The 72,089-nt window shown below is 40.5% G+C and overlaps 2 protein-coding genes and 1 pseudogene across 3 annotated transcripts; 1 reads left to right on the top strand and 2 right to left on the bottom strand.

Moving 5' to 3' along the window:
* The first annotated feature begins 3,910 nt into the window (after positions 1-3,910).
* Positions 3,911-20,719, top strand: Plp1 (proteolipid protein 1). Of its 2 annotated transcripts, none has more exons than XM_036174608.1 (8): positions 3,911-3,929; positions 4,546-4,692; positions 13,306-13,492; positions 14,222-14,483; positions 15,532-15,700; positions 16,192-16,265; positions 17,282-17,347; positions 18,640-20,719. In XM_036174608.1, the coding sequence occupies exons 2-8, from the start codon at positions 4,689-4,691 to the stop codon at positions 18,709-18,711; spliced, it is 834 nt and encodes a 277-aa protein (XP_036030501.1). In that variant the 5' UTR covers positions 3,911-3,929; positions 4,546-4,688; the 3' UTR covers positions 18,712-20,719. The 2 variants fall into 2 exon arrangements, with proteins under 2 accessions (XP_036030501.1, XP_036030502.1); XM_036174609.1 differs by having other exon boundaries at positions 14,222-14,378.
* Positions 20,720-37,352: 16,633 nt separating this feature from the next.
* LOC118574352 lies at positions 37,353-37,939 on the bottom strand (annotated as a pseudogene).
* A 7,547-nt stretch (positions 37,940-45,486) lies between these two features.
* Positions 45,487-56,333, bottom strand: Rab9b (RAB9B, member RAS oncogene family). The gene is made up of 3 exons (XM_036175350.1): positions 56,154-56,333; positions 49,976-50,051; positions 45,487-48,907 (listed from the first exon to the last, which is right to left on the bottom strand). The coding sequence occupies exon 3, from the start codon at positions 48,863-48,865 to the stop codon at positions 48,260-48,262; it is 606 nt and encodes a 201-aa protein (XP_036031243.1). The 5' UTR covers positions 48,866-48,907; positions 49,976-50,051; positions 56,154-56,333; the 3' UTR covers positions 45,487-48,259.
* Positions 56,334-72,089: the final 15,756 nt, after the last annotated feature.

The following is a 72,089-nucleotide window of genomic DNA, read 5'->3' on the forward strand; positions in this document are numbered from 1 at the left end:
AGGCAGCTGCTAGAGCCAGTCCCTCGAGGGACAGAATGCAGCCTTCATTGTTGGTGGAACCCGTAGGGAGGCAGAAAGGTTCTATACCTCTGGCAGGCGACCTCCTGGGTGAAGGGCTCTTGGATAGCATGGACACATGTTTTCTCCCCCCAGAAAACTGTGGGCAGCCACGCCTCCAGCTGTGCTCTAAGAGGGTTTCCTGAGGGTTTCTACTGGCCATAGCATCCGCATAAGCTGTGTATCATCAGGCAGAAGGGTGTAGGCAGGGTGAATGTCAAGTGGGACAATGGAGGGCCAGCCTAACCACTGTGCTGAGGGCTACCTGAAATCAGTGGATAAGACCTGAAGGGTCTATAGACTGTTGTCTGAAGGATTTTACAGATGAAAATTTCAATAAAGTAGGCATGAAATGCACATAATTATCAACTACAGTCATGCTAAAGAGCATAGAATAAAAAGGCTTCTCTTAATCTCCAGATTTCCACCCCTTTTCTCCAAGCTAGGTGCACCCTTCCAGAAATAGACATCCCCATTGGGAATGTTTTCCTTTTTGTTTCTGGCTTAGTCTGAATTTTAACTATAATGAGTCTTCTTTTTTTGATTTCAAATTTTAGTCATGCACGAAGTAGAGAAAATAATAAGATAAACCTCCATGTGTTCATGCAGTTGTAACAATTATCAAAGTTTGGCCACTATTATTTCATCAAATCTTGCTAATACATTTTTCTGGAGTGGGCAAAGCTCAGGGATTGTGACATTTGGCCATGAAGATTTCTAAAATAAAGTCTCTTTAAAAAAAAATCCCTACATCTGGGGATGCAACTTAGTAGTGTTGGCCTGGAATACCAAGGCTCTGAGTTAGCTCTCTAGCAGCACACATGCTCACAGCCTGTCCTGGTGTTATGATAGCACCTCACCAGCACACCAACGGCCTTTCCTGTCATATGGTCTCTTCTGACTCCTTCTTCTTTCAATCCCACAAGATACATAAAAACCACTGCGTTTCCAGCATTCCCTTTGCACTTTGCTCAAGGAGTACGAAGAGCTAGAGACTTGGACCATAGCAGCCAGAAGCCTGCCCATCCTCCTCCTGGCTCCTCCTGTTCAGAGCAGAACAGTTGTCCCAGCAAGTTCCAAGCAGTGAGGCTGGATAGAGGTATCTTCTAAAGGTAGTTTTGTCTTTTGCCTAGTAGGTAGCCCTGGGAAAGCTGCTTCTGTGTCCCCTGTTACTCGAATGGAAAAAGCTAAAATGTGTTCCTTAGAGTTAGGTGAGTATAGACAAGCACCGAAGTAATTTGAATTCTGCTGCTGTTAGAACTGGTATGTATGCATCTTCTCTATAGAGGCTACCCTAGTAAAGATGGCCAGTTTTCAGAATTCTGGGGGGGTTATGTGGACCCCTCATTTTTTTCTCACTGCTACTGGCTATTTGGCATGCTTCAGGTGCTCTTTTCCTGAGTTTGTCTGAATGTTTTAGCTTCTAAGCTACTTTCTTTACTCTCTCCCAAACTATTAGTATCTCTCCTTTATTAATACACACACAATTTACCAGTCACTCATGTCCATCCTTGAATTGCTCTTTGAATGACCAGGAAAAGAACAAACACACACACACACACACACACACACACACACACACACACTCCCTGCATAATCAAAGAATGTGGCATCTCTGGCGCTCAGCCCTCAGTTCTCTTGGCCAGAAAGGCATGGCCAAACCAATCGGCAGAAAGTTGGGTGTGGAAAGTTCTGTCTGCAAATACACAGGACTTGATACATTGCCTGCCATTCTGCCAGTCTTCTGTGCCAGGACTGGAAAAAAACTGTAAAAAGCAGCCACTCGCCTTCCAAATTTGGCCTGTAATGACGTGGTCTTCTTGGGTAGGACAAGAAAAGCCTCAGCTCTAGATTCTCCAGCTCCACCAGATGAGCCCGAGAACTCACTGGTACTATGCCTTCTCTGGTTCCTTTTCCATCTTCTAAGTGGACATGGAGCAGTGTACCACAGGATTAGGCACTTGTGTGCTTATCTAGTTTTCAGGGAGAAAGTCACTGGATTTCTCTGAATGCCCTAGCTCAATGGAGCAAAGAAAATTTGCCTTCTTTCTGGCCTCCAAGAATCTGGTATTGTGAGATGACAGAGGGGAGAACGGAGGTAATATCCATATATTTTATCGTTATTTGAAGACAGTCGTACAACTAAACCGAGCTGTGATCAAGGAGGGCTAAATTCTTGGGTGGTGCTACAAGAACTCATGAAGCACAGTGTTCACTGGCTTAATACAGTCCTGCTTTGTTCTTCCTCACAGGTCCCCAAAGCAGGCAGCCGGCTGCAACCATGAAGGCTGCTGGTGCCCTCTGGAGGAATTTTTGGGCATTGCAGAAGCCTGTCTGGAATGGAGAACATTTTATTTTCTTCAGCTCACTTAGGAGACCCAGTGAAAACAGAATCACAGAAATAGGTAGGGTGGATGGACTTTATGGGGTCGGGAGCTTCTTTAAGACCTGGAAGAAATCCTATAAGGATTGTAGGGAGCACTTAGAACAAGGATGCAGATGGACAGAGCCACTAGAACACACTAGATCTGAGGGAACTGTGAACCTTAGGGCACTGGGGAGAGTGTGACATAATCACCTGGCTGAATTCCTTTCCAAGCCGTTGGCATAAGAGCAAGGCAGACACAGGAAGACCCACCCCATCAGTGAGGAGAAGAGAGGAGGGACAAGAGAAAGAACAGAGATGAAATAAACTGTAAGACAGGAGAGACGGTGGGAAGGAGAAAAGAAAAAAGGCCTCAGGAGAATATGGTAGATAGCTTGGTGTCTGTGAGTTTCCTGGGGAATATTTTCTTCTGAGTAGTCTAGTCAGTCCTAGAGACACTGCTGAGAATGTATAAGATGTGTAAGAGGACTCGGTCTGAGTGATTTCCCCTGTACAGAGATCTGCCTTGGCTATTTGAGTTCTTAAGGATCTTCTTTCTCATGCCCTGCATCAGAATGCCCAAAGTTTACAGTCAGTTCTTTTTGCTATCATCCCCCTCCTCCAGGGCCATTAATAGAAGGAAGATCCTGCAACTGTACTTCTATAACAGGCAGAGTCTGTGTCTGGAGGGCATGCCTGCGAAGGCACCAGCTTAACACTCTCAGCAATCAGTCATGGCCTTAGTCTGGTCTGCTCTGAGAAGCCACTATTTTACTGCTCTTCAAGAGGCATATACAAAGATCCCTTCACATGGAACTTATATAAGAGCAAAAGATTTGGTCTAGATCTGTGTTGAATAATGTACGGTCTGGACTCCAGTGTAATCATCCAGAAGCATGTGGAAAGTCACAACCACCGAAGAAGTCCATAACACACATTGTGTGTTCTCTTCCTCCATAGAAAATTTTAGACTCTGCTCAGTTCCCCCCTCTGTTGTCTCTCATCTCAAGACAAAACCATGGGACAAGTTCAGAAGAACATTCCTTATTTCTTAGGTGTGTAGAGATGACAGTCTCTGCTCTTGTTATGGACCATTCAGGAGTAGACTCTTGCTTTTTAGATCAAGAGGGTTATGACCATCTGAGGCTCCTGAACTGAGAGAGAAGATTGACAAAGAACCCACATCAGCACTTAAGGGTCACCTATTCTAGAAAGTTATAGAAAACTTTCCCTAATAAACATCATCTTTTATATTTGGCACTTGGGTCCCTTCACAGACTTCAGAAATCAGTCTTACCAGTAGAGACGTTTCATATATTATTCCTGTTTTCACTGTGCTTGATCATTTTTAATAGAATTTTCTCTGAGCCAAGACTGTATTTCCTTTCTCCCCCGATACCTGACTGCTACACTCCTAACCACTCCTTGCTTCTCTCTGCCTTGTCTTCACTTGCAGATGAGAACACTACATTTCCTGGGGAGATGTTGACTAGATTCCCAGATTGTGGTAATGTCTGCTCTCAAGTGAATTCTCCTTAGAAATCACCTCCAACTTCCACCCTGGCCTCTTTCTTTCTGTGAACTTGGCATAGATCTTGCCCTCTCCTTTGTGTCTCCATTGTCTAACTATATAATCATTACAATTCTAGAAGCGAAAGGGTGCCTTTTGTTAACAAACAGGGAGGGGCAAGGTTTCAGGGTCCAGGGCAGCTAGGAGTGAGGGTTGTGTGGGGCATATTTGGTACCATAGCTTGTAGGTTTTTGATCCAGTCCCCCCATCAGGGCTACCATTTCACATGACTTCAGCATGAGGGATGATGCATCAGATAGACCCAAGGATCAGTTGGAGGATTGCAGGACCCCTCCACTTAATTCCCACCCCCAATTCATATTTCCAGATGTCTTTGTAGCAAAATTAAATTCTAGAGAAGCTTTAGAAAAAAGAAAAAAAAAGAAACAATTGGGAGTGAAAGGCAGAAAGAGAAGATGGAGCCCTTAAAGAAGGGAGGATCCCAAAGGAGGTGGGGACAAGGGGAGGAGAAGGGGAGGAGGAGAGGAGGAGGAAAGCGAGCCTGTCTCTTTAAGGGGGTTGGCTGTCAATCAGAGAGTCCTTTTCATTGCAGGAGGAGAGGACAAAGATACTCAGAGAGAAAAAGTAAAGGACAGAAGAAGGAGACTGGAGAGACCAGGATCCTTCCAGCTGAACAAAGTCAGCCGCAAAGCGGACTAGCCAGCAGGCTGCAATTGGAGTCAGAGTGCCAAAGACATGGGTGAGTTTCAAAAACTTTAGCAGCGAACATACAGGAATTCAAAGGAGAATTTCCAACTTTGGGGCGTTGGGTTTCCAGCAGTTTAAATAAGTTGTGTTTTGGCACTTGTTTTCTGTTTTCATTCCTTAGCATTTCATCGTATTAACTCCTTCTCTGCTGTACTGAGCATAATGCTTTATTGCCAATGAGTTCCATCAGTACATGTGGAGTCCCACAGATCCTTGGAGAGAATACCCAGCAGGATGGATGCGACCATGTGGCTTCCTACCCCTTCACCTCCTTCTCCTTTCTCCTTTCCCCTGATCTTAAGGCCCTGGTTATGGTGGGGTCATCTGGAACCCCTGGTTCCACTGGGAGCAACTTGAATATTGACTAATCCTCAGGTTTATCAAATACATACAAACTTCAGGGCATGTTTGGCATCAATAGGATGGAGAAACAGGGAAAATTGGACTCAGACTTAGAAGTGTCTGTGCTGGACATTCCAGGTTCAGAAAATGAAAATACAGTTAAAATGCAGTAAAACCATTGTAAATAGATATGGATTATCTATTATCTGTATCTAATCCATATCTGTGGGGAATAGATATGGATTGTGTGTGCATATGTGTGTGTGCACGGATGTGTGTGTGTGTTTGTGTGTGTGCGCACGCACCACATACAGCTCAACATTTCTAGTAAGTATCATGGACTTAGCTTGAATTCCTACTGTGCCAAGAAGGCTTCTATCTAAGGGCTCTTGTTGACTGAGACCTGAGGGCTTTTCTGCATCCCGTAAGGGTGGAAGCTGTGAAGTTCTGGTGTCCAGCAGTGCCTATTCAGTGTAAGGTGGGTGGAACATAAGGGTCTTTGCTTAGGCAAGATGCTGCAGAGATATCTACATATTGCTCACATTTAGGAACGATAAAAGTAGCAGCTTGAACACATCCTGAATGAAAGGAGATTCAATTTCCCTGTGTATTCACCATGCAACATAGTAGCCAGTAAGTTGATAGGAGCCACAGAAGTAGTCTTTCACTTAGACTGAACTGTTGTTAACCTTGTGTTTTTTTCTATCCCAAGTCACGGAGGGAACTGTTAGCAACATGTAAGTTAATAGGATAGTTAAGAGGGTGGTATATCAAACTAGGAGGCCAAATAACCAGGTTTGGGTCTCAGCTTAGTCTCTAATGAACTCTGCAAAATTGGGCATGTCACCAAGACTCGCCATTTCATCATCTGGAACACAGGGGCAGCAATAACTGTTTTGTCTACTTTCAGGGTGGAAGATCAAGTACTAATGATGTGGCAGTCCTGTCAATGTAGACAAGTTCTATATCCATTGTAAATTCTGATGACATCAACTATTATGTATTATATAACAATGCATACCTAGGCTGGCACTGCTTCCTTCCAAGGTTGTTGGGTTTTCTTTGTACACACCCATTTGATCACCTGAGTGCAACAGGGTGAGAAGAATTGTGGGAAGAACTCAGTTCTTGCTCTGGACCCAGAAATCCTATCTGATGTGAGTGCAGCTGATTGAGGAGGTTGTTCCTTCAAACCAGAGGGAATGCAAGTTGAATATTACGTCCTGGGGGATAAATCCTTGAAGAAAAGACAGGAAGAAAGAAAGAAAATGATCACAGGAACATTTTCTTATAACGGAGGCCAGATGATTTCCTCCAGAGGAAGGCCAGCGTGTGTGTGTGTGCGCGCACACACACACACACACACACACACACACGGTATCACTAAGGATGTATATTTGGGTAAGCAATACATGTACTAGGGATGCATGACAGGGTAGCCATTGTTTTCTCTAGTCACTCAATAACACAGTATCTGAGACAGTGTGACTGTTCAGCCATCTCTGACAAGGCAGTGAAATGCTTTATTGCTTCTGCTGTGGAGTGCATTGCTATTTAACTATTGCAATAGACCAGTCCAGTCATAGAATCTGGAATTGAAAAGAGCACTGGAACTTCTCTGAGGCAAAGCTGTGTGTGGTGGCCCATGCCTATAACACCCTAGGAAGATGAAGCAGGAGGAGCAATAGAAGTGGCCAGCTAGACAGCATAGGAGACTGTCCTTCCAAATGTTACATGAGCCAACCCTCAGTGCAGAAGTCATTCCTCTGACAATAAAGTAAACCTACATAAGTCTCTGCTTAATCACCACCAGAAACAGGCAGCTTATTACCTTGACCACAAAACCTCTTAGGATTGGAAGTGAAGAAAAGTACCGAATTCAGTAGTGTCTGAGCAAAAGGCTTATGGGCAGTTTAACAGCTTACTAAAACCTTGTCCAGACTTGGCAGCGAGATGCTTCAGATGAGTGTTTGGAGTAACAATGGAACGGAGAAAGAGACAAAGTGCCATAGTGAATATTTTCTGCTCAATAACAATGCCATTGCTGAACAGCAAAACATCGACTTCCTCAAGCTTGTTGTCTGAGAACAGTGGCCGTTACCCTGGCAACCAGACTTCGATGATGCTTCCCTCCAAGAGTGGCTTGGAAGTACAAAATGTGGAGGCAGAGCAGAGGCTGAGTTCTCCCAGGTACCTGAAGACTATCTGAATCCCATCAAAGGCACCACAAGAATGCCAGGAGTTAAAAAGAAAGCAGATTTAGAGCAGCATGCTAACTGACTCCTCCTAGAGACACTGACTAAAATGATCGAGGGCAGCCTTTGCCTCACCACTTCTTATCTGGTTCTTCCTAGCCAGGAGCTCTTGAAAAGCTAGAGAGATTAAACAATTTGCCCTGCTTGAGGGGCTTTACCTTGGTCCTGAGCCAGGACACCAAGAAATCTAGTCCATATCCTAACAATAATGTTCTCTCAGAGCTCTGGATAGCAACATCTTTAAGCCAGGGAGGGGGTAGGAGCATCTACAGGTCCTACCCAAGCCAGTGACGCATTCATTTTTCCCTGTCCTTTGTTCGTTCATTTGTTTGAGGGGTATGTGTGTGTGTGTGTGTGTGTGTGTGTGTGTGTGTGTGTGTGTGAGAGAGAGAGAGAGAGAGAGAGAGAGAGAGAGAGAGAGAGAGAGATTGTATAGCCTTGAAAATCATCCCTTGGTTACAGTTCTTTAGCAGTAAGCTGATAAGAAAAGGTCATAAGCCACAGTCAGTGGACAGAGTTTTCCCATCTTGTCCCATTCACAGGCCCTACCCAGTGTCAAAGTTACATTGAAGGTTCAGAGAGTCCTTCCTTAGCCTTTGCCAAATGATTAAGAGTGATCTCTCACTGACCTTGGAGCTCTTTGGTGTTCAAGGTTTTGGAAAAGAGTCAATGGCATCCTAAGGAAGAGGGTGAGGTTCTGCAGGTCAGCTTCCCACTTTAACCAAGGAAAGAGGGGGATCTAGTAGCATAAGGCAGGGCTACACTTGTCCCTACTGACAGATTGTTCTGCATTTCCCCACAACAGGACAAGGTAGAGACAGTGTTCAAGGAACAGATTTTAACAACCAAGCTTGGATTTTGACCTCCAAATGTTTGCACATGAATTGTTCTCTCTCTCTCTCTCTCTCTCTCTCTCTCTCTCTCTCTCTCTCTCTCTCTCTCTTTCTCTCTCTCTCTCTCTCTCTCTCTCTAGCTTGCTCTCATGCTCTCTCTTGCACTCTCTCTCACTTTCTCTCACTCTCTCCTGTCCCCCCCTCTTCTGTCCTCCCCCCCCCCCTCGGGTTTGTCTGTGTGTTCCGGTCTGTATCTGAAGAAGAACATAGGAGGTAAGGTGGGCCAGTTGCTGTTCTGGTGGTGGTAGCAGCAGTAGTTACCACTGGTAGTAGAACAGTCATGATAATGATACCTGTCTAATAAGGAGGCTGGAGTTCTTTTTTATTTAACTTTGTCCATATGACTTGACTATCAAGCAGACTTGAATCCTCAGGCCCCAGCAGAGCCCTTTTGAGCTCTGGAATATACTATAAGTACTAATATAATACAGGAAAGACGAAGTCATAGGCAAGGCTTTGTCCTAACAAGATGAGACCAGGAGCAAAAGTCTTTGTCTCTGTCTCCTCCTGATTATTGTTGTTTTACTTCTAGAACCCTACCCACTTATCGCCATCTATCTATCCCTAGTACCAGTCACAGCCGCTCTAGTATCTTAGCCATGTTAATGGCTATAGGCCCTTATCAAGGAAGCCTCTGTTTGTGGGTTGAGGTTAAGGGGTGGGGATTCTGGGAGGAGGGGAAGACTGCAGCGCATATTAGAGACTTAGGGAGATGGGACCAGTTTCTCACTCAAAGAGCCTGCCTGTTGTTTTGCTCTATTGTATAGGGTTCTTCTATCTCTCCCTTTGTCAGCTGCATTCAAGGGACAAGCTGGGAATTGTGTGGGGTACAATTGGTCTCTTTCTACCATTCCTGTCTATGAAAGCCCTTCCTCTCCTCCCTTTGATGAGTTCCCAGATTCACACTGCATTTCCATCATGGAGCTGGTCCTTGAGGTGTGCCCAGGGCATGGGAAAGGAGGGAGGGCTCTGGAACACTTGGCTCCTGCTTAAAGAGACTGAATCAGGATCAGGACAGTCAGTGGGATGGGCCTTAATCTGAGAGTCACAATAGTACTGTTGATCTCCGACAGCAAACACTGCTGAGAAGGGAAGTTCTATTACAGATTGATCATGCTTGTTTGGGCGATTTGGAGATAAATATATCCAACTCTGAACTAATGTCTTCCTTATGTTTTCATCACAGGACTTGGTTACATCCACTTTAGCACTAGATAATAGGGATCTTTGGTTTTCAATTAGGAAATAAGTTTGTTCTCCCAAACAAGATTGGAAGTTTTCTGAGGAAAGGGAATTGGACTCTTAATTTCTGTTTCTTGCAGCATCTATGTTACTAGTACTGTGCTTGATGTTAGTGTCCTCAGGTCACTCAAACACAAAGAAAACGAAAGCGTCATTAATTTTCTGTGTGCTCTCTCATCAAAATGAGACATTGAAATCTCATTGAGTAGCAGCTGTATTATGTAATTCTTTTATACTGACTCCACCACATCACAATTTATACTTAGCTGGGAAATGACAGACTGCCTTTTAACATTCAAAACCCTGTTGACCCTGAGGTATTCTGAAACAGAGAGCTTATGGTTTTTAGGCTGGTGCTTACTTGTTCCCAAGTTCATTTCTTGGATTGTGAAAAATCAAAGTGAACCCAATGGACTTTTATTCAGAATCCTTTGACTGTCAACGACTGTGATGAAAAGATAATCTCTTATATGTTCTGAGTTTTTCCCTGTTGGAATTCAAATTTTGACTTTTGCTTGGGCAGATTAGCTGCAATTCCTTACTTCCACTGAACTTAAATGCCCTTAGAACAAACATTTCATCTGAATTTTGAGGAAATTAACATCAGATGCTTGTTTTGATATTGTTAAACTATTTTATAACCTAACAAAGGTCGATTTATCTCACGGAGTTTATGTTGGATTCCACATTAGAGAGAGACTCACTAAAGTCTGTGTCCTTGTTTCTTGCTTTGAACATCAATAGAACAGAAAGGGGGGGTGTTAAGTTATTATCTGAAAACTAAGAAAATAGAGAAAATAGGTGTAAAAAATAAAGTGGTGGTGATTTAGAGTTGCTCCTAAAGTTTTGTCTCCTAGTAAAAACACTAAATGTGACATTTTCCGGTTATTTTGATGACCACCAAATGATCATGTGTCCAGGATGGGAAATCATTCTTTGTTTCATCACTTGATGGTAAGAGGGAAAAATCATCCTTAGTGTAGATGATATAGAAGGGCATCAGCTAAAGCATTGAGTAGATTTCTCTGTTTGCCTGGCAAGAGCTCAAGTTCCTGATCCCACCTGCCTCACCATTAGACCATCTCATGGTGAAAATGCTGGCATGAGTGAATGGGCACAGGATGACCACTTGCCAGGGTAGATGGCTCTCCTTACGCTGGGCTAAATAAACAGTTCTGCCATTGTTTACTGGATCTGACCCCCTCCCCACCCCCAGGCCTGCAGGGCCTTGCAGAATACCAATGAGGCTCCTGAGATCTCAGGAGAAAACAAGGCTTCTTTGTCTGGGGAAGTTATGGAGGGCTGTGTCCAAGGCTTGACCCTTTGCTGGAGAGAGAGAGAACAGTGGGGTCAGTGACCTCCCCACCCCCACCTCAGGCTTCAGAGACCTTCTTTGCTAGAAGAGTCTAAGAGTCTGAGGGTGGAGAGGAGTTCAAAGGGCAGACAGTGAAAATGGTGGTGCTGTTTACTTCCAAGTGCCTTTTCTTGACTTACTGATACATGTAGCTTCACTCAATGATAAAATAAGATCAATTTCTGGAATGTCTCCCCAAGACAGTGACCACTTTCAGCTTTGGTGTACACACGCATGTATTGTATACATCTGTGCAAGCGTGCACATGCACACACATCATAGGCCAGTAGTGAACATTTCTCTTACAAAGTTCATGTTGAGTAAACTCAGCCTCTACTCACAGTAGCCCAGCTACAAACCAATTGACTGCCTTTCGTGGAGTGCTTCCGTTTGGGGAAAAGGAAAGGGACCCAGTTCAGCTATAAATGTTTGCTACATACTTTGGCTTGGGCTTCTGAGCTGTATCTCTAATGTCATGTACAAGGATCTTCAAAGAAGACCCTCTTTAAAGTCCAGGGAAGGCTGTCCTTTCAGTGAGTGGTGGGTAATAGGGCTCAATTATTCTATGGCTCTGATAAAAGAGACAAATGCCTCTATCCCAACTTTTCCATGGTATACATCATCTGATCTTTCAACATCTCTTGACATTATTCAACTTAGCTGTGAAAATCACATGTTTAAGTATCTGAGGTTTTAATAAAAACTGAGCTCATATTAAGGGATCAGATAATGAACTTCAATTTCTCCTGGTACTCTGTTGTAGATAATTGAACTTGGCTTAGAGAAATACATGAATATAAAAGTCCAAACTTTGGAAAATTATTTTCTTTCTTTCTTTTTGGAGCTGAGGATCAAACCCTAGGCCTTGCGCTTGCTAGGCAAGAGCTCTACCACTGAGCTAAATCCCCAGCCCTTGGAAAATTATTTTCATTCTATAAGATAAGGAGTTACAACATACTTATCAAAAACTAGTACTTTCTTAGGCACATTTCCTAATTATTTCTATGTACATTTACTATAGGAATAGATGTATAAAAATCAACTGACCTATATATGTATGTATGTTATGTATGTATGTATCTACACGTTACTAAATATGTGTGCACATATATTTTATATATTATATACACATGCATATATTAAATATATACTATCTACATACACTATCTGATATATCTGTTACATATACATCCTATTTAAAGATCTTAACATTTTCATTTCTCCACCTTTTGCAGATCTGGTCAAGAGGCCAGAGGGAACCACATGTGTATTTGTCTCGTCAGCCATCTAGTTGGCATTTGATCAGTTTCATTTCATAAACACCAGAACTTGGGCCATAGCTGCTTCCAGGGTCGGTAACTACTTGATGTACCTTTCTTATTTCTCAGCAACACTGGTACAGGGCTGAGAGGTGCCTGGTCTGGGGAATCTCAGATATTCTTAGCACTTTAAGACACCTGTGTTCCCAGGCCCTGTGTGTTCCCATGGCCCGTGTCTCATGCCAGAAAGCTGCTGTGGTCATTACAGAAAGTCTCTTTGTGGCTGTACCGACAGAATCTCAGTGTAATTTTGAGGGTACAGAAACTGGGCAAGCTGCAGTGGTGTGCAGCAAACATTCAAAACATTGACAAATCATAAAGCTTTTATTAAAATATATCTCTACTGAATAGGGAATCAAATACTCTGCTCTGTCTGACATGGATTCTGTAGAAGCAGCAAACACTCTTAACCACCAAGCCATCTCTCCAGCCCCAAGTCTGCGTTTCCATCATTACTATTCTTTTTATTTTTGTGTGCAAAAGCAACCTTCCTTGTCCTGTGCCAGTTCCTTTCTTCTCTGTCTTGATCCCTTCTATCTAGATTAAGAAGGATTTGGCTTTCCTTGCAACAAATATACATCATGTGTGGGAATGTCCAGAAACATGCAATTTCCATCATATCTTCCACCTGGAATGCTCTTTCAGTTCAAATTGTGTCTGAAAATACTAACATCTATGGTTCGTACGCTTTCTTCTGAAATTCTAAATGTATCTCTGTAGCCATTTACTTGGTTTCCTGGAATTGATGGTGGAAAATATTACACCTGCTTCATTCATTCTTCCTCAGTAAACTGAAGACTTCCAATCTGGCAGAAGTTCATCCCTTTTCTGTTTTCATATCCCATGTACAATGCTGGGCACATTTATTCTATGGTTGATGAAAATAAGTCAACAGACTACAAAAGTAGGAAAAGTTGGGTTAATCTTATCACTTTCCTGGATTGCTACTTGAATTAGTTGATTCCTTTTAAAAATCCATATATTCAGTGTATTGAACATGAGGCTTCATTTTTAAGAATGGGACAAAATAATGAATCTGGGTCAATCTCACATTCCCAAAGCTAAAACCTGTAGATTGTCCTTTAGAACTCCCAAGATAACCACTCTCTGTGCTTGGCAGCATGGGCTGCTTGGCCCAGCAATGTATGTGAGTGGATGAGTTACCTCTTACGCATACCTGACTCCCCGCTTCTTCACTAGGCTTGTTAGAGTGCTGTGCAAGATGTCTGGTTGGGGCCCCCTTTGCTTCCCTGGTGGCCACTGGATTGTGTTTCTTTGGAGTGGCACTGTTCTGTGGATGTGGACATGAAGCTCTCACTGGTACAGAGAAGCTAATTGAGACCTATTTCTCCAAAAACTTCCAGGACTATGAGTATCTCATTAATGTGTAAGTACCTCCCCCTCCCAGACCCACGTCTATTTGTCCCTCAACCTATCGTGGAGGTACACAACTCATCAGCATCTTCGTGACTAGTAGGGGACCAGTGTGGAGCCAGATAGGATTCCTGACCATATCTCTGTATACAGAGTCTCCTGTGCCATGTTGGAAGCTCTATGTGAGGGATAATGTCAGGTTCAGAAAAGAGGTATGCTTCCTCTCACTCCTCCCTGTTGGCTCACACAGGGTCCAGTTTCTGCCAAGTGTGTTTAATGTTGTGTGAGCTGTCTCCACAATGGCAGGTGGCGGTCCAGTGATGGGGCAGAGTGGAGTCCCTGGTCTTGGTCTGACACACTGTTCTTGTGTACTCAGGCTTAGTCTTGCCTACTCCTAGAGCAAGCCAGGCTACAGTTGTTCATGAATCATCTCCCAGTTTGTCTAGCATACCTCTCCTATGGAGTAGCACTTCTGAACGGTCAGGAAAGGAGCAGCAAGCTTGCTTCACTAGGATGCAGGATAACAAGGATTCCAGAGCGCGGGGAGAAGCACATGCTTTTGCCCACCTTCTACCTGGCTTCATTCACTTCGGTGAAGAAAAGGTGAAGGAACTCAGGAGAAACCTAGTAATTCCTCTCAAGAACCTCTAGCTCATTAGGCATGTACCTTTCTTTACTAACTGACAAAAAGAGCTGTGCTCTCTGAATAAGGGTGTCTGGACTTTTCCATCTGTCAATGCAGGATTCATGCTTTCCAGTATGTCATCTATGGAACTGCCTCTTTCTTCTTCCTTTATGGGGCCCTCCTGCTGGCTGAGGGCTTCTACACCACCGGCGCAGTCAGGCAGATCTTTGGCGACTACAAGACCACCATCTGCGGCAAGGGCCTGAGCGCAACGGTAACAGGGGGCCAGAAGGGGAGGGGTTCCAGAGGCCAACATCAAGCTCATTCTTTGGAGCGGGTGTGTCATTGTTTGGGAAAATGGCTAGGACATCCCGACAAGGTGATCATCCTCAGGATTTTGTGGCAATAACAAGGGGTGGGAGACAACTGGGCGTGAGTCTGTGGCCTCATCCCCACCCAAGGTTGGGTCCTCTCCAGAGGCCTGGCTTTTGAGTGAGGAAGCGATGGCTACAGCTGAACGATATGGTCAGGAAGAACGTGGTGCCTGGCCGGCTTAGCCTAACCTTCCAAAGGTTCCCTAGAAAATTTCATCTCAAACTGAAAAGCATGAATTTTGTAGGATGCTTTGTACAATAAGACCATTTCTAACCAATCTGTTGGTATTCCTTTATTTTGTTCCTAGCAAGGACTACAAGAGTGGACCAGACTATACAAGAATCTAAAATACTTGTCATGGGATTGAGACTTAGACACGTAACCTGAAATGGAGGGTGGACCATAGAAATTAAAGAATTGACCCAAGTCACAGTATTCTGGGATCATATTACTATTGGGGGTCCCAGAGAGAATTAGGCTAGATCTGCATATTTCACATTTATCTTTGGGCTAGCCATGTTTTAGAAAGACATGTATTGGTTTTTAGTTTCTCGAGTTAAAGATCTTTTGGGGTCTGAACATGTGTGTGTTGTGGTGATGACATTTTGTGACCAGCAGTTAGCTTAGAATGGTTTTAGATCTGAAATTTAAATCTCCTATTGGCACTGTTCAGTGACTAGGGAACAAAACTCCAAAGAACATCTTGTAAGCTCAGCCTAAGGCACAAAATGGCACAACTTTCTTTCAGGACTTTTTTATTTTTACTTCTTTATACCTTCTCTGCCCTCCAAATCCCCTGAAGCCTCTCTAACCCAGGGATCCGCCTCACTCCAACTCCCACCCGCTCCCTACCCTCCATCACACTTGGGGCCAGTTCTCTAAGAGATACTGCCAAGGACACTTCACAGAAGTGCCCTGCTCATTAATTTCATTTGAGGGAGATGCCTGGAATCTGACTTTATTGGCATATGCCACTCCAGGATCTTCCAGTGTGTGTTTCAAGGTCTGCACACTGACGCTGATTTTTAACCATCCCATGTCAATTGTTTTAGTTTGTGGGCATCACCTATGCCCTGACTGTTGTATGGCTCCTGGTGTTTGCCTGCTCTGCTGTGCCTGTGTACATTTACTTCAATACCTGGACCACCTGTCAGTCAATTGCCAACCCTAGCAAGACCTCTGCCAGTATAGGCAGTCTCTGCGCTGATGCCAGAATGTACGGTGAGTTGGATGTGGGAGTCCTGGCATCTATGGAAGCAACATGTACTGTTTTTGTCCTAGGGTGAGGAGGATGGTGATTATGGAAATATTGTAACATGATGAATAAATGCATCTTAGTTGATTAATCTCTTTCCTGAAACTGAGGATTTTTCACACACACACACACACACACACATACACACACACACACACACAAGAAAGGGAACATGGAAGTTTTGGGAGCATTTGTTTGTTTGTTTTTTGGCTGTTCTTACTCCTTTTCTCTGATGGAGTGCTAATACCAACCCCCAAAGCAGCACATTTCAATACTATAAGACTTCAGCATTATTCAATACCACCTTTGCTTTTATATAATTTTAGAAAGGAGGATCATGCTTATTGTCAGTATCAGGTTCACTGCCAGGATAGAGAAGGTGGAAAGGTTCTGGAATAAGCCTCCACATGGCCTTCTCACTCTCTGAAGTTTACTCTGCTTGATTTTTGTGCCTTAGGTGTTCTCCCATGGAATGCTTTCCCTGGCAAGGTTTGTGGCTCCAACCTTCTGTCCATCTGCAAAACAGCTGAGGTAAGTTAATGATTAGGCTTATTTTTGAAACAGATTGGCTAATAACATAGAAATGCCAGCCGATAACAGACCTCATGACCTTCAATTTCAAGGATTGTAGTCTCCATGTTAGACTTTGAATAAGCAGATTTCCCTTCTACAAAATAATGGCTAAGTGTGCCTGAACCATTGACCATACTGATTAAAAGTAAAAGTACCTATTTTCCCCGGAGCTGCATCAGAAATCTTACTTTCCCAAACTCCCCTCATTAAAAGAAAAATGTATAGCTTTAGGTAAAGGTAATACTTAGTAGTAAAATTTCCCAAATGAAAATCTTCATTAAGGTTAAAAACTTATCAAGAGAATAGGCCATGCACAAAGACACACATGGACTCTATAAAATAGTTTACACTTGAGGGCTGGAGAGATGGCTCAGCGGTTAAGAGCACTGGCTGTTCTTCCAGAGGTCCTGAGGTCAATTCCCAGCAACCACGTGGTGGCTCACAACCGTCTGTAATGAGATCTGGTGCCCTCTTCCAGCATGCAGGCATACATGCTATATATATAATAAATAAATGAATAAATAAATAAATATTTTAAAAAATACTTTACATTTGAAACTCCATCTTTTCCAATGAAGTAAGTACACTTGAAAAAAAGAAAATGCTTCATTGAGAAGATCTATATGCCATAGAGGCAAGGGAATAAAAGCAAATCCTGGGGAGAAAGTCATAAAAACAACATCTTTGAAACTGAAGTATTGACTTTAAAATTTGGGATTCTGGGCACAACTGTGGGAGATGAGTTAATTATTTGGGATCGTTCATCTGTTCTGAGTCCTTGGGATACTGTGAGTGTGAGGTGCTAAGACAGACAAATGGAGGGTGACACTTAGGGAAGTGAAAATTTAGAGACACAAAATTAACATACAGGAGAGACAGCAATGCAGCCAGCAAACTGCCTTCACTCTTTAGAGCGGCTCATGCTTTTCTTTTCTGTTACATGAAATAATTCTCTTGCACACATTTTCCTGCAGTTCCAAATGACCTTCCACCTGTTTATTGCTGCATTTGTGGGTGCTGCAGCCACACTAGTTTCCCTGGTAAGTTGTTTTAAAATAATATTAGAAAATAAATGCTCCAGGCATAGCTTGAGCAGTGTTAGGCTGAGACTAGAAGAGAGACTCCTTCCAACTTTGAAAGGCTGGAGAGAAGCTATGAGAAGGGACAGCAAGGTGTGGGGCTCCATATGCTGCCGTGGGTATCACTAAACAGGATTTGCTGTATCCCAGGATTCTGTATAGTAGAAACATCTTAGTCTCTGGTGGACTTAATTACTCTCAGGGAGACTGGAGGGACCTGCTCCTATTAGAATTGTTATGACATGCTGCAGTCTTATGCCCCAGGCCCTGCAGGTAGTGTTGCTACAGTACCAATGCAGTATGCTCATTCTAGAGGCACTGAAGGGCAAGGTGATTTACCTCAAGTCTCAAGCAGCAATTAACTACAAGGAAGATCTCACAGAATCCTCCTCAGTACCTGGAGGCTTTTGTTGTGGGATGTTCTGTATGTCAAATGTGTTGCTCTGATTGGTTAAAATAAATAAAGTGCTGATGGGTAGCCAGGCAGGAAGGATAGGGTAGGCGGGACAAGGAGGAGGAGAATTGTGGGAAGTGAAAGGCTGGGTAGAGAGATACTGCCAGCCGCCACCATGACAAGGAAGATGTAAGGTACTGGTAAGCCACTAGCCACGTGGCAACTTATAGACTAATAGAAATGGGTTAATTTAAGATAGAAGTAGATAACAAGAAGCCTGCCACAGCCATACAGTTTGTAAACAATATAAGTTTCTGTGTGTTTACTTGGTTGGGTCTGAGCATCTATGGGCCTGGCAGGTGAGAGAGATTTGTCCTGACTGTGGACCAGGCAGGAAAACTCTAGCAACAGACTTTCACAAAATCCAGCTCACTTCTACTTTGTAAAATCAATTGATGCATAAAAGATAGTAGGGCTGTGCTGCATGAAGTAGCTGTGTGTCCATAGCCAACACTTTACGATTCCAAGTCATTACACATGCTGACGTGACAGAGCACAGGCATAGCTAATTTCCTTAAGGAAAGGTCAGTGGTTAGCAGAACCTAGCTGTGGAATACACCTTTATTGATTAGGTTATCTGGGCTACTATTTAAGTGTCTAATAGAAGATTTCTATTCACATACATAGAAAAAAGAACAGCAATGAGCCTTTTTGTTTGTTTGTTTGCTTGCTTTCAGACAGACGATTTCCTATTATTTAGTTGTGAGTTTATTTCAAACTCTCCCTCATTCCTAAAAGGTTTGGGGTCGAGAGACCTTCCCTTTCTACTCACTCATCTTCTCTCTTCTGTTCTCTACAGCTCACCTTCATGATTGCTGCCACTTACAACTTCGCCGTCCTTAAACTCATGGGCCGAGGCACCAAGTTCTGATCTCCCATAGAAAGTCCCCTTTGGCTAATAGCGAGGCTCTAACCACACAGCCTACAGTGTTGTGTCTCCTGTCTTAACTCTGCCTTTGCCACTGATTGGCCCTCTTCTTACTTGATGAGTATAACAAGAAAGGAGAGTCTTGCAGTGATTAATCTCTCTCTGTGGACTCTCCCTTTTACGTACCTCTTTTAGTCATTGTGCTCCACAGCTGGTTCCTGCTAGAACTAGGGAGTGCCTGAGAAGGTGATTCTCCAGCTGCAAGTCCCAGAGGAATGAAAGCTCTAATTCAATTTGGGAGCACCTTCTGAAGACCAGGATGTACTTCCTTCTCAAAGGGCATTTCCATTGAGAAAAACAAAGTGAAAAGAGAGATTCTCAGGGAGAGAGCAGGAATGTCCTTGGTCTCCTGGCCATCAATAGGAGCCACATGTATTCTCCTTGATACACAAAACCAAGAGCTCACTCTATCTTCCTATTTCCACTGAAGACAGAAGAAAAGAAAAGAATGCTAGGAAAGCAATAGAATTTGCCCAAATCTGCCTCCTGCAGCTGGGAGACAGGGGTCAAAGCAAGGATCTTTCACCCCTAGAAAGAGAGCTCTGACCCCAATGGCAATGGACTATTTAAGCCCTAACTCAGACAGCCCTACTTACTGCATAAGGGAGCACAGTGTCTGTGTAGACAAAGAGGGCAGAATCTGTCCTTACACCTCATTAGGAAGAGAAACAGTGTTGTCAGGATCTTCTCGCTCCCCTCTCCTTGATAACAGCTACCATGACAACCCTGTGGTTTCCAAGGAGCTGAGAATATATGGAAACTAGCTTTCATGAAATAAGACTGTGACCTAGAGAGCAGTAGTTGGTGGAGGCTAAAGGTGTAACTTAAGGTGGCCCTTGGAGAGATGACAGATAGTTAACTCTTTGGATAGCATACCTTTTTTTTTCTGTCGATTAACTGTGTCCTCTGGCCTCAATCTGGCATATCTTCACAATGGTGCTCTTTTCCTGGGTTTTTAGCCATTCACTCCTGGCAGGTGATTTGAAGATCTTGATTAGTTTGAGAGTGATTCATGTTTCACATTTTCCAATTGTTTCCTCTCTTGTTTGGAGTTAGATCAGAAAGATCTGGAGAATGTTTTTTTGATTATAGTTCTTTTTGAAAAAAAGGACACTGGACAGTAAGCATTACAAAATATTTCAAATTGTCTAGTCCTGTGAATGTATTTGAATTTTCCACAAGTATCTGCACTTATAGACATGGGCTTGGTAAATTTCAACCTCAATTTGAATAACCTGTCCAATATTTTTCTTTTCTAACAAATGACAGATGATTTTGCTTGCTAATGTTATCCTGGCATTTTGAGAATTAGACTTAGCCTAGAGGATATTGTCTCTTGGTATGTATAGGTCACATAGTAGATTGTACCAGCTGTCAGCTGTTCATTTGGTAAGCTTCCATGGAGATCTGGAGACATGGAGAGGACAGACAGAAAGAATTTGAAACCTGAAGAACTCCCAGATGTCAAGCTTATCCTGTATTTGTTAACTTTGAGATAAAAAAAACAAAAACAAAAAAACAACTCCGATCTGTTTTGACTGAAGAAAAGGTTATTGTAGACTTTTATTATAGATTTGTGACGTCTTTATTCTCCAGAGTATTTTGTGCCATGCTGAAGGGCTGTCCAAGAAGACGGTGAGACTTGTTCTTAGGCCAGTATATAAGATAGCTAGCAGGATACACAGAGGGAGGAGAGGGGAAGGCTCTGTAAGAAACCAATCAAGATCAAAGAAAGTGAAATAACCGATGTCTTTTATGTTGTTTTGATCTGATAACATAACAGATAACCAGCTGTCCCCTGAAAACCTCACATGCAGACGTACCCACACGCACATACAAAGAGAGTTAATCAACTGCAAGTGTTTCCTTCACTTCTGATACAGAATTTTGATTTTAACAACATAAAGAATAAACTTGTAGAAACTCATCTTATAAAATGTATTTTATAAAATTAAAGAAAATAAAATTAAGAATGTTCTCAATCAAACCTGGTGTCCTTTGAGTGAATTGTTCTGTTTGTCCTCAGCAACAAGGAACTTAATTATAGCTAGCTCAAGGTGCTCATTTATTTTTCAGGCCATGTAAGTTATTCTTTCACTACTTCTATGAAAAATGTACCAGATAAATACATTACTTCTTTTTTTATACCTATGGGCACTAAGAAATCGAGGCAAAATACTAAACAGTGTACCTAAAAAAAAAAACCAATAAATGCTTGTCTGTACTTAAATATTGTTATTTGAGGCAAGGGTTCACTATAATCTTTGGCTGTCCTGGAACTCTCCATGTATAGCAGGCTGGCCTTGAATTTGAGATCCACCTGCCTCTGCCTCCAGAGTGCTGGGATTAAGGCGTATGCTTCCGTGCTGGGCTAACCTGGGGTCTCTAAACCGGTTCATTTTGTGTTTCTGAGTGTTCTGCTCATGCTGAGTCAGTAAGATTTACTTGCCCAGTGTCATTGTGGTGCCCCGGCACCTGGTGAACTTATCACTATTTTTACCTTTTCTCAAAATTGTTTAGCTTTTCCAGTAAAGATGCCCAGGTGTTTCCCATGTGAATAATACATAGTTTTACTTGGGAAGTACTAAATGAAAGGTTTGAAGTTGAATGTTGATTGGTCGGGGAAGATATAACAAGGACAAGATAAATGTAAACATGCTGTGGCAGTTCTGGATTAAAAGGAATTGATAGCCACTGCCCTCGAGAGCTTAGGCCATGAGCTCACTTAACATAACATGGACAGCATTCTGATGCCCAGCCTGAAGAAAGCTAAAAACTGGCTGTAGATTTGTCCCATCGTTGTGGCTGACAAGAAACATAAGAAAGGAGACTTTAGCTGTAGGCCACATGTTAGTGATCAGTTAAGGAGCTCTATCTCTGCTTCACCACAATTCATACTCTCCAAGGAAGTCTGCTTGAAGGGCTTTAAGACAGAGACTAAAATGCATGGGATTTCTTTTTAGATACTGGAAACAAGGACACGGCACCACGCTTTGGAGAATTGATTTGGTGCCTCTGAGTGAATGTATTTTTGCCTCAGAGGAGCAAAAGCCAGTTCCCAAGAAAGCTGTGTTTTCCATCTGTCCTTATTTAGTTCTGCCCTCTGGGATGGATCTAGAGATGGAGTTTCCAGGCCCTCAGAAGCTGAGAGCATCTCTAATTTGTCAATTGAGCCCATTGTTCTGCGTTCTCCTACACACCATAAACTTTCTTTCTCTGAAATGAAACAGCTCTCTTTGTGCTCAGATCAGCTAAAAATTGAAATACAGCAGTATAAACAAGAAACATTTTCTTACAACATCAGGGTCAGTATTGAGTGCAGTTTTACTGTGTGTGAAAGCTGCCCCCCCCCCCTCTTTTTGAAAGAGACATGCATTCATTCTGTATATATTCATTGAGAAAACAAGCTTTTCACTAAACCCTGGGAGGTTAATGTTTGGGGCTTTGTGGGTAGAACAATCATATAGACATGGCCTTCCACTCAAGGATCTCTTTCACCTTCAGGCATGGCAGGGGGTCTCCCAGAGTAGACTGGAGTGGAGGCAGGGAGCATGAAAAAGCAATCTGGTTGGGTGGCTGCCATGATTATTTGATTCCTCCCTTCAGTATGTGGGAGAGGCGGTGGGGAAGGGTCATGACTTCATGTGGCTTTGGTTTTCTGGGACCTTGATAAAAACAAAACTTCAATTTAGAATTCTTGACAACTTGTGACTTGCTTTATGTCCCCCAGCTTCTTGCCTTACATGTGACAGCATTCATGCATACACTGGCACAATGCATGTTCTTCCTGCCACCCACTTAATCATTTGAGGAGTCAGAGGGCACATGGATCAGTGTTTATGTAAACATGGGCAATTCAGCCTGCCTTTCTCTCAGTCAAGGATAAATATGAGAAGCAAAAGAAACAAAGGGTCACATAAAATAAGATAGAAATGCAAGTACGTATGTAGAAAAGAGAGGCCTGATGTGGTATGATACTTAGCATTGAAAAATGTTGAATGTTTAATAGCCTTGAACTGTTTTGCTAACCAACATGAAAAGTAACCAGCTTCATTGATACTGTAGGTATTATGGGAAGCACTGTCTTGAAAACACCAAAAAGGAAAACCACAATGTTGTATTCTAAGGGTTGTAGTACTGAAAACAATCTAATTAATACTAGAAAATTCATAGCTTACATGAATGAACTCACATGTAGAGCAACTTTTTAAAATTAAGGGTAATATGACTGGTCCACATTAACAAAAAAATGAGAATGTAACATAAGTATCATCCTATATTATCAAGAACTAAGGTACAAAAGTTGTCCTCTAGCCTCCATAGGCATGGTGTGCCACATGCACCTACCGGCACTCATACAAACACAACAATAATGTAAAAATTAAAAAGAAAAAAGTTAAAAGGGGTCCAGTACAATAACTTGGCAAATGAAACCGTTGAGTGTACAAGCCTAATCATCCGAGTTCGATCCTTAGTTCCCACATAAAAGTAGAAAAAGACAAGAGAACTGACTCCACAAAGTTGTCATGTGACCTACATATGTGCACTATGTCACATAAGTGTGCATACTCTGACACATGTCATACACACACACACACACACACACACACACACACACACACACACACACACACACATGACAGGGTACTCTTGAGGAGAGAGGGCTAAGAGATATTAGACAGAAGGTAGAGGGGAAAGAAACAGAAACACAGGAGGGCCTGGATCCTTATCTGCCAGCCCCTTCTGTCTCTTCTAAAGGGCTTTTTATAAGAACGCCAAGGGATGTAGAAAAGACCTCCCCCTAGCACAGCCAAGTACAGACCCTTTCCAATCACCTGGTAACCACACGTGGTCAAGCCATCCTCCGATGCAGCTCTGCTGGGTAAAGCAAGCTCAGATCCCACTAGGAAACCTTTGTGGGCCTCCACAAATAGCAAAGTTAAAATCTTTGAAGAATAATGCTATATGAAGACAATATTGCTGGCTACAAGTGGCCTAGCTAATTGCTAGAAAGAGAGCCTTACATATTTTAAAACAAGTTTGTCATTTCAGTATTCTCTATTTCTTGTGAGAAAACATAAATAATTCTGTAGAGCAAGTACATCATGATATTTTTCTTCAGCTATCTTACCTGGGAAAACACAAGTAAATGATAGATCTCAAAGGAAAGTGTTCCAAGAGTGTTTACTGAGTTTGTGTGTGTGTGTGTGTGTGTGTGTGTGTGTGTGTGTGTGTGTGTGCACGCGCGCGCACTGTGGACATCGCTGTATAAATAAAATGCTGTTTGGCCAGTGGCCAGGCAGGAAGTATAGGCAGGACAAGAGAGAAGAGAATTCTGGGAGGTGGAAGACTGGGGGGAAAGATACTGCCAGCCGCCATAAGGAACATGTAAGGTACTGGTAAGCCATGAGCCACGTGGTAAAGTATAGATTAATAGAAATGGGTTAATTTAAGATAAAAGAAGTAGATAACAAGAAGCCTGCCATGGCCATACAGTTTATAAGTAATATGTCTCTGTGTGTTTACTTGGTTGGGTCTGAGCGACTGTGGGACTGGCGGGTGAGAGAGATTGGTCCTGACTGTGGGCCAGGCAGAAAAACTCTAACTACGTGTGTGTGTGTGTGTGTGTGTGTGTGTGTGTGTGTGTGTGTGTGTGTGTATGACGTGTATGATGCGCATGTTTAATAGCTGAAGTGGTTTTAGGCAGTTTTGAGGTTTTTTTCAGCCTAAAAAATGTTAGTCATACTCTGACATAGTAATATTTTGATGGTTATTTGTCTCAGTGTAAAAGAAAACGCAAAATAATTGTCTGTAGATAATTATAGCCCACTCCATAGGCAACCATTTCCAATTATAATAACTGCACTTTCCTGAGTACTCTGTACGATTCCATGCACATCTTATCACACCTTAGTTCTATAAGGCAGAAGTAAGTTATCCCTCAAGTCCTTTGCTGGACTGTGTACCCTGTTCAGTTATATTTATTCCTACACAGGAATGTTGGTTCTACTCCAGCTCATCCTACTACTGAAGCTACAGAGAACAGCTGCATCACACATTTGTCAGTGTGTTACTTACTTTTCTGTGGCTGTGCTAAAATAAGGCAACTCCCAGAAGGAAGGGTTTATTTTTGATTGAGGTTCCAGAGGTTTAGGGTTTGTAATGGTGGGGAGTGTGTGGCTGTAGGCAGCAGGTGCGGCAAGCAGATCAGAAAGCTTGGAGCTCAGCTCGTTTATCACAGGCATGGAGCAGAGAGAGGAGAGCGCGAGCACAGCAAGGCTGTGCAATCTCAACGTTCCCTATGGGTGACTTCCTTATGCAAGGCCATGTCACCTCAGCTCCTCAAACAGCATCACCGTCTGGGAGCTAACTGTTCAAATACCTGAGCCCGTGGGAGACATTTCTCGTCCAAAGCCCTGCCGTTGAGAAGTAGAAAAGCAAGGATTGTAGCTCAGCTCTTTCCCAAACCATTCCGTTTTCTCAGCAGTCTCCAAACGCACTTTCAATTGGGTAAGCCTGCTAACATGACGTCGCTGCTTTAAAATGGGCCCTGAGGAGAAACAGTTAGCAGAGACCAAATTTCAGCAATATTTATTCCAGCGTGTCTTACATACACATTAAAATTTAGGGTTTTCTGGGTGTGATCTTATAAGATGCATTAAAATACATCTCACTAATCTTTATGATAGTAGCAGTATATCCATATATGGCTCTATTAATGTATTTGATATATGCTATTTTAAAGTGTGAGATAAATGTGAAATTATCTATTAAATATATCCTCTTTGACAGTTATAGAATGTGTCTCTTATTTTAAATGTTATTATTAGTATTTTAGTGAGGTCAGTGTGGCTGAGTATGCTTCATTAACTATGAAACTATGCTTTCATATTCTAGAATCCTGAGTTCATTTTAAACTGGCACTTGTCTTCAATGGATGTCATAGCTGAAAAGATTCATGGACCTAAATAGATGCATATTCTCAGAAAACTATGCCGCTGAATTTTCAGTCTTATTGCACAGTTATTTTAAAGATATTTTGCTGACATTTGATTTATTAAATTTCATTCTCCCTAACATCTAATCAGTGATTCTTATAAAATAAAAAATAATAGTTTAATTCCCATATCCCTTGTACTTCTACAAAACTTTTGAAATTAATATACAAAGTATTAGGTATCATTATGACATTTTCAAACACAGTCTGTTTTAGAAAACTATGAACCACTATAAATTTGCGTCCGTGGACAGGTACCATGTTAATCTTCTCTGGATCAGTCTAGTTTTAGTTTATGTGCTGTCAAAGTGAGCACCAAAGTAAAATATATAAATGAGTTTAAACTATTGCTACAGCTAGTTTTAGGCAAGTTAACTGGGAATCAATTTAACACAAGGTCCAAACCTATACTGCTCTTGGGCGTATACCCAAGGAATGATCAATCATACCACAGGACACTGCTCAACTATGTTCAGAGAAGCTTTATTCATAGTATCCAGAACCTGGAAACAACCTAGATGCCCCTCAACCAAAGAATGGATAAGGAAAATATGGTGTATTTACACAATGGAGTACTATTCAGCTGTTTAAAAAAAAGGACACCAGGACATTTGAAGGCAAATGAATGGAACTAGAAAAAAATCATCTGGAGTGAGGTAACTTGGAGAAAGAGAAACATGATATGTACTCACTCATAAATGGATATTAGCTGTAAAGTAAAGCATAACCATGCTACAATCCACAGACCCAGAAAGACTAGGTAATGAGGAGGGTTTTTAGGGGGGCACTCAGATCTCCCTGGGAAGGGGACATAGAAGAAGAGATTTTTTGAGTGGACTGAGGCCCGGTGGGGATGGGAACATGAGCGATCATGTTGGGGGGTACTGAGGGGAAGAGTGCTGAGGAGGACTGCAGGGTGGGGGCACATTTCAGGGTCAGGTGGAAACCTGGCTCAGGGGAATCTCCCAGGAGTCTACAGGAATGACCCAAACTTAGACTCCTAGCAATAGCCAATAAGTAGCCTGAGCTGGCTATTTCCTATGACTAGATGGGTTCCTAGCCCAAATAGTCACCAGAGAGGTGTCATCCAGCAGCTAACAGAAACATGAAGACCCACAGCTAAACATTGAGTAGAGTTTGGGGATCCTGCGGAGAAGAAAGGAGTATAGGAACCAGAGGGGTCAAGGAATGCAGGGAGAGGCTGTGACTGGGATGTAAAATAGATGAATAAAAATAAAACTCCCACACTTAGAAAAATGCCCTGTTACTTTTTTCTTTAAAGTTAGGACAAATAGAAAGAAGATAGAGAGAGGGCTCAATGGTTAAGAGCACTCACTGTTCTTACAGATAACCTGGGTTCAGTTTCCAGCACCCATGTGGTAGCTTACTGCAGCCATTAACCCCAGTTCCAGGGGATCTGGTGCCCTCTTCTGGCCTCTGTGGTCACCAGGCATGCAGGTAGTGTACAGATGCACATGCAGACAAAACGTTCATACACATAAACACGTAAAATAAAATAAAATCTGTTTTCAAAAGTTAGACAAATAGGTGACTCAGTTTTCAGCAACATATTTACAAGATGGTGAAAAACTTTTTTTCAATTTTTAGTTTTACATTTAAAATATTATTTTTAACTCGTATTTATGAGTGCTTGCTTGTATGCTTGTGCACCACACGCATGTCTGGTGCCGGCAGAGGCCAGGAGAAGGCATCAGATTTCCCGGAACTGGAGTTAGAGATGGAAGCCACCATGTGGGTGCTGGAAACGATCCCTGAATCATTTACAAGAACCGTAAGCACTCTTGACTGCTGAGCTATCTCTAGACCCCAAATATCTGCGTTCTTTACATTTACTTTTATTTCTGTGTATGAGTGTGTGTGCCTGATGGCCACCAAGGGCGTCGGATTCCCTGGAACTGGAGTCACAGACAGTTGTGAGCCATCATGTGGGTACTGGGAACTGAACCCAGGTCCTCTGGAAGAGCAGTCAGTGCTCTTAACTACATTTTCTCAGCCCAAATATATGTTTTAAAATGCTTTCTTTTTGACATATGTCTATTGAAAGGAAATTATCATTTCACTCATTATTAAAAACATCTTCCCTTGATGACTAGAATAAGAATACGAGAGTCAATCTTTATGTTTGATAATAATAAAACAATTTTCTGAATATTTAAAACTCATAGAAATACTACTTATAATGTGTCATTGTTAGAACTTCTGTAGAGTGCACATATCTCACATTAGGACCATGGTGTATCAAAAGAATTCAAACAAGTATGAAAACTATCTTTCTAGCCAAGTGTGGAAGCACATCTGTAATCACAGCACTCTGAGAGCAGAGGCTGAAGTATCTCAAGTTAAAGATAATCTTGGTGTAGCACGAATCTTAAAAGTTCTTATTAACAAAATCAAACCTGAGCTAGGTATTAGGGTGAACGCTGGAAGATCAGAGACACAGAACAAGCCACAGCTACCTCACCTCGCCAGTTCCTCAGCTGGTCTTGTTTCCTCAGATTGGAAGCTTCTGTGTCCTTCTCCCAATGGCTCTCACCTGAATGCTAAACCAGCCAAATGCTTCTAGTTTCTGGTCTTCACGCCTTATATATCTTTCTACTTTCTTCTGTCACTCCCTGGGATTAAAGGCTGGATTTCTGGCGTTAAAGGCGAGTGTCACCATTATGCCTGGCTGTTTCTAATGGGCCTTGAACTCTGAGATCCAGAGGGTTTTCGGTCTCTGGAATGCTAGAATTAAATGCTACCACTGCCTATCCTTATGTTTAATATTGTGGCTGTCCTGTTCTCTGACCCCAGATAAGTTTATTAGCCTGCACAATTTTGGGGAACACAATACCACCACATCTTGGTCTATGTAGCAACTCCCAGACCAGCCTAGACTATATAACGAGACCTTAGCTCAAGGGAAGGAAAGAAGCAAGGTAAGAAAGAAAAGATTCTATCTCTTTCCAAGGTCACTACAACAATGCTTATAATTCTTCTCCACAGATGGAGGACACATTTTAAAACTTCACTGAGTTTAATTACATACTTTTAAAGTTTTATTTTAAACATTCACAAAAGAGCATCATGCAACAAACCTAATGTCACCCTTACTTAGCTTCAGGAACCACCAATATTCAGTAGCACTTTAAAAGGAATTTGTATTTTAGTATTGTCTATGCACATGAATGTGCATAACCTATTCAGTTTACTAACAGTCTTAGATGTTCAAATGGACATGGAACTTGTCTTCATTTTATTCCTCAGCCTCCAAAGGATTGAGGAGCAAAGCTTAGAGCCTAAAATACATTCTTGGTTTAGGCCAGACTAACAAGTATCATCGTACTGGAATGGTTCCATAGTGACTCAGGTTTTCTACCTCTGCTTTCCTGGGCTTACAGATGAGTAGAATGCTCACAAGACTGAGTTTTACCATTATTTTTAATAGCCATGACCCCTCCACTATTATGTTTAGGATCCCATTCTCCCAGCCTGAGTTAGTATTAGAATTGTTTTTTATTGTTTCAACTGCCTAGACTGTTCCTTATTTCAACTAACATTCATATATATTTCTGTAGTCTCCTTGTTGTGTGGTTCAGATTTGTCCTTACCCAGTGGCTTTACTACTTGCCTAAATCCTTATTCCTCTTAAGTGCTTCCTAATGAGCCCTCTAACCTGCCTGAAAGCCTATAAAATCTGGTTACTGTTGCACCTGGCTCCTGCCATCTATTCATCTCACTGGATGTGACTGAATCTGTTTTGCCAGATGATCCTGGGATATGAGTGACAGCCCAGCATAAATAACAGCAAATACATTATGACCTCTACTATATACTATCATTATTCTTATTACTTTGTGTCTTTTCCTCATAGTAAGCCAGAGGTGAGTACTATTATCAATATCATCATTCTGATTTGAAAAATAAGCAAAGCATACCGCTTCAAATTGAGAAAAATACAGAACTATAATATAAACTAGGTTGTCAGATTCTCTAGAGTGTGTGTTTCTTTTTTTTACCACACAACTATTGGTTGAAATATTAAGGCCACTCCACGTAGTTAAAAGGGAGGTTTATTTTGTGGGGTAACTTACAAGTGAAGGGATAGGTAACAGGGTCTGGGAAAGGTGTAGCGCAGTCGGGCAGTGTTCTCTGGATATCTCTGCTCATCTGCCTCCAGTGTCCAGGGTCCTGGAACCAAGAGAGCACGAGCATCCGGATTTCGAGTCTTCTACATCCTCTCTTGGCCCCGCCTTGTAGGCGTAACTGTTACCGAAGCCTCAATGGGGTTTGGAACTTCCAGGTCAAGGCTGGAATGGCTACTCACTACATACAACTTCTTAACAACTTTCACAACGTAAGGAAAACACCATGGGGTACAAGATGTTAAAATGAAAGAAAATGGGGGCTGGAGAGATTGTTCATTTGGTAAAGTGCTTGCCACAGGAGTGTGATGACCTGAGTTCAAGCCTTAGTACCCACATCATAAAAAGGAGCCATACTAGTCTGTAATCTCAGTACTGAAAAAACAGAGACAGCAGGATTTCTGGAACTTACTTCTCAGCGGTTTAATCGAATCAGCAAACCTCAGATTCATAAAAGGACTGTCTAAAAATAAATAAGTTGAAAAATGACTGGGGAAGACATATGATGTTGGCATCTGGCTTCCACATAAATGTGTGTACTGTGCATGCACACCTATACATGTGCACACACACATTCACAAACACTTTACACTAACAAAACTGGGTCTGGAGTGGTGGCTTGACAGTTCAGGTGCTTGCTGTGAAATTATAAAGACTAGAGTTTGGATTCCAACATCCACATAACAAGCCGGATGTCCTGCAAACACCTGTAATTTCAGCTCCATGGGAGCCTCTGCAGACATGAACGTGTACACACAGAAAGACACATCCACACTAATGAACAAATCAAATAAAGAAATAGTATAACAAAACTGTCTTGTTTTTACTGAGACAAAGCCCAACAAGGACAAAATGAGATTTGTAAGAATAGAATGCGGAGGGCTAGAGCCACGGCTCAGTGGTTAAGAGTACTGCTGCTCTTGCAGAGGTCCAAATTTGATCTCCAGCTGACACCCATATATAACTCTGGTTCCAGGAGACCCAATGCCCTTTTCTGGTCTCCATGGGTGCTACACACATGTGGTGCACAGACACATACAGGCAAAACACCCATACACATAAAATAAAAGTATATCAACCTTTAAAAAATAAAATTAAGAATAGGATGCTGAGGGTCAGCAAATACTAATTAGTACTTGGATGACTCAGTCCTCAGTGAAAGAAAGGATGTTATAGCATAAATGCCAGTATACTGTATACTGCCTTGTGTGTGAAATAAAATTAAACAAACAGGTGCCCGGGAAAGACATACTTTTCACTTTAGGACTCTTGCAATTCACAACTTTGCTGGTTGGAAATGTAGAGTTTCTGTTACTCCTTAAGGATAAGAAGAACTAAGATACAGGAAGTTTCTACACAGAAGTGAAACTTGATTTAGTTTTGCTTCACTGGGAATTGAGTAAGTTGTTCTTTGCAAGTAGATGTGACAGACTATTAGTGTGTAACAAGATAATGGAAATAAAATACACACAACTGATCCCTTTTAAATGTACAGTTCAATGGATATTAGTATGTTCACATGTCCACAATCAATTTTAGAACATTTCCAGACCCTCTCAAAGAAACTTCATACTCATTAGCAGTCGATGTTCATTATCTCACCCGACTCTTTTAGCCCAAGGCAAGCACTGATCTACTTTCTGTCCCCATGGATTTATCTATTCTAAACAATTCATATAAGTAAAGACATCATATATGATTATTTGTGAATGTCTTCTCCCTTGGCATATTTTTGAGATTTATTCATGTCATGCATTTATACCAGCAGTTTATACATTTTGTTGTCAAGGAATGCACTCTGAATAATATAAATAGAATGTATTCTATTGTATGGGGAATGCCACATTTTGTTTCTTCACTAACGTATACTTAATGGCTTTCCCAGTTGCTCACTGTTGTGAGTAATGCAATAAACATTTCTGCACAAGTTTTTGTGAGAAAGTGCTTTCTGTTCTCTTGGAATTTGTTCTGGTTTTATTTCTTTGCTGTGATAAAACACTCTGACCAAAAGCAGCTTAGGGGAGTGTACTGGCTAATTTTATGCCAACTTCACACAAGCTAGAGTCATCAGAGGAGGGAGCCTCAATTGTAAAATGTCTCCATGAGATGGTGCTGTAGGCAAGCCTGCAGAACATTTTCTTAGTGATTGATGGAGGAGGGCCTAGTTGTAGATGATGCCATCCCTGGGCTGGTGGTCCTGGGTTCCATAAGAAAGCAGGCTGAGTAAGCCATAGGTAACAAGCCAGTAAGCAGCATTTCTCTATGACCTCTGCATCAGCTCCTGCCTCCACGTTCTTGCCATTTGAATTCCTGTCCTGACTTCCTTCAATGATGCACTATGATGTGGAAGCATAAGACAAGCAAAACCTTTCCTCTCTGACTTGCTTTGGTCATGGTGTTTCATCACAGAAATAGTAACCCTAACTAAGAGAGGGAGGAATGGTTTATTTGGCTTGTGATTCTAGGCTTCAAAATGATGAAAATGTCATCATTTTCAGGAAGTCAAGGCAGAAACTCAAGCAGCTAGTCACACTACATCCACAGTTCAAAGAGACAATAAATGCATCCTTACTTGCTTACTTCAGCTTCAGTGTGTGTGTGTGTGTGTGTGTGTGTGTGTGTGTGTGTGTGTGTGTGTGTGCATGCGTGCGCATACGCGCGCGCGTGTGCGCGCGTGCTTGCTTGGTTTTTTTGAGACAGGGTTTCCTCTGTATAGCCCTGGATGTCCTGAAACTCACTCTGTAGACCAGGCTGGCCTCAAACTCAGAGATTCACCTGCCTCTGTCTCCTGAGTGCTAGGATTAAAGTTGTGCACCACCACTGCCTGGCATGCTTTCTTCACTCTTAAACAGTTAGGTGCCCAGACATGAAATTGTGGGCAGCACCATTTCATGGGCTGGGTTTTTCTACATTATCAATCAAGACATGCCCATGGTCTAACCTGATCTGACCAACCTCTCATTGAGGCTGTCTTCTCAGGCCATTCTAGATTGTGTCAATGTGACAATAAAAACTAACCATCTCAGACATATATACCTAAGAGTAGAGCTGCAGAAGTATGTGGTCATTTTATGCTTAACTTCTTGAGAAACTGTCGAATCTTTTTTTCTTCTACCATCTATAAGGAGACTCCAATTTTCTCCACGTTTTCATTAACACTTGCTATTTGATTTTTTTTTTTTTTTTTTTTTTTTGCTATTTGGTTTTTTTGAGTGAAGTAATCTCATTAAGGGTTTGACTGCATTTTCCTGATGACTAATGTTAGACTTAAAGATGTCCACACATGCGCTTATTGAACATTTATAAATCTTTAAGAAATGCCTAATACATATTTAGTAGTTTGTCTATTTTTAAGGTGGGTCATCATTATGGTTTTTTCTATGATTTTTTAAAACTTTGCATTTTATTAAAAAGCTTCTTTTCTCATATAAATTATACTGATTATAGTTTCTCCCTCTCCTCCCCTCCCTTCTGGATTCACTTCCTTTCTGTCTCTAACTATAAAAGAACAGGCTTCTAAGAGATAACAACCAAAGATGACAAAATAAATACAATAAGATAAAATGAAAACCATCACATTGAAGTTGGACAAGCCAAAGCAACAGAAGGAAAGGAGCCCAAGAGAAGGCACAAGAGTCACAGACCCACTGGCTCACATACTCAGGAGTCCCATAAAAACACTAAACTGAAAGCTCTAGTATATACACAGAGGACCTGGTGCAGACCCATGTCAGCCCTGTGCTTGCTGCTTCAGTCTCTGTGAGTTCAGATGAGTCACCAATTATTATGTTAAAAGAGTGTTTTATATATTTTGCATATCAGTACTGTAGCAGAAAAATGGTTTTTAAATATTCTATTTCACTTTATAAGCTGCCTTTACATTTGGTTAGGTCATCTTTAATCCCTGTCAATAAAGTTTTGTAATTTTTTGAGCATATAAACCTTTTTCTTTCTTGTTAAAGTTCCAAGTATGTTCTTCTTCGGGTGCTACTTATTATAAACAGAATTAAGGGCTGGAGAGATAGTGCAGCAATTAAGAGCACCTGCTGCCCTTCCAAAGGACCTGAATTTGATTCCCAGCACCTATATCATCGCTCATAACCATCTGTAACTGCAGTTTTGGGGGATATAACACCTTCTCTTTGTCTCCACAGGTATCAGGTATCCAAGTGTTGCACAGACATAGAAATAGGCAAAACACCCACACATACAAAGTAAAAATAAATCAATGGAATTGACTTAAACACTTTCAGTTATAGATGATTCAGTATCCATGTATAGGAATACAACTCTTTGTGTGTGTGTGTGTGTGTGTATGTGTGTTTAATCTAATATCCTGAAACTTTACTGAATGTATATATTAGCTCTAATGGATGTTTTGGTCTTTAATTTTTTTAAATGTTTGATAACATGTTAATTAAAATGTTCCTAATATCTTTCTTTCCAATTTTGAGTGTCTCTTGTTTCTTTCTCTTGCCTAGTGTACATATTTAGGATTTACTATTAGAGTGGCTTACAGGCTGTGGTCCTGCTAGTCTAACAATGACTACCAATGCAAACGTCAAGAATGCAGTAGTTGTTCAGTTCACAAGGCTGGATGTCTCAGCTGGTCTTCAGTCTATATTGGAAAGTCAAAGAAGTAGGTTCTAATACCAGCGAAGGAAGGCCTCTGCAACAGGATAGATGAACATGCCAATGGGAATGAGAGCAAGCAGGCAGAAAGCAAAGCTTCCTCCTTCCATGCCCTTTTATGTGGGCTGCCACTTTGGTCCAGATTTGGCGTGAGTCTTCCCACCTCAAATGATCCAACCAAGAAAATTCCTCACAGGTGTGCCCAGCTGTTTGGCTTTTAGTTGATTCCAACTGTAGTCAAGTTGACAAGACTAGCCATCACACTTGTCTAGAAAACTGTCCTGTTGGGACTTGTGTCAGATTTTATGAAAGTGATTATGATGAAGACTTGAGAAAATCCTAATGTCTGGGCTGTCCTTTCCCAGAGACTTTGATTAAGGAGATGCTGATGAAGCTGAAGAATGTGCATTCTAACAAGATCCTCAGTTGATTCTGCTATAGTGGTTTGTTTCTTTTACCTTGTTTACCTTCATAGCAGTTTGTTCTTTTTACCTCATTTATTTTGTATATTTGCAGCTTAAAATCTAAATATGTCATTATAATTTGCATAGTCCTTTATATTTTCATATCTATTGTTAGTTTCTTACTGATCACTTGTCTATAATATTTCATTCCACTCTCAACAAAACCCAGCCTCCACATCACTAGAGTATTCATTCTGTAACATGGGCCTACATCTCCTCCTCTCTTAAAATACATTTTATTCACCATTCTTTTAATGTAGCAAAATATTCTCTCTGCTTTGGCTTCTTCCACTTTCTACTTATTTTTTTTTTACTGGTTCAAATTGTTTTATTTCCATTTTTAACACTAGCAGGAGTCCAAAACAGACTGATATCCATGAGCATAGTTTAAATGTAACAAAGGGAGTTAAACTATATACATTAAAGAAAAAGGAAAGGGAATTTTTTTCTCTATATCAACCTTTTCCTAGTGGTGAAGTTTCTGATTAGTAGAACTAAACACATCTTTTTCTCAATTAAACTTAGGATGAAGTAATAGAACTTTTATGATCAACTTCATAAACTGTCTTTAAGGAGAAAATGAATTTTAAGTGGGTGTCACCATATTTACCAGTGAACTGGCTGCATGGTCACCTTGGCTCTTTGAAGTCTGGCTATCATAAGAACTAACAAGAGCAAGTTCATGAGGCCCACAGGGAACTCGATGGCTGTGACATCCAAGGGGAGGGCACACACCACACATCACAATGATGAGAGCTAATGCTCCTACCCTCTGAATCCACGTAAAAAATTATTACTCTCATTCAAACGAACTGGAAGTCAAACAGTTTAAAAAGTCAGAATGAAGACTAAAACTCTTTTCTTTTCATATAGAGGAGGGACACTCCTTCAGCTCCATTTAAAGTGAATTCTGTGCTGAGTCCCTGCTCCTTCAGAATAGTCAGTTATTGCTAGCAAAGCTCCAGTGGTCCCTTTCCCACCTCAAAGATGTTTCACACAAAAAGGCTATTGGTTTGGCTAGAAGTCCTCTGAGGAAGTAGTGTGGAGGTGGAGGCAGGCTGGCCCTGAAGACCTATCCTCTACAAGCCACCCTGTGCCTGGTGTCCCCAGGGGCAATTTACCACCTCACTGCCTCTGAGAGCACCAGAGGCTCCCATACAGATGGAGTGGAGCAGAGATTATTATGTGGTCCCATGAGGAGGAAGAGATACCATGCTTTGCTGACCAAAACTACAGAGCAGCCAAAAATCTAGAGGATCAAAGCCCAACTGGCCAGAAGAGCAGCTTTGGAAATATCTGTCTACTCAAGGGACATGGGAAAACCAGGGTAGTGGCAGGTTGAGTAGGGCAACACCTGTGAAACACGGGCAACAGTGAGTTGGGCAAAAGCATGGAAGTGAAGAGCTGATAAGGCTGCTGTTACTGCTACCACCTCCTGCTATCTATGCTCAGGCAGACATTAGGCAATGGGAACTGAAAAACTGATGGTTGGAGAGCGCTGTGGAGCACACAGGACATACCTTAGCAGAAAAGAGAGGATACTAAATACTTGTCCTATTGGTCTTGGATGTTCTGTGCCAGGCAAAGAACTCTGGAGCATGTGTAGGGTTCCTGAGAACGGTTGGTGAACAGAGATGGGGTGGGATGGGCACTGCTCCCACAGGCAACACTGGGCTGAGGACACTAGCAGTGCCACATCTTCCGGATTGCTGAAGAGCAGGTGAAGAACAGGCTTTATTGCACTTTCTCATTCTTAGGAAACATGGTTGCCCTGCAGAGGGTCTCTTGATTTGCAGAAAACACTGTACATCAATGATAAGGTGCAGGCAGAATCACAGGTCACCTCTGCTCTAAAAGAAAAGTAAAAGTCCACCAGCTGGACTTTTCAGGGACAGCTTCTGTACTGGGATCCTTGGGCTGGATGGACTGTGTCTGGCCAGGTCACTGTGTGGCAGGCAGAATAGCTAACTGGCAGATGCCTTGGGAAGCTTCTGCACCCAGAAGAGTTGGGGCACACTTTCCCAACAGGGAAACTTCTTGGCCAACATATAAGCTCCATAAAGAGGCTGGAGCCATGATACTCAACTCCTTTTCTCCTACTCCAGGCTCAGAAAACCCAGAGGAGCAGAGATGCTGAGCTGACCTGGGAGGATTCCTGGATCCTGCTCCATGGCATCAAACTGGAGAAAACAAAAGGAGCTAAGGGGATGGAAAACAAAAGAGCAGTTTACATCAGACATTGATTTTTAATGTCTTTTTTGAGCTCAGGAAACTGGAGGCAGATATCATACAGAAAGGCCTACCTTGCTGGCTTTCCATTGCTCATCCTGAGCATTTCTGAACATTTCATATATAAATGGGGTGGTACCGTTTATGGTTGATTTTTTCCTCCAAGTTGGGCAAGCGTTAGCATTCTTAAGGGAATCACGGAGGCATTGGCTACAGAAGACATGGCCACATTCTGTAGAAACAATCAGGAGCCCATTCTGCACAATCTCAGAGTATCCATCCATGCAGATCAGACAACTGACAGTTCCTGAGGGCCCGAGTCCTGTAGCTAGCTCCTTCATCCTTGGCGCTTCGAGGAGTATGGGTAGTCCCATACACATCTTTGTCCCTAGACATTTCCTCAATATCACTGCTCACCACACAGATATCAGCATGGTCTTGGCACAACCTCCTCTCATTTCTTCTAGGTCTTCTCCTTTCTTCAACAATCACAACAGAATCATTGTGAGTCAGGTCCACATCTACAGGCTCCAAGATTCACAGGTGAGGTCCACGATTTCATCTCCAGCAGTTTCCACGAGTTTTATGGGTTCTGCTTCCAAGGAAATCTCAGGGGTTGAAGTTGTTTCCTGAGTTCGCTTCTGGGTTTGTCTAGAACCTACTGTTCCACCACGCCGCTTTCTTTGAGGGTTTCTTGTACTCATTTTGCTCGCTGGCTTCAGTCCACAGAAAAGGAAGTGATAAACACCAAAGTTTATGGGGAGGTGGAATGTTCTCAATCTCTCATGCCCACTGAATACTCATCCTGTGGCTTACAATCTGGAGCCAATTACATGTTCAGTATTTCCAAGTTTTGGAGCTGGTGTGATCAGGCAGACGCCACAGCCAACACACTCAAGCAAGGACGTACCTCCTCCACCAGGAGACCCGCTCCTCCACTTATGTTCTTCATCACTATACCTCAAATAGCACCTGGTATTAGGTTTATATCCAAGAAATATTTATTTTATTAGTAGGATAATATGGTTCTTAAATATGTTATGTTTCACTGAAGGGCTTGCATATAATTCAAGACATAAGAATACTCTCACTACTATAAAAGTATGGTGAGAAAAAGGGGCACCATGCACAACTATTATAACTTTCATACTCCACTCAATGTGTAAAATATCTATTAAGACAGAGATCCATAACAGTCTAATTCATAGCATAGAACACAATTGGAGGTTGGAGATTTTAAGAGCAATGCAGCAGCAGATTAATTGCGTGTCTAGTGAGAGCCCTTCTTCCTGGATAAATTCCTTTTTATTGTGCCCTCAGATACAAGGTGGGGAAAGAGCAAGGGAAAAATCTCTTCCTCTATTTACAAGGCACTGATGCCATTATGAGGACTGCATTCAGGACCACTTTTAACCCAGAACAGCCCCAAAGGCCTCCAAAAATGATCACACAGAGGACAAATATGAATTTTAGGTGTAGTTCATAGCAGCAACGTCCCTGCATAGTCCCTGCTCAAGCAGAAATTTCATGTTGATTGTCAACAACCACTTCTCTTATTTTATCTCTACATACACTATTGTATGAGAGAATGTTGGATAGGATCTTGGAAGTCATCCTCACCAGGGATTTCTTTTGCTTTTATAAATTTTTGTCTGAAGCCTAAACCCTCCTTTGCTTGGAGTTGAAAACTTCCCGTTCTTTGTCTCTCTTGTTTAACTTCCTTCCCTTAGTCAGCTGTTTTCATCCTTCCAAATACATTCGTAGCATGCTGGATTTTCCTGCTGAAAGGCTGTTCCAAGGCTTACTCTAAAATGGTACACATATCACCATGCTTTCTGAGGAGTCACATCCCTTTTCAAAACTCCCTAAGTAACATATTTGGGTTTTCTTTTTGTCTGCAAAAAGAAGTTTTTATTGACTACATAATTTTAATTCCACCTTGAGCCATGACAATGCATTCTTTTTTCTTTATTAAGAAATTTTGTATTCATTTTGCATACCAACCACAGATTCCCCTCTCATCCCTCCTCCCACTACTCCTCAACGTTCCCCCCTCCAACCCATTCCCCCTATTCCCTCCTCCAAAAATGTAAGAAAGACCTCCCATGGTGAGTCAGCAAAGCCTAGTACATTCAGTTGAGGCAGGTCTAAGCCCCTCCCCCACGCATCAGGGTTGTGCAAGGTGTCCCCCCCATAGGTAATGGGTTCAAAAAACCCATTTCATGCACCAAGGACAGATTCTGATCTCACTGCCAGAAGCCCCTTAAACAGACCAAGCTACATAACTAACTGTCTTGCTTATGCAGAAGACCTAGTCCAGTCCCACACAGCTCCAGAGAAGCTAGCTAACCAGAAGGACCCTAAGAGGGATGCAGCGATTGCCCTGGGAAGGGGCAATAGATGAGATCTCCTGAGTAAACCGGGGATGGTGGGGGCAATAGAGGGTAGGGGATGGGGAATGAGAACATGAGGGAACAGGATGGTTGAGCTGGAACAGGGATGGAGTGGGAGAGCAATGAAAGAGATACCATGATAGAGGGAGACATCATGGGATAGGGAGAAACCTGGTGCTAGGGAAGTTCCCAGGAATCCACACGGACAACCCCAGCTTAGACTACTAGCAATAGTGGAGAGGGAGCCTGAACTGGCCTACCCAGTAATCAGATTGGTAAATATCCTAATTGTCATCATTGAGCCTTCATCCAGTAACTGATGGAAGCAGATGCAGAGAAGCACAGCAAACACCAGGCCAAGCTCCAAAGGGAGGGAAGAGGGATTCTATGAGCTAGGAGCATCAAGATCATGATGGGGAAATCTACAGAGATGACCAAACCAAGCTAGTAGGGACTCATGAACTTTAGACCAACAACCGTGGAGCCTGCATGGGACTGGACTAGGCCCTCTGCATATTTGTTTAAAGTGAGCATTTTATAACCACCAAATACAGCAAAAAAAAAAAAATTGCCAGCTGTTACAAGAACCTGTTTAATGGAGTTCTTTTTTTGTTTGTTGATACTAGCATCTGAATCTAGGGTCTCTTCTATGTTAGGCATATACGCTACCACTAAGCTACATCACCAGTTCTTTTGTTAGCTTTTGTTTTGACACAAGATGTTATTATGTTAAATTGGCCAAGCTGACCTAAAAATCCCCCCTGTAACCCAGAGGCAGGCCTTGAACTTGAAATAATCCTGCCTCAGCCTCCCAAGTGTTCAAGATTATAAGTTTGTGCTAAGAAGTCCAAATGGAAGGAAAGTCTTTATAAGAAAATTTTACCTCTAAGTGCACTAAAATCCAATATAGTGTAGTAATAACCACAAGATGGGAAAAACATACTCTAGTATCTTCAATTTTTATTTTTAATGTGAAAATACATTTAGTTACAGCAGTGGAGAGCAGGTGATAGACATTATTTTCAGTTTTTTAAAAGAAGTTTTACTATTTAGCTCAGGCTGGTCCTATACTCATTATCAGCCTGCCTCAACTTCCCAAGTGCTAAGATTTCAGGCATGTATTACCATACCTGGTTCAGATTAATATCTTGTGGGATAAGAATAATTTATGTCTCTTGTGCTTATCATTTTTATTAATCCTCAAATGAACTGGGTAAGAAAAGCAGCACTTGCTTAGGTTGAAAAAAATAAGTCTAGCAAGGTTATATAATTATCATAAGATAAATTATCCATTGACTGTCAGGATTGGATTTGAGCTGGGGAAAATATATGTCTCTACAACACTGTGGAGATGATAAATATAAATGAACTGTACATTTTAAGTATTTAACGCTACTTGTGAACTTTGCCTCAACAAAAAAGTTAAAACAGTTTTTACAAATCAGTAAAAACTTTGAGTGTTTACAGTTTGAGTCAGTTAAACTAAGCCATGGTACTGTAAATAGGAAAATGTCCTGGACCCAGGTCCCTGTGACCTTGAACAAACTGTTGAACAGCTCTGTTATTCAGTTTCCTTGTGTGTGAAATAAGGGAAGGGTGGGCTAGCTAGGTACTTTCCACATGACTCTTCGGTTCTAACAGTCTGGGCTCTACTCTCTATGGCAGAACACTAGCAAGTCTTTATTGTCCCCTTGTGGGTAAAAGCTGAAGTTACCCTGAATGTGTTTGTATGAGTTAAGAGCAATCTGTCTATTACAGCAAAAATTAGACCAATTCAAAGCAGCTGTCTGATACTTTTCAGTGAAGCATCTGCATGAAAGAGTAGTTTGCTTACTGTCCGTGCTTTCATTAGCTTGACAATACTAAGACCCACAGACTTTCTGAGGGATCATAGTGCTTGTCGTTTCAATGTGATCTAGAGCAAAGAAGAAATAAGACAGGAAATTACTCTAGTTCTCACCTACCATAGTTTTCTATTTTATCAGAACATAAGTTTTTTAAATAATTTTAACATATTTGAAACACACCATCAACAGAATTAAAAGGTGAGAAATATGAAGAGGAATTACAAAAAACAGGGATATGGATACTATCAAAGGTTAAAATACAAATATAAAATGAATTCCTAGAATTCCATAAGAAACAAAAATGAGAGCTGAACCTCAGAGACAGATCACCTGCCTAGTAGGCATAGGAATGGATTCTATCCCCAGAACAGCAACAAAACAAAATAAGAAAGAAACAAAACGATGCCCCACATCCCAAATAAGCTAAGCAGCATAATGGACCATTTACTTAAGAAAAATTAAAATGATCAACACATATATGTGCAGTTATTACTCTCAGATAATAAATGCAAGTACAAACGTAGTTTTTACTTTCATTGGCAGAAGTGAATATGGTTAGAGAGGATGGTATATGTGGATATTTGAGAAAACCAGTCTCTTATTCTACTAATGTTGATGTAATTTGGGCAACTTTCTAATGGGCAATTTGTCATTACATATTAAAAGCCATAAAATATTCATATTCTTTGATCTAGAAGTGTTATCTGTAAGAAATAAGTACAGATCTGAAGTAAGCTTATTACTAGTAACCTTCTTGTTCCCTTTATTTTACAAAAGGACACAATTTTATTACAAATATTACAGTTCATTCTTCAATAGAATGCAAACATTAAATACAATCCCTAGAAGAAAAAAATGACTTATTGAAATACTGCGTATTAGGTGGAAAAGATTGTACAGTGTGTGTACAGTATTACAGCCAGTTTTCCCTTTATATAAATAGATTCAAAGCCCACATAACAAAGATAAATTTGTTTATCTTAGAATAATATTATTAGAAATGAATATTATTTATCCTGCTTGTCTATTTCCTTGATTTTCTGGCTTTTCTGCCATAGAAGCATGAGTCTACTCCCATCCCCATAAATAAAGACAGGGTTCAAAATGTACACTGGTGGCATCATTTTCCATCCAGGAACAATAGAGAAAAAGAAGATTTAAAGCTATCAACACATGTTCATGTATCACCAGCTGTTAAGCCATATATTACAGGGCACATGTGCTGTTTTTAAAGCAGCCAGGAACAATGGAATGGACTAATGGACAACGGAAAAGCTGAGCCTGTCTCTTGATCCCTCAATATAGCAAATGTTCAATTTAGTTATTTCTTTCATTAGGCAGCATTTTCCAATTCCTTTTTATCAGCCAATTCAGAATAAACAACATGGCTTGGTTGTCTGGTTAAAGTTCAGGAGTACTGAAGTGAGATTCATCACACATTTATCAATAGCTGACAGGCCATGAAAGGAATTGACAGATTACCTACAAAAATACACATTTGCACACACAAAGCACACTATTTTAAAAAAGCATTTGTATGTGGCTGAATCACAATGCTCTGTGTTTCCTCAAGCAGACAAAAATATTATGAAGATGCATAGTTTACTGCTGCAGTTCCTGTATGACTAAAGATGACAGCTTCTCATTTCCAGATGTGAAGATGCTTATTCTCACAGGGAAAACATTAAGTAACCTCTCACTCTGTAAGGAAAAAAAGCCTTACCCCCAAATTACTGCAACTACTTTGTGTGTAAACTTATCAGTAAGATGTTATTGAATAGCATTTAGCTTTTAGATTTAGTGTATTTTAGAAATTATTTGTATGCATGTGTGTCTGTTTTGTGGGTGTATGCATGTGACTGTAAAATGCCCACAGAAACCAGAGACTTTCAATAGTCAGGGAACTGGAGTTACAGGTGGTTGTGATCCACCTGACATGGAGGATGGACACTGAACTCTTGGGACCTCTATAAGGGGAACATGCACTCTTAACTACTGAGTCATCTCCCCAGCCCTTAATATTTCTTTTTAAAATAGTGTTTATTTTATTCTGTAAAACATATCTAGCTTCTGCAACTCCCCTTACTCTCTTTAAAAGTGTAGACTAAACAATAAAGATTCCATTGGTGTGAAAAGCTGGGGTAATCAAAAAATATTTGCTTGGAAGAAATGAACACTAGTGACTACACCAAAATATACACATATTAATATGTCTGCTATGATTCTAATGTGTTTGCTCACTCATCCCCAATTCACATTGAAATCCTAACTTACCAGATGATAGTATCAGGAGGTAGAGGCTTTGATGAGGTGATTAGGTTGTGAAGATATAGTCTCCATGAATAGGACTAGTGCTTTGATTTAAAAGAGACCCCTTCTGCTCGCTACACAATGAGAAAATACTATTTGTAAATGAGAAATCCCCAGATTCATAATCTTTCAGTACCTTGATCTTAGACTTGCCAGCCTTCAGCACCATGAGAAACAAAATTCCGTTGTTTGTAAGCCACCCACCTTATGGCATTTTGTTGTAGCAGTCTGGACTATGACATCATGGTTTTGCTTCCCTGAAATCAAGTATAAGAAAAATCATTCTCTGTGTCAAATCCTGTCTCTCCATAACAAGGAAAGAAAGATGTCAAATGACTGTCTAGATCACTGACACTGGAAAAATATTGTTGCAGGTTTACTTGAAGTAATGAAAATTAAACAGGTATGCCAATCTCAGTTCCCATCATGAAATTATTCAAGCAGATACCTCAATTTCCCAAGGTGTTTTTAATATTCAATTTTAGGATAGAACAGAAACTGTATCTTGCATATCCTCCATTTTCCGGAAAAATCTCAGCTACTGTCCCCAAAATGAGACATATTATGTCTTAAGACTTGAAGAGGAGATTTCCCTGTAAGCAATGATTGTGGCAGAAAACTATCAGACAGAAATCTAGTTTTCTGCTTTGAAAATATCAATTCTGGAAGACAAGATACATTGCCCTCCTCTTTTTGTTCAGCGATGTGGATCAAAGCCAAGGTCTCAAGCATGTTACAAATACTCTGCTGTGGAAAAATTCTTTTGAAGGTGATTAGAAATGTATGCCTTTCCATAGTCTCCAAGTTGTATCATTGTAGAATTTGGATTATTGTGTATTAAGTATGATGTAATAATTCTGGAGCAAGGAAAATGAATATTTTTGGCTCTGCAAATGTCTAATAACCAAAAGTATGTAGAATGGATGAGACTGCTAAATCTGTAGCAGATGGAATCAATGTGATCAATCATGTATGGTAGAGAGATTTGCATTCATAATTTAAATGTCGCTGGACCAGCAATATGGCTCTGCTGGTAAAGGCACTTGCTACCAAGCCTGATGATTTGAGTTAGAAAGTTGTCCTCTGATCTCTTCACATCTACCATGGTGCACACGTGGACACCCCCCAAGCATGTGTGTGTGTGTGTGTGTGTGTGTGTGTGTGTGTGTAACTAAAAAATTCACTAACATATGTGTTCAAGCCATTTGATGCTTAGTGTAACATTAATGGCCCAAACTGTGGTGGTCAAGAGAATAAAACATTTTTTGTATAAAAACTATCTTTTGTGTTCTGACCTGTTTTGTCTACATTTCCATATTTTTCTAATGTCTAGGCAATTTACCAGTCGAGAAAATAAAGACAGTGTGGATATTCTGTTTGTATTTTCATAATAGTTTAACATTTAAAAAGTATGCTTAAAAGTAAAGTAGAAGATTAAGATCCATATTCTGGTCCCCAAACTCTCCATGTATTACAGAAGGGTCTAAAATAAAAGAAAAGGAATCTCCAACCTCCAACTTTTCGAGTTTGTTTCTCAGTCACTACTGCATGATAAATATGGAGAGGCACTTGGAGTATCACATAAAAAATGATCCAGAGACCACATCAGGTAAAGTCTGAGAGAGGAATTGACTGACAGGTCATGCTGCTATACTGACAAAGAAGAAAATGAGAGAAATGAAACCCCACAAACTTTGTATGTTGGTTATTCAAAATGCACTTTTTATTCACTTTGACACGTGATTTTTTAAAACAACTGGAACAAAATATCTTATACACATTTTGAGATTTTGAGCAGCACCTGCAACAAGAGGATTGTGGAATACCTCAGGATAAAGTAGAGATGGCTGAGGCAGGTACAAATACACCTGAAATTCATCAATCCACAGAAGACATATGGAATCTGAGCCCCCCCCCCCACTAAAAGCCAATACATGACAATAAATTAAATAAATATTTCGTATGATGTTTTAATGGACCATTGAAAAACAGTATGCTTCTAATTAGAAATGCATTATTCCAAAAATCTACTGTTCATTAAAAAACACCTATTGAAAATATGTCACTGCACATTCTTTATACACAGTCAATTTCAAAACCCATATGCACAGTTTCTGGTAACACAGATGTCAGCTTTCGGTGTTTTTAATATTACCCAAACTATATGTCAGCACCCACTGGGTGTTATTCACCAAAATGCCACTGTTTTGTCACTTACTTACGTGCTTGATATTGTGAAGTAATTTGGTAGAAAAAAAAAAGTATATGGCTAAGAAGAAAGGGGCTTCAGTTTACCTGCCAATCAAATTAACACTTGTCTCGACGGACAGGATGCCTATGAATTGAATTCCCATGTACTTTTATTTTTACTCAAATGAGCACATGCCACTCTACAGAGACAAATAGGTTTTGTGAGCTGATGGAGATCTTTATGAAGGCCTGAGATCTACAAATAGAAACTATTAGAAGCAGAGAGCAAGTAGAAAGAGAAGGCCCCAGGTCTCATGCACTTAAAAACAATTACCATTTATTAGTTCTAACGTACAGAGTTTCACCCAAACATGATTGTAGCAAAATGACTGTAGAACATTGAAACCAGTGTGGCTGGCTATAGGCATAGGCAGGATAGGAACCAATATTTAAGAGCTGTGGGGTCCCAGTTCTGGCTCTCACTTCTGGCATCTAAATTAATTGGACAATAGGGTCAGGACTATACAATAATTGGAAATACTGAGTAAGTCTGGTTGAAATATTGTCCTCTTCCTGTCTATGTGGCCCAAAAGTACCAGAGTTCTTAAAGCACATAAGGTCCCAAGTGTAAGGCTGATTCCATATGTGGCTACAATGGAGAATTCTAGGCTGTATTCCTGTGAATGCTCCCACCCCATCCCAGGCCTAAATCTCTTTGGGGGGCCTTATCTAACTGTCCCTCTCTACAGTGGGTCACAATTTTTATCATACATGTTTTAAAGCACAGATAAAAATCTATGCAGATCAACCAATAAAAACCAGATGGCACATTCATAATACAGTATAATTATTGGCAGTCATGGTATTCAAAAACTGTCAAATTACTTTTTGAGCATGGTGTCTTTGGAACATGTTTTGAATAGCAGTTGTTGTTGAAGGCTAATCCCAGAATGGCTTGAGGATTTTTTAAGGCCCTCTCTATAGTCTTAACTATTATTTTCAGATAAATCCAACCAGAACATGGCACTGAGATAGTTTGTAAATTCGGAACTTAAACCTGAAGGAGCCGTAAAACACATGGCCAGTACAGTATTTCTTTTTACAGTATTTTAACAGATGCTCATCCAGTGACTACTTTTACTGGGAGGGAGCTCACTATTAAGGCAGTCTATTCCATTTTTGAACCAATCTAATTGTGAGAAATTCATTCTAACACAAAGCTTAAAAAAATCTGCTCTTTTGCCAGTTTTAATGTCCTAGTTTGGCCAGCTGAACATTTGGTGAGACATCCCAAGAATCAGATCCTTCCTCTACAACACACAACTGAGTGAAGGAACCTGTGGGAAAAGGCCGCTACTCTCCAATGTTTTCTGAAGCTTTCTTCATGAGCCAGCATGGTGAACCATAGGACCGTCTAAATTTTAGGCAGAGAGCACTGCACCCAAAGCCACAAACTAAGCAGCATCACTAAATTGATAAGTTGTCAAGGAAGCAACATTTCTATGCAGCAGCAGTAGACTGTATGAAGGAAAAAGCAGGCCAACCATGTATTTGCAAAGGGGGTTGGCATATTTAAGCATAATCCATTCACTAGTGTCCTGTGACTCAAACACATGGATTAGAATCAACCTCCCATGTCATTAGAGTATTTTTAAGTTCATTATTGAGATGATTTTTTTAAGTTCATGAGATTAAACCATATGTAAGGATTTGAACAAGTCAGTGTGCAATTTTAAATACCTACATTCCTAATCATCACCACATTTTTCTAATTCCTGCTTAGAAATCCTTGCTCCCGTTGTTATTTTCGCTGTACTACAGCTCAGAATCGTATTTTCCCTTTGGTAGAAGTGGCACCAATGGCTTGGCAGAAGTCTGGCGGTGGCGTCTGCTCGCTGGCTGATGGACCAATGTAAGCTCTTTCACCCCGTCCTGCGGCTGACTTCCAGGTTTAAACCACGATTTAAAAACACTCGAATCACTCAGGACTGACACTTTCTGCAGTGTCCTGAGATACACAGGAAGGGAACATAGCAAAAATCACGCAAAATACACTTGGCTCAATAAAGCTTTTTTAAAACTGCTCTATGACTTCAATTTGAAAGATTCTGTTTCAAAAGTAGAACCTTATCTGTTACTCTCACACGTGCACAGGCGTGTGTGTGTGTGTGTGTGTGTGTGTGTGTGTGTGTGTGTGTGTGTGTGCATACTACCAGAGGGCACAGTAGTTCTTACACTATGGACTAATCAACTTAGTGCACACTTTTGAACAGAGTCCCTATATCTAACAGCATGAAGAACTTGCTTTGGAGGTGCTGTTCAAATCAATGGTGTGACCTAACATGCAATGTTCCAGCTGTTCTTCTACAGCTAACACCTGCCTAACAGCTTCTTCAAAGGCCACTGTCACATTAGTATCATCTTTGGCACTTGTTTCTAGATAAGGGTAATTCCCATTCTCCAGGCACCAGGCTTCTGCCTCCTCAGTCGTCACTTGCCTATCCTCTTTGTCTACCTTGTTACCCAGAACCACAAAGGGGAAATGCTCTGGGTCCTTTACATCTGCATAGTAGATGAATTCTTTTTGCCAGTTACCAAGGTTCTCGAAGCTCTGCCGGTCATCCACACTGAAGGTCAGCAGGCAGCAGTCTGCTCCCCTGTAGAATGGTGTCCTAAGGCTCTTGAAACGTTCCTGCCCTGCAGTGTCCCAAATCTGAAGTGTCACAAAGCGCCCATCTACCTCCAGATCTCGATTTAAGAACTCTACCCCTATGGTGTGAAAAGCCTGGGAGTCGAACTTGTCGGTGACATAACGGTTCATGAGTGAGCTTTTCCCAACTCCGCCATCACCCAAGAGAATGACCTTTAAGAGAAGGGATTTTCCACTCATTGTTCTACCACCAAACAGGGAGAAGTTTGCAAACAAAAGAACCTGGAAATACACAAACACGTAAGAAGGAAAATAGTTAAATCTGAAACAAATCAACTTCACAGAAAATTTTCCTGAATTATGAGGTCCCTGATAATGATCTTACATGATCATTACTTAATTTAAAACAAGCAAAAACAAAAAGAAAACTCTTTCAATAAAAGAGGGAAAACAGGTCTTTTTTTTTTTCCTGAGGCTTCTCACCTGGGCAAGGGATGGCTGAATGTCATGAGTAAACCAACTAGCAGACGGCTCCATAATTTGTTCAGTTCTGACACTATTCTAGGTGAGAGAGCCTAGAACAGGTATGCCACTCAAGTGTGTGACCGTATTAGTGTCCAGTTTGGACAGTTCTAAAGAGGATGCAAATATGAAACTTATTTGAGGTTTAATGTTCTTGATTCTGTCAAGTCAAGATCTGGATCCCAATTAGACTGGACCCAAGAATATGGAAAAGAGAAAAATATTCAACTTTTTCTAAGCATTTTCTCCCATTATACTTGCACTGAGATGGATACTCTAATAAGAAATGGATCTTCCATAATTTTTTCTCCATGGTACAATGACATTTAAGTTTATGACAGTTAACAAATATCATTATAACAGGTATTATATCCAAAGGAGGATCTTATGAAATTCTTGAGTTTAAGTTTTAAGACCACAAAACCAATATATGAAAAGTCATGTTAAAATCTAAAGCACTAATAATCATGTAGCAATTTTCCCGTTACCTACACAACCTTTTTGACAGGGACTACCTGGAATATATGTTAAAATAAAATATTCTGGTAGGTACTGTCACATTGGGTCTACCCTGGAAATTCACCAATGTTGATATTAATTGGGTAAGGTAACATTTATGTTAGAGCCTCAAAAGAAGGAAACCTAAACCCTGATCAAGATGTGCATGCCAAAGAAATCCTAGAAGCACACACATTTAAAAGGGAATTTGAAAGCCATGATAGTTCTTTAAATGATTTTTGAATGATTTTTAAAATGACAAATATTGACTTTTAACAGAGGAAACTGTAAAATATCAAAATTCATAGCATGAGCTCATGAAATACTTACCCAGCTGTGTTTTATTTTTTCACAATTTCAGTCCTCTCCTCTGTCCCTCTTGCTGCTTTATTCTCTTATTAGGGCTCTAAAAAACAGAATTGGAAGCAGATTTTTAATAATCTACAATAAAATGAAAATAAGTCTCTAGAAAAAAAAAACCATATTCAATTTAGGGAGAAATCCCATAGCAATCTCAAGTAACCTGTGGAGAATTCTCACAAATACACTTAAAAGTTCAAAATGTTGCAGGCGTTTAATGCGATCAAAATAATTTTATTACCCAAACTTCAATTTAGCCTAATCTGATTGTACTTTGTGTGATTAAAAAAAAAAACCTGCATTGTCTTTCTGCTGAATGCTCTATTCAAAGTCAAAGTAAGTAAAAGCAAGTAAGTGATATTCCAAGAAGTGAAATTTGGGAGAGTGAAAGCAGAGGAGTTTAAGATAAATCATAGATAATTTTCCTTCCATTTATACCTACCAACACTCCCACTTTGAAAATCACCAGTGCCCCCACCAATCCGCCCCAAGGCAGTCTACAGTTGATTCTCATGATCAGAGAAGAAATCATTAATATGCTTATGGGTTTACAGTATACTTTCTTAGCTAATTATTTTATCGACAAGTTGATGGTATCTGTCTTGAACCCAAGATTTTGTTTGTTTGGTTTTTGAGACAAAGTCTCTCTATGTAGTCCAAGATGGTCAGGAGTTCACTATGTAGCTTGAGATGTCCTTAAACTCCTGATTCTTCTGCCTCAGTCCTTCCGAGTAATGAGGTTATAGGTATTCACAATCATGCCTAGCTTGAACACAGGTTTCAATATTTAGCTGTCCTTACTACAAACACATATTTGCTTAATATTTATAGTTAATTGTGGCATATATTAATGACAAAACTAGAATAGTGGTCCAAAAAGACAAATAATTCCTATGCTTGTTAAATATGTTTGTTGAGGAATAAATAAGCTCAGCTGCTTAATTATTTTATGTTGTTTTTCAAAGCTAATCAAGCATTTATTGACTATCTGATTCAGTAGCTAAATGTAAGCAACATCTACATTGATAAGTTTATTCTCCTGCTTAGGCTAAATCTACTCTATAGAATCTGAAATTTCCTACCATTTTCTGTTAGCTTGGTTTTTGTCCACACTTCTGCTTTCAAATTTCTGTCTTTGGAACTGTAGCTCAAGTGACAAATATTTCTTGAAACAATGGCGAAACATATGTGTTAGCACAGTTTTTAAATCTCCTTTTTTTTGTTTGGCTTTGGTTTTGATATGCTAGAGAGGGACATAGGGCCTCAGTGGACTAGGAAAGTCCTCTACCACTGAGCTATGCTTTCACTTCATACTTTATTTTTAATACTATTTTACAATATAATTTTATAGTTTAAAATTCTTCAACTCTCTCTTTTTTTGTTTTTTGTTTTTTGTTTTTTGTTTTTTGTTTTTTGTTTTTTCAGAGCTGAGGACCGAACTCAGGGCCTTGCGCTTGCTAGGCAAGCACTCTACCACTGAGCTAAATTCCCAACCCCCAACTCTCATTTTTTAAAAGCAACATAAGGGAGTACAAATTTGTGTGGACTATAGATGGCTGATATAAAAGATAGATACTGAATGAGTGTAGCAGGAATCTTAACAGGTCTTATTAATAAGAACAAACCTGAGGCCAGTTATAGGGGTGAACGCTGGAAGATCAGAGAAGCAGAACAAGCCACAGCTACCTCACCTTGCCAGTTCCTCAGCTGGTCTTGTTTCCTCAGACTGGATGCCTCTGAGTCCTCATCCAGAATGGGTCTCAGATGAACTGCTGCTCAAAAGCCTGAATGCTTAACCAGTCAAATGCTTCTAGTTTCTGGTCTTCATGCCTTATAAATCTTTCTACTTTCTGCTGTCACTCCCTGGGATTAAAGACTGGATTTCTGGGATTAAAGGCTTGAGTCACCATGCCTGGCTGTTTCTAATGTGGCCTTGAACTCAGAGATCCACAGGGATTTCTGTCTCTGGAATGCTATGATTAAAGGCGTATGCTACCACTGTCTATCCTCATGTTTAATATTGTAGCTGTCCTGTTCTCTGACCCCAGATAAGTTTATTTCGGGGAACACACAATATTTTGGGGAATACAATACCACCACAAATGAGTTTCCTTAAATACCTAGATAATGGATGTTAACATAATTAAATAACTCTACTTTCCCAGCTGTGGATAAACTCAGTAGAGGGGCCAAACCCACAGTGAATATGGCAACTAAATGCCCAGCTCCGGGAATAATGATCAGTATTAATGACAATCTGAGAATTCTCTAGTTGGCAGTGTGCACAGATAATTCTAGGTACATAAACTATATGGTATGGGAAAAAAGAGGGTCATCCTTGCTGCTATACCATTCAATTATTTTATGAAGATATTAGTTCCTTCTTGTTCTTAAATTATAACAATACCTGGCAAGCATCTGCATATGGCAGAGTCTCAGTGTTGAAGAGATCTTCAGGATCTTCTGGTATAACCCTTCAACTGATGTTTGAGAAAGCACTGAGTGCCTACTGTGTGCTGCGTCATTACCAACATGACATTCTACACCAGTGGTTCTCAACCTTCCTAAGGTTGCTGCAACCCTTTAATACAGTCCCTCCTGTTGTGGTGACCACCAACTATACAATTATTTTGTTGCTACTTCATAACTGTAATTTTGCAGCTGTTGTAATGTAAAAAACTGATAAGCAGAATATCTGATATGTTATGATATAATGTGACCCCCGTGAAAGGGTCATTTGACCCCCAAAGGTGTTACAACCCAGAGGTTGAGAACTATTACTCTACATCCTCCTCCACCATCTCCAATTCCCATTTATTTGCTAAAAGTAGAAAGACATAGTTCAGGCTGGTCTCCTTGCCTTCAGTCACTATATACTGCTGACTTGGCCTCAAATTTCCAGTCCTCTACTTCTATCTCCATCTTAAAAATTAGAATCCTGCTGTGTTGCCCGAGCTGATGTCAGGCTCGTGGTCTTAAGTAATTTATCCTCTTTTCCATTCTATGCTTCATTGCAGGCATTCATCACTGCACATGGTTTTGTTGCCTTTTGGTCGGCATCTTCTCCCATCTAAGTTATGAGAGGCCCTCAGGCCTTCTGTCCCCACCTCTGGTCTCTGCTCACCCAATCTACTTTGTAAAGTTTAGCACTTGAACATGTAGATATGTTTGGAAATGTTTAAGGCAAGGACCTGCCCATAAGGACTTTACAAATAAACATCTAAGCTTCAGTTTCACAGTAGGAACTGAGGCTGGAACTCAGTGGTTGGAGCACTTGTCTAACAGGTATGAGGTGCTGGGTTGGATTCTCAGTGGAGTTCTAGTTCACACTAGAGAAAGAGAGTAAGATAACTACTGCTCAAAGCAATTCAATATATTTCTTAAAATAACCAGGAAAGGGAGTGCCTCAATTGGTAGAGTATCTGAATGCACTGAGTTTGACCTGCAGCACCATATAAAACCAGACATGGTGGCAGATATATATAACTGTAGCACCCAGGAAGTGGATTCAGGAAGATCAGAAGTTCAAGATCATACTTAGTACAGGGGTTCAAGTCCATTCTGGGCCATATAAGGACATGTAGAGATGAATGAGTGCCTGACAGGTATGGAAAGGCAACAAGAGAGTGCTGGAGGTGAGAAAAGTCAGAATGCATTCTATACCTGTATGAAATTGTCAGTGGTCAAATTTAATAAAAATTATTTGGACATTTTATAAAAGAATATAAAATATTTCATAGTCCTTTACAGTTAAAAAAACAGAATATGAAAGTCCCCAGCACATAGAAATTGTTAATATTTAAGGAAATTGAAGCAATTACTACCCTTCAATCATTATACAGTGTATATTTGTATCAAATGATCATATTGTATCCCACAAATATGTCCACCTTTTATGTCTCAATAAAACATCTCAGTCTTTGCATTTGATATTATTACACTGCTTGATGTTGTTAATAGACTTCTTTAAAAAAAAACATGTCTTTCCTAAACAACTGATTTAAAGGTCCTCTGCTTATGTACGTGGAACAGCATGTGGTACAGAATCCATCATAGAAATAAGCAATAAGCATTTAACATATTAGGTAGGTACCCAGAATTAATGCCTTGGAATTTATGCCAACAATCAATCCATGATCCTGTAAGACATCCAAATGTTATCACATATAATGTAACTAAAATTACAAATTATGAATTTATCTGGATCCCTTTCCATACAGAACTTAACAGAAATTCCACCTGTTGAAAGTCAATGGAAGCTTTCCATTTCCCTCTTGCTACACTCACATTTTAAAATAAATATGTATTTTCATCAGTATCTCCATTCCTACCAAAACCAAGAGGAGAATAATGATCTCCATTTTGTTTTCAGTGGATGTGGCCATCCCTGTCATTATGTTTGAAGGTGAGGATGATAAACGTTAGCACATATTCAAATTGAAAAGAGCAATCACAATATAACAATCAACGAAATCAAATTCCCTCCCCCAGAAGAAGCCAAATTTGATCCAACATGAAAAGAAGAAAGCATTAAGTAGAGAGAAGACTTTTTGATAACAACACGAGGGTGAAATTCAGTATGGCTCCCATATTATGCTAGATCTCAACAGAATATCCTTTTTTCTTTTCTTTTTTATTTTTTAATCCCCAGCACTGGGAATCAAACCTAGGGCACTGTTCCTTAAACACTCCACCACTAAGCTACACCTCCAGCTCTTGGACCATAATATTTATTCTAATTTTGGTCCCATTCAGAGAAGTATCTGGCTTTGGCTCAAATATTGTCTTGGATAATAAGATGAATCAGGAATTCAAATAACTAACATTCCTAGCTCTCTATTCTTTGGTGCACTTGAAACCTTTTGAATCAGCTATGTTTGCACCCACATAGGTTTATTAAAATCACCGCATTTAGTTGGGAGTGCTTGAGATTAGGAGCAGAGGGCATAAAATAAAGGTTGAACCTTTTAAAATAATGCATTTTTATTGTGATTTCGGAGAGAAAAGAGCACACACGCAAATCGGCAGCGTCAGTTCAGTTTCAGGGGTGGAATGATGGTCATAATCAGTAATGCAGGTTGTTTGGAAGCAAGTCTTGACAGGGGTGTGTACTGCAGGGGCTTGGAGGGGGAAGAGGGGGAACTAGACAATGGATGAGAGTGCCCTAATGGAAGTCTGCACAGGGGAGGGGACATGCTTGAGGAAAGCCCATCTTGTGGCGACATGCTGATTAGGGCTATGCAGTTTACTGTTTAATCCTGAAATATTATTCAGAAATACTGCACCAGAGAAATGGGTGTGGCTTTCTTTAACGTATGTGAAAAATCAACACAAGTAAGAAATGATTGATCTTTGAGATCCTCTAATTTAAATGGTGTAGGTTGCTTCCCATACAACCTGATGCTGGAAAGGGTTTTACGCCAGAGGAAGCCCTGTGACGCACTCAATTTACTTTGCAGAGCTCAGTTATCAGCTACAACCATGCTACAAAGTCTAGATGCCATATCTGTCATGCCACCGAAATGCTATTCCTAACTTCATGCTGGCATTTACATCATATATGCAACTAAGTGTTCAGTGTGGAAATGCATGTCTAATCTTTCACTCCTCATAATAGTTCTGGGCCAATAAGCCCAAAGACACACTTGATAGGAACTTGGCACTGTCCCCAGGCCACGTCTTCCTTAATAGGCTGCCTGGAAGTAAAGGTTTTCAGGACACTAATAAAACGTCCTTAGGAGACCAGGAATGTTGGCATCTCTACGGCAGGAATACTGTTTTAGCACTGGGAACTTAGAAAGTGAAACGTCACGCATAGTCCCAACTACCTCAGACCCAGGTCCTCTCACCTCATCCTCAGCTCCTCGAGCCAGTCGACTGTGGCGCATGCGCAGTGAACCACACCCGCTCCCCACGGAGCCCTGCGCCTCTCTGCCCGGCTCTGGCGGCTCCTCCAGATTACTCAGCAACGCCCCCCTCCACCATCACCTACCTCTGACTACAAGCTCAGCAGCTTCTAGGCCCCTTTAGAAATCCCGGCGATGACCTCAGCTGCCCTTTCGCCCTTTTCCCACAGGCCCCCCACCTCCTGGCCTCCCGGGTCCACCAGCCCTGGCCCCCTCTTGCTGCCCACGCGCGGACACCTTACCCAACACAATGGCAAGGAGGACGGACAGGGCTACAGATGCCAGGCAGCTCAGCTCTGCGTGCCTCTAGCCCGGCTCCTCCGCGACCAGGTCACAGCTCGCGCTGCCGCCTCGTCCTCAGTGGGGCAGCAAGTGCAGCTCGGACCTCGGTGGCCTGACAGCTGCCGCTCGCTCCCGCCGCCGCCGCCGCCGCCGCCGCCGCGCAGCGTCTCGCGCCCGCGCCCGCCCGGGGAGGGGGCGGGGCCCGCGCCGCCTCCTCGTGCCCCCTTCTTGACGCTGGGGACCCACTGCAGCCGCCTCCCGCCGCCGGCTCCTGTGGCTTGCTCTTCCTTCACGCTCAGTTATTCAACCGGGATCTCCCTCATCTTTCTTCCCCTCCCAGCTTATTAGAAGTCACAGTCACAATGGACCATCAAATAACTGCTCTGGCAGCTTAGCGTCTCTTCTGCCTGGGATCTAACGTCTCGGGCAGAGAGCTGGCTAGAGCATCATTTCCTGCAATGACTCTTCATTTACCTCATTTACCAGAGAAACAAATCTTTCCTTTCTTGTTGTATCTGCTTGTTTTGTTTTGTTTTTGTCCCAAGAGGTCAATACATACACCTTCTTGCTTCAAATAGTACAGGAAAACACATGATCGCAACACATTAGGCTCTGTTGGTGCCTATTGCTCAAAAAATTCTCATGACGCTTCAAAAGGAAAGATTGACATCTGTAACTCAGCCGCAGAAAACACGTAGCCCTTTATGCCTTCTTATCAATCACTGTTCTAGAGGCGCCAGGAACTGTCACTATTAATGTTCCAGTTATGCCCAGCCACCAAACTAGTCCCTCCTGATTTCCTGTGGTCCTCTGGTATCTTCGACTAGTTTTTGATTAATCTGCCTCTCTCCACCCTCATAACCAAAGGAAGGCAAATCTCTTCAAGTGATTGAGCCTGCACTCCATCTTTTTCTCAGATACATTCATGTCTTAAGCTTCACTGCTTTCTGAACACCCATTCCTGTATGGCACTGCCCCCTTCCACCATATGTTCCTCACACACACCATCTCTCCATCTATGCCACTCTCTCCCTAGCTTTTCACAAGGCAAAACAACCAATCTCAGCAAGGCTCTGCTTAAATGCCACTTGTAAGGATAGCTTTTCTCCATAATTCCATAATGAAGATTGCCTCAATTCATCTCTTATAGCCTCTGGTAGCTTGCTATGCTTTCATTTCACACCACAATCATATAATGTGCGATTATGTATTTTATATATATATCGTACTTATTTGGTTACAACTGTCTCCTTCACTGAACTATACTGCACTATAGGTTCAGATACTGTGTTTAAGTTCACAACTATATCCCCCCCAAAAGCAAGATACATATTATGCACTAAGAAAGTATTTATTAAATATGAATGAATGATGTATCACTAACAAATGTTGATATTTTAAAATAAATGGACCTAATGGAATCCTTTGCATGGTTTAAACCCACCTCACTGCTCACATAAACACACTACTCTTGGGATGGGAAGAAGATATATAACATCCTCTAAAGTAATTTTTACTGATTCTAATCTCCAAAAAAAAAAAAAAGAAAGAAAGAAAAGAAAAGAAAATTACTGAGAAAATTACTTCTACAGCTTGGATATGGTTCATCCTTCAACAGTTCATGTGTTGAAGTTTGGTCCTCAGTATTAGGGTGGGACCTTGAAGAGATAGAGCCTGGTGGAATGTCATTAGATCCTGAGAGTGGAACCATCAGGAATGGATTAATGATGAATTCACAAAATGGGATGTATTTCTCAGGAGTGAGCTGAAGGTTATGGTAGTGAAATGCTATAAATTAAAGACACACCATGTACTTGTTTCTGGTATGTCCTTTTTTGCTTCTTCATCATGTTGTTACCCATCCAGGGACCTCTCATCAAGATACTGGTGGCATTCTGTTTCTCTATAATGGTTGATCAAAACAAGCATATTCACAAGTTTCATAGCCTCAGGTATTTTGGTATAGGTGTACAAAATGGATTAAGGTTTAAATATTTGTATGTATATATTTAAACTATATATGTGTAGTATCTGTACATATATACTTTATGTTTACTATGTTATTTTATATATACATTATAAAACACAGAACACTAAAACACTCCAACACAGAAATTGTTAAAGAAAGAAAAAGAAAGTATGCTGCTATTACAACATTTATTTCTGAGCTCCAATAAAATGTTTTGTGAAGAGCTCTAAATAAATGTCCTTAGTAGAGTCTCATCTTCAGGCATAATTTATACTCATTTGTTATATTCCCAGGAATGCTATCTTCTGACACCTTTTTAACAGTCTTTAAGAATCTCCCAAACCTACACATAGTTGTTAAAGGCTTCTTTTATTTCTAGGCTTAGATACCTAGTTCTGTAGTCAGGATCTCATGACTGCTAAAGACACCACACTTACCTAGGGGTAAGAAAAACCTTATGTTAATCCAGAGACTCCTAATGCAAATTCTACATGAAAAACATTTTATAGCTCTTATAAGAAACCCTGAAGTAGGCAAGGAATTCTTAGATATAGTACCGATGATAAGAGATAGTTTGACTCCTTCAGAATGAAAATAACCTTTATACTTCAAAAGACACATCAAAGTTCTCCCCGAGATAGCCACCTCCACAATACAAAGACTGATTTGTATAACATCACCAACAAAGAGTTGAAATAATTGGCTTGCTGATTACTTTTTTATCGTGTAAATTTGCTTCAATTTTCTAATTTGTAAATGTAGGAAACAGTAATGCTGTGATAATCATATAGATTTATTTGCATATGAAGAAGTGCCTTTGACTTTAGTAAGTAATCAAGGAATGTTAGTACTATTAACAACATGGAAATATCTTGGACACTAAATTTACTATGCTTTTGAAAAAATAAGACACTATCAAGGAGTTGAGGAGATAGCTCATCATAAAGTGGATGGCATGAAAGCATGAGGGGCTAAAATCAGATTCCCAGAATCCACATAAAATGCAGAGCATAGACCATGGCAGTATGTATCTGTAACCCCAGACAGTTTCCTAGAATTCACTGTTTAGCGCGTCCAATCAATCTGTTAACTCAAGGTTTAGTGAGAGTCCCTGTCTCAAAAAACAGTATGTAAAACAACAAAGAAGGAACCTGAGGTCAACCTCTGGCCTCGCACACACACACACAAATAATAATAAATAAAAAATGTTTTTTAAAAAATGGAACCTGCTGAGCATGGTAGCCCATGTCTTTAATCCAAGCATATGGGAGACAGGATCAGATGGACCTCTATGAGTTAGAGGCCAGCCTGGAAGGTGTACATAATCCAGGAAAGCCAGAGTCACATTGGGGGACCCTGTCTCAAAATAAATAAGCAAAAGAATCTGAGGTTTTAAAAAAATGAATATAAAAGCAGATAATCTGAGTATACTTTTTCCAAAATCTGTGCAAATGATTGGTGAATATATGGAAAATTCTTGGCATCATGAATCATCAAGGGAATACAAATTGAATTCATAATAAGACACCATACCACACCTACTAGGAGAGCTGTGATTAAAAAGTTGTGTCAGGGGCTTGAAGAGATGGCTTAGTAAACACGATGCTCTTCCAGAGGACCTGGGTTCAATTGCTAGCACCAACATGATGTCTAACAAGTATCTGTAACTTTAGTTTCAGAGTAGTAAATGGCTCACAAAATGCAATGTACCTCCACAATGGAATATTTTAAGTCACAAAAAGGAATGAAGTGGGGATACATGCTATAAATGAATGAACTTGGAAACATTCTACTAAGTGAAAGCCAGTTACAAAAACTTAATCTTGTATTAGTTATACAAAGTGCTCACAATAAGGAAATGCACAGAAACAAAAATAAGTTACCAATTACATAGTACTAAAGAGTAGACTGAGATACTGAAGTTTAAGTGTAGATTGAGATATTGAAGTTTAATGCTAATGTGTATGAACTTTCTTTTGAAGGTGGTTAAATTCATTGTTGTCATGACTGCACAATTCAGAAAGCATTCTAAAACCCATTTAAATGTAGACTATATAAAATGCCAACACCATGGTATGTGATTTATAGCTCAATAAAGTTAAACCTAAAAATGCTAGAAAGAGAATAAAAGATGTGGAGGATGAATCTTTAACAAAAAAGAGCAAAAGAATCCTAAATAACTAGAGACCTCTTTAAACTAAACATCATCTCCCATGAACTCTGCATACCATTAAGACAACAATAATAACATTCTAAGAGATATATGAAACTATTCTAAAGTTATTTCCTTTCCCAGAGGTATCAACAACCTCATTTGAATATAAACTTGAAAGCTGTAGTATACTACCAGGGAAATTTGAGCACTAGGCTATATATTTTATACTATTAATAACTGTCAATTTTCTTTCAGTTGTCACGAAGATATAGTGGTAATACCTTAGAAAGAAAATTCATCTTTTAAAGGCTTTCCTGAAGTGCATATGGATTATGTGATATGACTAACATCTGACTTATTTATTTATACTAAATTTATACTATACAGATGATTTATACTAAACATCTGACATATTTAAAATACTATAGTATAGACAAAGACAAACTGGACATGAATTGAAGCTGCATGATGGGCATATCCACTAACTTACTATATAGTCTTTTCTTTTTTGTATGCTTAAAAAGAAAAAAAGGAAAATATTTCATTCTTATTTGTCCCATTCTATGCTTGTATGAACATTTCATATTTTTGTTTCTCTAGTAATTTGATGCTGGTTTCTTCTAAAAGATGGACATAAGAATCCAAGTCTCATAAAATGTAATTATTCTCTCTAAGAGGATAAACCAGGCAAGAACATAGTGAGATTGGTTAATATACTTCAGTTTCCTTTAAGGTTTCTGGAATCTGAGAAATGGAACACAATGTCTATATCTTGCCCATCACTGTGAGTCATCTATCCTTTGAAGTTCTGCTAAAGTAGAAACCTCACTTTCACCTCATCTCTTTGGAACTCACTTCATAAATTGCTGCTTTGGACATGCATGGTAAAGGTTATCGAATCTAGTGACTCCTAAACTAATTGCACATCAAATTACATAGAGGACTTATCAAACCTACAAATTCCTGGTCTATGACCTTGAAATCGTTATAGTAGTAGCCAGAGGTCTATATTTTCAGTAAGTTCTCCGGATAATTCTAATATAGGCATGTACATGTATTTAGGAACTATGGACTTCATGTGTCCTCTTGGCTATTTTCAGAATCACCTCTAACAATTCCTGGACTCATGGGTTATTTGGCTTCTGAATAATGACTTCACAAGTAGCCCATTCTATCATTTAGAGCATGTACTTTACCAGAAAGTTCTTATGAAACAATGAAATCTGGAAACTCTTAACACCCACACATTTTGGTACTAGTTCTGACCTTAAAGACTGCAGTTAGATTTTGTTTCATTCAACTTTCTCTTAAGAGAATACAAGTTTTTCCTTGGAGGGTGGTAAGAAGCTTCTAAAAACTAGGTTGTTTGTCAGCAAGTAGGAAGTTTAAAAGGAAAAATATTCAAAACATACACAGTGTTCGGTAAATCTGTTCATGAAGTCGTTGCTTTTTCCCTGGATCATCCCTCTTTCATAACATAGATGATAGATATAGATATAGATATATATATAGATATAGATATCTTGCAAATGACATAAAGACATTTCTTTATGGCTAAATAAAACAAAAGTGTGTATTTAGGGCATATTTTCTTTATCCACTTATCTATTAATAGGCTGCCTTGTTCCATAGCTTGGCTAATATGAATAAATGTGGATAAGTAAGCATCTCTGTAGCACACTGACTAAGATTCTTTCGGATGTATTCACAGGAATGCTATCATTGGGTCATACCATAGTTCAAGTTTTAGATTTTTAGGAAACTCCATACTGATTACCACAGAAGCCACTTCATTTACATTGGTATCGTCAGTGCATGAGAATCCATGTCCCCATCCCTATCCTTGTGTGTGTGCTATCTATTGTTTGCTTCCTGTATAGTAGCCTTACTGAGCAGTGTGAGATGGAATCTCATGGTACTTTTAATTTGCATTTCCTTAATGATTTGGGAGTCTAAAGAGATGGGAAAGGGGGAGCTAGAGTGTATAATGGGGGGAGTAAAAAATAAAACTCATGTTAAAAGCACACATACGCAGGCATGCATACACACACACACACACACACACACACACACACACACACACCATGAAGTGTGACATAACTGTGTGGTGGAATGGGGCCAGTTGAAAGGGGAAACCAGACAGAGGAATGGGGCTACAAATATTAGCAAAGTACACATACATCTATAAAAATGCCACAGTGAAAACCACCATTTTGTATGCTGACTGAAAAAAAAAAAAGTCGTTGTGTACTGAAATACTAACAAATTCTATTTTAAAGATAGGATTTTTTTCCTAAAGTGCAAGACTCTATTTCACTTTATTTCTCTTGATAATACTATAGATTTGTCTTATAATTGTTGTCTTATAATTGTTCTAAACGCTGAAAAACAATGTTTAGATGAGTGTGTAGAATATATGTTATTTTGCATGAAGATTAATGTTTTCTAATTTCTGACACTTAATGTAAAACATCCATAGCTTGATTGACTTTTTAAAAAGATTTATTTATCACATATACAGTGTTCTGCATGCAGGCATTCCTGCATGCTAGAAGAAGGCACCAGATCTCCTTATAGATGGCTATGAGCCACTACATGGTTGCTGGGAATTGAACTCAGGACCTCTGCAACAGCAGACAGGTTGCTGGGAATTGAACTTGGGACCTCTGCAAGAACAGGCAATGCTCTTAACCCCTGAGCCCTTTCTCCAGCCCGCTTGACTTTTCTTAAAGCATTATTCTCTAAGCCTACAAAATTTTAGTTTATCTTTCTGGCAATAAAGGTACATGCATTTAATCCCAGCACTCAGGAGTAAGAGGCAAGAGGACCTCTGTGAGTTTGAGGTCAGCCTAGTCTACATCGTGAAATATGTATAAAAAAAATAAAGTCAGTTTATCTTGATAGTAAAGGAGTTAAAATAAGGTTTTATCTTAGAAATAAATTCCCTAAATTTTATATAGAGCCTGCAAGTTTGTTAACCTAAATAGTAGCTTGACAGTTTCAGTTCATCTACTACTTTAGACCAATTGAAATTCATCGTCTCAGTCACAATGGGAAAACACTCTGATGTCTGTGGTGGGGATAGGAGAAGCGAGGTGGTAGCAATCTGGACATCAGTGCAATCCATCCTCAACGTAGTTAGACTTTCATACACCCAGGTTGTTCTCACACATTCTTTTTTATCTTCTTTTCCATAGATTAAGCATTTAGAAGTCTTTTAATCATTATTCACATGTACCTGGTTTTTATAAAATTGTATTTTTTATTTGTGTGTGTGTGTGTGTGTGTGTGTGTGTGTGTGTGTGTGTGTGTGTGTGTGCCTGCCTGTGGGCACATGTGTGCCATGGCATATAGCAGGAGGTTTCAAAAACAACTTTGGGAGTGGTTGCCGCCTTTCATCATGGGTCTGAGTATTGAACTTAGGTCATCAGGCTTGCACAGCAGTCACATTTACCAGCTGAATCACCTTGATGGCTTATTTCCTTTCTCGACAAATACAAATACTCAATATACATTTTAAACTAATATACCACAACATTTTAGGGCATTGCTCATTTTAATTTGTATATTGCTTCAGCATTTCAAAACTTTAATTTTGGAACTGCATGAGGATTCCCATTATAAAATTCATGACACCAATTACCATATGAAGAGAAAACAGAAAGATTACTCTTTGATAAATTTAAACTAAATCAATGATAAAATAATGATAGGACTCAACTCTTGATATAGTTCTTACTACATCATCATTAACCTAGTTTGGAAGAAACTTTCCTTTCATAGTCTTCTTGCTAGTATCTTTTTTCCTACAGATTTCAATATAGCACAAGTTTTGTAAGATCTATAGAAACAGAAACATCATAAGAGTACTTTACAGAGAAAGAATAAAATGTAACATAATGTCTTGAATTTGGAAAGAACGATTACATACTGCTAAAATCATGAGTAATTCCATGGAAAATTACAAAAGTTTTAAAAAAGACACAAGGTCTACTGCAGCAGTGTACTGGGGCAAGATTGTCACAAACGTTATGGGAGTGACCAAGATCTGATTGGATTTTAGACCCATTACATGAGATGGGACTCACTTCCAACATTGCTAAAGTAGCCAAGATGTGGAGACTAGATATGTCACAGAGGAGAAAACATAATACAATTATTATTCTGCTAAAGGAATTTACCAATAAACTGACTCCTGATGACATGTCACTATACCCACAGATCAGAGCATTACTCAGAACTCATCAGAGAAACTTCTTGCAGAAGATAGGAATTAACACAGAGACCCACAACTGGACAATTTATGGAAAGTGAGAGACTTTGGAACAGCTGTCTTACATGGGAAGTCTTCATCAAAACCCTCCCATCAAGGTTCAGGGATCTATGCAGAAGAGGACGCAAAAAGATTATAAGAGCTAGAGGTGGTGGGTGATTCCAAGAAAATAATGTTTTCCAGACAACAGGACTGATGCACATATGAAATCATGGACACTGTGGTAGAACGCTTAAGACCTACACAGGTTCAAGCCATGTGGGTCCCTGAACTGAGAGGAGGAAGTGAACACCACTAGGTTTTAACTATGCTCAGGGCATGCCCCCATGCTTCACAGTAGTTTGGCAATACAAAACAAGCTTTTTTGTCGATCTTCTGTCTCATTTTGCTGTATTTGGGCATTTTTTTTTTAATCTTAATGGTCTTTTTCTTCTCTCTCTCTCTCTCTCTCTCTCTCTCTCTCTCTCTCTCTCTTTGGTTTTTCAAGACAGGGTTTCTCTGTGTAGCTTTGTGCCTTTCCTGGAACTCATTTGGTAGTCCAGGCTGGCCTCGAACTCACAGAGATCCACCTGCCTCTGCCTCCCGAGTGCTGGGATTACAGGCGTGCGCCACCACTGCCCGGCTTGTTTGTCTCTTTTGATTTCTTTCTCTTTTTTTTGTGGAAACTTATTATTTGTGTGTGTGTGTGTGTGTATGTTTGTTTGTTCGTTTTAAAGAGAGAGAGAAAAAAGAACAACAAGTTGCATGGGTAGAGAGATGGAAAGGACTTGGGAGGAATTGTAGGAGGGAAAAAACATAAGCAAAGTACAGTGCATGAAATTTTTCAATAAAAATACAGGTTCTAAAGCATATAATGAGTGTCCCACAAATATATTCATCTTCCATAATCATGTATCATTAGCACTCTGGATTTGTGGCTCCATGTCCTTCTGTTCGTTTATAAGGCATCATCAGCACAGTATTGGACATCAGGAATTATATGCTAATTACATGGTATCAGTGCTGGTGATGGTGCCCAAAGTTAGTCCTTACCCCTTACTATCTCACTCCACTGGTACCATAAGATATAGAACTACAAGGCCCTGGGTTCGATCCTCAGCTCAAAAACAAAAACAAAAACAAAAAACCAAAAAACAAGATACAGAACTACAGGCCAGTCTGGCAAAATGGTTCAGTGAGTAAGGGTGCTTGTTGCCAAGCCCAAGGACTTGAGTTCCACTTCTACAGTAGGAGAGAATTGATTCCCCAAAGTTGCTCTCTGATCTCCACAAACAGATATACATATACAACACACACACACACACACACACACACACACACACACACACACACACACACACCACTGAACTAATAAATGTAAAAACAAGTCGTTTTAGCATATAGAATTTGCATACTAGAACAAGTGACAGGGATTTTTTTTTTTTAATTTTGTAATGTGAACCAGTAGTTTTTTTGAAATTGCCAAAGACTTAAAACAATTCAGGAAATCTTTATGAAACAAATCATTTTTTTAGTGGGACTAGCAGGCTGCATAGAATTTTTTTTTTAACATATTCTACTCCCAGAGTCTCTTCCTCTGTGGTAGCTTTGAAAATTAATAGGTTGCAGTCACAGTAAATGCAGAGCTCCTGGGTCAGAAAGCTAAGTAAGAATGGGGTTGGACTTTTTTCAAAGCCTCATTCCTAGAAGAACATAGTTGTGTGACTGTCTGGCCATTTCCTGAAAATCCCTTCTCCCAGAGTTGCTTTGTTATTCACCTGACTCTGAGCTTGCTCACAGCAGAATACTCTTCCTCAAGGCTTTTGTGTAAAACAATAAGTGGCAACTGTGTAATGTTTCAGTTCCCTGTGGCAATGATAACAATTGAAGAAAACTCGAAATTGATCATTCAACAGCAACAGGGAAGCTGAGGAACGAGCACCGAAGGTAGCACTGATCATTTCAACAACCGTACAAACAGTAGTTCACAAAAATCCAATATACTTTCATTGATTTAAAACAACACCCAGTAACTCAGATCCAGAAAGACAGACAAGGTATGTACTCATTCATAAGTGTATATTAGGAGTAAAGTATAGGATAACCAACTTACAATCCACAGTCCCAGAGAGGCTAGATAACAAGAAGGGCCCAAAGAGGGATGCATGGATTTTCCTGAGAAGGAAATAGAAGAGATCTCCTGGGTAAACTGGGGGGGGGGGCGGGAACAGGGAAATGGGGAAACTTAGGGAGCAGGTTGGGCAGGGTGTGTGCAGGAGGTGGGCTAGAGGTGGGGTGGAGGGGGAGAGTAAGGAAAGAGACTTCTTGATAGAGGGTGCCATTATGGGGTTAGGAAGAAACCTGGTGCTAGGGAAACTCCCAGATATCCACAAGGATGACCCCAGCTAAGACTCCTAGCAACAGTGGAGAGGGTTCCTGAACTGGCCTTCTCCTGTAATCAGATTGGTGAATGCCCTAACTGTAATCATAGAACCTTCATCCAGTAACTGATGGAAGCAGTGCTACAAGCCACAAATATATACAAAGTAGGATTTCAGCTGAGTACGACAAAGCTAATACCTGGAAGAAGGCAGGGGCCTCCCAGAGGTCAAGCGGAGGCTCAAGGAGTCTTGGTGATAATTGGCTTTTGATTATCAGCCGTTTCCTGCTGTGAGTTTCTTGTGTGCTATTGTAGCTTTTCCATCATTTACTGGGCACCATTTCCCCTCTACTAAAGGAATATTTAGATAACCTTGTGCACTGACAGCTATGCTCAGCCAGAACTCCCAGTTCAAGCCTCCCTGTAATTATCGTCATTGACAGCATCCGGCCAGGTCCATTCCCAGAGGGAGGAAAGTACCTTATCAGAAACACCTCTGTACTCTCTAAGAACAGACTTCAGCATCCAGGCTACCTGTTTGAGAAGGCCTGGTGGATGTGCCAATTAAGCTACTTCCTCCTTTCCCAAATCTTACCTCTGGTTCCAGATCCCCCTTTAACCAGAAGCATCTAGCTGTATACAGGTTGCATAGCAACTGAGCACACTTTCCCCCACCCTGTAGAAAAACCGCAGATAGCTTGGACAGATAGGAGCCACAGGAAAAAAGAAGGCAGTTTTATTTTCTCCCATTGACCTAGCAACTTAGCAACTTATAGATTCTCTCTCTCTCTCTCTCTCTCTCTCTCTCTCTCTCTCTCTCTCTCTCTCTCTCTCTCTCTCTCTCGGAGAGAGACAGGGTTTCTCTGTGTAGCTTTGCGCCTTTCCTGCTTTCCTGGAACTCACTTGGTAGCCCAGGCTGGCCTCGAACTCACAGAGATCCGCCTGGCTCTGCCTCCCAAGTGCTGGGATTAAAGGCGTGCTCCACCACGCCCAGCTACATTCTTAACATTTTCTACCAATCACGTTTCAGACTATAGTTGAGCACATAAGATCCCTCTTCTTAGATATTACCCAAATTTAGCCTTTAGTTAATTCATTTCCCATTAGTCACTTCCTTTCGGGGTTGCAAATGATAATTAACAATTATTGCCCCTCTCTATGATTCTTATCACGGCTCTATTTGACCCTGGAAGCCTTGCTTTGCACTGACAAGGGATTACTGCTTGTAAGTGTATATATACCGGGACTCCCAGGGTACAGGAGGAGGAGGAAGAAGATTTGGAAGGATAAATGATTGGACTAAGAGCTCTGTGTGCTGAGATTCTATTTCCCAAAAATAGTCCTCGCCGTTCATAGTTCTCTCTCCTGAGCCCCTGGGATGTATAATATTAAGGCTGGCCCCTCTAATATTATACAAGAAAGCAGGTGCAGAGATCCACAGCCAAACACTGGGCCAAGCTCTGGGAGTCCATTTGAAGAGAGGAAGGGTTGTATGAGCCAGGGGGCGTCATGATGGGGAACCCACCAAGACAGTTGACCTGAGCTCTTGGGAGCTCATGGTCTCTGGACCAACAATTAAGGAGTTTCCATCTAGGCCCTCTGCATGCATATGACAGTTGTGTTGCTTGGTCTCTTTGTAAGACTCTTATCAGTGAGATCAGGACCTGTCCCTGACATTTAACTGGCTTTTGGGAACCTGTTCCCCATGCTGGATTACCTTGCTCAGCCTTGATACAAGGGGAGGAGGCTGGTCCTGACTCAACTTGATGTGCCATGCGTTGTTTAAGCCCATGGGAGGCCTGCCCCTTTCTGAATGGAGATGGAGGAGTGAGTGGAAGGAGAGAGGGAGGAGAACACTGAACTGGAGGAGAGGAGGGAAGGGAAACTGTGGTTGGCATGTAAAATAAATGAAAAAAGTTTTTAAATAAAAATATATATAAGCCAGGCCTGCATAGAAAGACATTGTTTCAAAAATATAAAAGGTTGGACTGGAGAGATGGCTCAGAGGTTAAGAGCACTGGCTGTTCTTCCAGAGGTCCTGAGTTCAATTCCCAGCAACCACATGGTGGCTCACAACCATCTGTAATGAGATCTGGTGCCCTCTTCTGGCCTGCAGACATACATGCAGGCAGGACACTCTCTCTCTCTCTCTCTCTCTCTCTCTCTCTCTCTCTCTCTATCTATATATATATATATATATATATATATATATATATATATATATTCTTTAAAAATATATAAAAGGTTAATGAATAAATACATAAATAAATAAAACAGCTTTTGCTGAAAATAAATAAATTTATTGATCTAAATAAATAAATAAAATTCCCAGAAGAAAAGGAATTTTACCACATGAGGGCATCTACAAAACCCCACAGGGAGCATCATACTTAATAACAAAATACTAGACAGGTTCTAACAAAATTCAATAACAAAATATGAAGATCCATCATTGGTGCTTAAGCTAGGCTGTCTGGCTATGAGCCCTAAGAATATCCCTGTCTTCACTTGCTCAATGATGCGGTTTGGCTACATGTGAACACCACCATGTTTTACATTGTGCTGCAGATCAAATTCAGATCTTCATATTTGAGTGGCAAATACTTGATTAACTGATCTGTTTCCCTAGACTTGACTTAGCGGTTTTTGAAAAATAAATTGTGTCATTAATACCTAAGCTTTATTCCATAACATGGGCATAGTGGAGTCCTGGAGCTCCATAGGTCAACCCGCCTAGCTTAAGCAGCTAGCTTCAGGTTCTACTGAGAGATCTTGTCTCTGAAAACAAGCTTGTTATGGAGGCTGGGATGTTCCAGATGAAGGTATGGCAAGGCTCAATTTTGGGTGAGGGCTCTTTTCCTGGCTTGTAGATAGAGAGCTGCTAAGTCATCATGCCTTTACATGGCAGGGAGAGGAGCAGACAGAGTATGTTCAAAGGCCTTGAAATACCAAAACTGCAACCTTGTTAGAGAAAGTGTAGAACTAAATGTGCTTGGAGGCGAGCACATAATTGGAAGTGCAAAAAATGAGACTGTCAAAATAGGAAGGGTCTGCTCATGAAGTGCATTCTAAGGTCATTGAACTTCATCTCTCCTTGTCTTATCATAAAAGCAATAACCCTTTCAGATTGGAGCTTCATTCTTATAACCTCATTTAACTTTATTTACCTTCTAACTCCCTACTTTTCAAATGTAATCGCATTGTGGATTAGAGCTTATATTCATCAGCTTCGCATTTCTACAACAAAATATTTTAAATAATCCATCTATGAAGAGAATGGGTTTATTTTGTCTTCTAGCTTTTAGAGTTTCTAGTCCATGATTTGGACAGAGTCATGCTTTTGGGCCTATGGCAAGGAAGCCCATCATGGAAGGAATGCACTGTGGACAGGAAGCAAAAGAATGTGGTCATGTAGAGGGTGGACTCCAAAGTGTCCCTTAAGAGCATGACCTAAAGGCTCAACTTACTCCCATTAGACCCAGCTCTTAAAAGCTCCATTACTTCCTGGTAGTGTCATGGAAAAAGAAATACATTTTTAATAAATGGGCCTCTGGGGAACACAGAGGTCCACATTATAATAGGACTTCTGCATATTGATTGAGGGAGATGGGGGGACAAAATTCAGTCTGTAATGTCTTCTTTGACCAGAGTATCTTCTGATTTATTTTCTTACCAGACCTTCTGTCTCCACCTCTTATTTCTTCTCTGTCTCATTCTATAATGAACTGTAAATGCTATAGTTGTTTTTGTTTTGTTTTGATGTGTGTGTGTGTGTGTGTGTGTGTGTGTGTGTGTGTGTGTTTGTGTGTGTGTCCAATGATTAAGTAATGTGACTTTCCTACTTAGGTTTATTTGGTTGTTTCCTGTCACACTTTAGATAAAATCAAATCATGTATCATGACATGGAAAGACCCTGTATGAAGAAACCCCTTCTTATTTTGACATTCTTATCCTTTGTACTCCTCATCATGTAGTATTCTCCAAGTACACTTGTATTCCCATTTTATCAGACTAGGCAACCTCTTTAGTAGTTCAAGGTCTTCATAACATACTGTCTCTTCCATCTAGAAAGTTTTCCTGATGATTTTTCTCAAGTCAAATTCATTAGGTCTCAGCATACAGAATTTCCCTCCAAAGGTCTATTTTGTCATAAGAAATAGTTTCCTCCAGTCCTACCTTCTCTAACTTTCTAGCTCACTGCCCTGATTATCTCCTTCATTAGAATTTATAACCACAATACTTTTGTTGGTGTGTTTTATATCGTTTAATGTCAATATCCCTCACTGGACCACAAGCTCCTCGTTTGTCTTATTTATTGCTCCAGCCTTTTTCTCACTCCTTATAATAGCAAAATTTAAATAGCTATGTTAAACAGAATATTCATTTACCAGGCATGAGAGAGTTCTTGACTAGATTTTTGGAGTCTAGCTAAACACAATCCATCAAGAGAAAAAAAAGGGGGGGGGGAATATAAGAATCTCTAATCCCAAATTCTGAATAAGGAACATTTCTCCCTTACTGTCCTTAAGGAGACTCAGCATTGCTCTGTTTAGATGAGAACCTTCAAGATCTTTAGCCAAGGTCCTTAGCCTGGGGTACATGTAAAGGATCAAAGTGTTTGAAATTCTAAACAATAATTATGACTATATTAATTTATGCATTTTCTAGGAACAATTCTACAGCATTCTTCATTCTTGAAGGGGTTCATGACCCAGAAAAGGTGAAGAATCACTCACTGGAGGGTCCTTTTCTGAGATTTAGGCTAGTCAGCAGTTCTAAATTGCCCTAATTAAAATGAAGCTGAAAAAATATTGAGGCTGTGCCATGCTCTAAATGGCTCCAAGTTGTGTAAAAAAAAAAAAAAAACCACCACCACCACCAACAACAACAAAAAAAAACCCTAGTATTATTCCGGGAAACTCCCATTTCAAAGCAGAATTTGACTTCATCTTGAGTGCAAATGGAGAGGCAGGATGACCCTGTACCTCACCATCCATGTAGATGGCATCATCTGTCTACGTATGAGGCACAAACTGGCAAGTAACTTCATCTTAAAAGTACAAAGCACCACACTATACACTATCACCATGTGTTGGGAACATATCAGCACATCAGGAAATAAAAATCACACAAGGAAAAC

Source organism: Onychomys torridus, chromosome X (genome assembly GCF_903995425.1).
Source record: "Onychomys torridus chromosome X, mOncTor1.1, whole genome shotgun sequence".
Lineage (NCBI taxonomy): Eukaryota > Metazoa > Chordata > Mammalia > Rodentia > Cricetidae > Onychomys > Onychomys torridus.

Bases quoted from the DNA above. Each gene is read 5' to 3' on its own strand.
- Plp1 (XM_036174608.1), top strand. The intron at 16,266-17,281 runs GTAAGTTAATGA...ATTTTCCTGCAG, and splicing joins CCATCTGCAAAACAGCTGAG to TTCCAAATGACCTTCCACCT. The intron at 17,348-18,639 runs GTAAGTTGTTTT...TGTTCTCTACAG, and splicing joins CAGCCACACTAGTTTCCCTG to CTCACCTTCATGATTGCTGC.
- Rab9b (XM_036175350.1), bottom strand. From the start codon at position 48,865: ATGAGTGGAAAATCCCTTCTCTTAAAGGTCATTCTCTTGGGTGATGGC.